This window comes from Ptychodera flava, chromosome 16, assembly GCF_041260155.1.
Source record: "Ptychodera flava strain L36383 chromosome 16, AS_Pfla_20210202, whole genome shotgun sequence".
Lineage (NCBI taxonomy): Eukaryota > Metazoa > Hemichordata > Enteropneusta > Ptychoderidae > Ptychodera > Ptychodera flava.
The window spans coordinates 7,900,912-7,965,994 of record NC_091943.1 but is presented as its reverse complement, the minus strand read 5'-3'; the positions used below and the strand labels follow the sequence as shown (position 1 = coordinate 7,965,994).

At 38.1% G+C, this 65,083-nt stretch overlaps 3 protein-coding genes across 6 annotated transcripts; 1 reads left to right on the top strand and 2 right to left on the bottom strand.

Annotated features, from left to right (window-relative positions):
• Positions 1-4,855: 4,855 nt before the first annotated feature.
• Positions 4,856-20,683, top strand: LOC139152695 (galactose-3-O-sulfotransferase 3-like). Of its 4 annotated transcripts, XM_070725984.1 has the most exons (6): positions 4,856-5,006; positions 5,231-5,340; positions 13,583-13,686; positions 16,517-17,694; positions 18,356-18,588; positions 18,765-20,683. In XM_070725984.1, the coding sequence occupies exons 2-6, from the start codon at positions 5,305-5,307 to the stop codon at positions 18,840-18,842; spliced, it is 1,629 nt and encodes a 542-aa protein (XP_070582085.1). In that variant the 5' UTR covers positions 4,856-5,006; positions 5,231-5,304; the 3' UTR covers positions 18,843-20,683. The 4 variants fall into 4 exon arrangements, with proteins under 4 accessions (XP_070582085.1, XP_070582087.1, XP_070582086.1 ...); XM_070725985.1 differs by having other exon boundaries at positions 4,881-5,340; positions 16,520-17,694; XM_070725983.1 differs by having other exon boundaries at positions 4,882-5,340.
• An 11,340-nt stretch (positions 20,684-32,023) lies between these two features.
• Positions 32,024-35,516, bottom strand: LOC139152691 (uncharacterized). Its single transcript, XM_070725977.1, has 3 exons — positions 34,464-35,516; positions 33,583-33,939; positions 32,024-33,197 (listed from the first exon to the last, which is right to left on the bottom strand). Exons 1-2 carry the CDS (start codon positions 35,514-35,516, stop codon positions 33,586-33,588), a joined length of 1,407 nt encoding a protein of 468 aa, XP_070582078.1. The 3' UTR covers positions 32,024-33,197; positions 33,583-33,585.
• A 3,850-nt stretch (positions 35,517-39,366) lies between these two features.
• LOC139114924 (probable polyketide synthase 16) lies at positions 39,367-41,076 on the bottom strand. Its single transcript, XM_070676846.1, has one exon. The coding sequence runs from the start codon at positions 41,074-41,076 to the stop codon at positions 39,367-39,369; it is 1,710 nt and encodes a 569-aa protein (XP_070532947.1).
• Positions 41,077-65,083: the final 24,007 nt, after the last annotated feature.

Sequence of the window (65,083 nt, the reverse complement as noted above, 5' to 3'; positions counted from 1 at the left end):
ATGACCACCACCTTCTCAGCAGGGCTAAAAAGACCATGGGCTTTCTGTAGTAGAGAGGAGTTTGCGATCGATACATTTTGATCAAAATGCAATAAGAATACGTTTTCATTGGTCATCATTTTCTGTTCCTGTCATCCAAGTACATAAGTTGAGATATTGATACACACATACACATACACAAAATCGTACACAAAACGCAAACAATTCAGGTATGAACGATGTGTGGAGTTGCTTTCCCTTTATTACTTTCGCCATGGCTAATCAACACTTTACATAAAACAAAACTAAACATGATACACACTCACAATATACACGATATATATCATACAGAAAACGCAAACAACTCAGATATGACCAATGTGTAGAGTTGCTTTCCCTGTATTACATCAAAACAAACTGAAGAGCGACGATCAAACAGAACAATGCAGTTCAAACAGAGCGACGCAATTACAAACTGAAGAGCGCATTAAAAACAGAACGACGCAATTACAAACTGAAGAGTGCAGATCAAAATAGAATGATGCAGCTCAAACAGAACGACGCAATTCCAAACTGAAGAGGGTTGGTGTCGTTTTCGGCCACGGTAGAAATGCGGATATGTCGTTACAGTCGAATGAGTATATAATCCTGGTCACCAATCTCATCACTGAAGACAGCGGTGTTGAATATTGCACCGTGTTCAGACATAATTGAATTTAATTCACTGGCATGAAAAGGCAATTACTCAGTCATGAAAAAGCGATTACGGTGAATTGAAACATGAAGATCTATTTTTAGAATATCGCTCTGGTACAATTATGGTTGTGCTTTCAGAAAGTGGCCGATTTCCAGATTGCACACTGTTTCTTCGTGCTGCTATGACGTCACCATTCGGTCCATTTCATCAAAATCACGTGGTAACAGAATAGAATAATGTGGTAAGAAACCAATCAGATTGGCTGCAAACTATGACCTACCACCATTCACAGATTTCAGTCAGGTTGTCATATTTTTCAGGTTTACAGGCTTCAGGCTTGGTAAATCTACCAGGGTAAACAACAAGAAAAAATAAACAAACAGATAATTAAAAATATAATACATGTACAAATTCAAGACATTGGCAAAATATGTCTGTTTAGTGAATCATCTATGTTTCTGTGTAGTGAAGTAATGTTTGTGACCTTCAAATACAGATTTTTTGTTTAAGGCCGAACGAAAAAAATTGTGCTGTTCCGATAACCTGACCTACCCTATTTTTACCTGCTGACCCCAAACTTTTTAGGGCCACGTAAACAAGAAAGTAAAAAAACGAAAGAAAAAACATGTAAATCACGCGTACGTTACTTGGCATTTGATTTTTGCTTGAACGAGGATGTCTTTTATGTTTATTTTTCCTTTAATATGTATGATACATTTTTCTGGAAATGTGGCCAGTGTTTGATCACCCCAAACCCCTGAAAAATGCATATTTGAAAATAAAAATATTTTGGAAAAAAAATCCTGCCGACCTACCTATCCTATTTTTGAAAACCACGTTATCGGAACAGCAGAATTTATTTGTTTGGCCTAATGTGTAACTACCAACCGATATTTTCATGAATATGTCTTTTTCCATGTTGGATTCTCTCCTTTTGCATCATTTATGGAAATTGAGGCAGTCTGCATTACGAGCTATTCCTAGCTTGTCGTCTGACAGTGAACATATGTCGTCTTGAAAAAGTTAACTGTAGTTTTGCAGGAGACTCAATGAAGTACGAGTCTCTTTTCACATGAAGGGATCAGTTTCAGGATGACCTTTGACCCACAGGTGCCTGGAGTTGCTTGCCAGTGTGTAAATGCATGGTAGAGAAGCGCCCCTTCCAGTACCCTTCTCTCTATGCATGTACATAGCAAACTCCAGGCACCTGTGCTTTGACCCATGGTCGTATCATTTCAATGACTATCTGGATGGAAATGAAGAGAAGGCATACATCGCATACAATTACATGATCTTCAAAGCTGGCAATGTTTTGAAAATTGCTCTCTATGGTACTTTGGTACTTTAATATTTACACACTTGTAATGCATTTGTTCCATTTGGCCCGAAAAATGTACGTCACTGATCACAGGTTCTCTTTGAAATTTTAGAGTAAATCCTGGTGAACGTAGGTACTGATGAAAATCAGAACAAGTTTAGATAGTAGAATGCGCCTCCGGGACAAATCATCTTCGGACTCTCGCTGTGACGAGACCGAGCTAATGCTATGATTGTAGATGCATTTATACTTCATGACGAAACAAGTAATGTGTGCTTTAAAACAACTTGTGTCCAAGACTGCCTTCCCCCCGTTCGCTTGACTTTTCAAACAAAGCAGTCACTGGCCGGCTATCGCGTTCACGCCACAATCTACACAGAAGTATATCACTAACGCGACAGTGTGCTGAAGTTTATTCCTTTACTGTTTTGATATTTACATGCTCACAGACTTGGAGCAAGTCTACTTCTGTCCTTAACGACATTATTAGTAGTTTATGCGTCCCACACTTATTTAATTATACCTTTATGCGAGATAAAGGTTTTGAACGTGAAATTGACCCAGTGTGGTAATAAAAGATGGTATACAAAAGATGAAAGATCGGTACAAACGTTAGTTGTCGATAATTGGAGCCCTCCTGAAATAGTGATCTTGCCTATAAAATTTAAGTTTTTGTCTTTGTCGCAGAGATAATTGAGAGATTTTCTGCTTACATTGATAATGTATTATTTCGCATAAATCCGGGTTATATCATGTCTTGGTTTAAAATCAAACTGGCCACTGATTCATATAGACAAAAATAGTGGAATCTTCTGTCGGGGGGTGGGGGGAGATGGTGAAACAAATAAAAATACGAGGTCATGAGTAATCGCTATGCCTCCATGATTGGACATCGTTAAACGTCAACAGCTTGAATGGTCAGGTACAGACAGTAAACAAAACAAAGCATACCGCATGCCATTCACCATGAAGTGTCTCCCCGTCAGCGTATACTGCGGCTCCAAAACGATCCATAAAAACCCGAACTGTCTCACGGGAACTCTGTTTGTTCAAAAACACGACTGTATGGTTTGACCGTCTCTGCGCTGTCACGCTATTGGCGATTGAAATCAGAGACTCTCGCAATTGTACCACAAGCAAAATATGTCAAATCCGTCACAAATGGCGGCCAACCTGTTTTTTTAGATTTCAATCGAGAACTTTCAAAACGGTTTTCATTGTTTTTCGTTATGTGCTAATCTATAACCCTATGTTTCTATCTCCTTTTTCCTATATCAATTTATTATTATTTAAAAATAAGCATAACATTGCTGAGTGGGTGGGTGGTAGATAATTCGTGACATGATTCATGCAACGATTTTTAATCTCGAAATCAAAAAATGCCCGTGAAGGCTTAGGAAAATTTCTTTATTCAAGTAATCCTTTACATGATCGTTAACATTAGTCGGACAAAAAGTTCACTGAATCTTTATTTTGCGTTTTTTCGCTGTATATCATGATTTAGAATAATAATACACTTCCTGGGCAGTTCTTTGTCGGCCAACCTTATTTTTAATCGATAAACGAAAATAGGAATTACAAAACTGGTAAAAGGCCATAAAAAGTACGGTGTTCAATTAATAATCATTTAATGAATTCACGTCAACTCCCATTGTGAAAAGTTACAACAATTTGAAATTTGAAATTTGCCCTACGACATTTCAACGTAACGTTGAGAGCCTTCATTTTAAGGTGAAAATGAGGGTAAGAGGTTAAATGTTACTACACGGTTCTGAGGGGGGCTCGAAATTTGCACAAGATGGGGTTTGAGGGAGAGCCATATTTTACGGGAGATTTATTTATTTATTTATTTATTTATTTATTTATTTATTTATTCATACTTATTCCGTACAGTAGCTAATGCTATTTTGATAGAATTCTAGCGTTAGTAACATAGGATATTACACATACACACACTGCATTGTTAAACGCTAGTTTGAGTGTAGAACTTACAAGAAAATGCATTTACAGAAAAAAACCCACAATTGTGAATCCATCAAAAGTTACAAGTGATTGAGCTTTTATTATAACTAATATATATCAGGCTTACAAAATGCAGAGCCACCCTGTTTCAAGGTGACTCGACAGGGGACACTACAGTCAGACATCATAATGAGGCCACAGTTTACCTTGTCGATCAATTCGCTTAAAATCGATTAATGGACTGTCCGAGGTTGCCATGTCACAAACACTGGATAAAAACGACCTAATTATGACTGCTGTCCATAGTTGCTCCGGATCACTGTGTTTCCAGTGAGTTCGGTATGACTCGATGCCTGAAAAAAATAAACTGAAAAATAGGAGAGAGAATTTGTGTCTGTGTACATTTACGAGAAACTGAATAGTGAGGGTGATTACGTAACGCCAACCACGTTCTCTTTTCAACCCTTAACAATTGGCAATCACTCTCTCTCTCGCGTCGTTGTTTTATTAAGCAGCCTCCACCAACATAAACTCACCACGTTAACGGGGAGAACACACCGTCACAATATGCTACAGATATTGGATTATTCCCACTGACTAGTACAATTCAAGTTTAGAGAAATTCCTACCCTGTTAATGTAGGTCAAATCTAAAACCGAATGTACAATTTAAGCAAAGCTTTTTCTCTCAACTCTCACTTCCCATTTAGAATTATTTGGGAAATCACGAGGGAAGGGATAAACTGACGTAAAATCAGCCTTACAGAAGTTTAATGTACAATAAAGAAACTAAAGTCGTCTGGTTTAGCAAAAAGGAAGATCAAAATACACCAGACAAACAAACAGCGTTGAATTTTTACTGAATGGATATGACAAAAGAAATTTACATATCAAACCGTCATTAGAGTTGCCCATTACTTGCTTATCAAAAGTACGCCATTTGTTGTACCCAACACGGCCAATGTATTCATCCTTTGATGTTGAGGTTTCTATTCCACTGCTACCTTAATTTCATTCGATATATTTTTATAAGTCCCAACTTAAACCCAAGGTAAGAACAGACAGTGTTATTACGAAGGTGGTACTGCGATGGTGCAAATCAGATGGACTTGTGGGTAATTTCCAGCACATTGTCATGACTCGTTGACGAAACAGAAAACGCCCAACGCAAAAGTAACCCGGCGAGAGGCCTTTGGATTACCATCTTAATTCTTCATGTTAACATTTACCCCTATTCTCTATGTGAGTAAATAGCATCGCTTCATATTCATTTAGTTGCCTATCGTAGCGTAGATGTCCAGACCAACTTACCTGTCTTCTTGATAACGGACTATCGCTCACATAACACGATGGCTTCACCACCTGTATCAAGTTCAATGACAAAGGTAAGCGTTTAATTTTCTATGACGAGGGTTTTACTAATATAATACTCGCGACGACGCATCACCGTGTATTTCACAGATGACACATTACCACCGAAGGCTGCCGAAATTATCATAAGTCATCACGCATCGCACATTGTAAGCGTACAGTGGGCTTCTTGAATACATGATGGCGAGCTGACGTTGTTTGGACATTCTAGTATTGACCGGTGACAATAGCACTTGCCGGGGCTCTTGGAGTTGGGGATTATCAATGATGTTGACCATCACAACACAGTCAACACTGCATATCCTACAGGCTGTATAGTCAAAGGAACATTTTCATCGACGAAGCTAAATACAGTCCATTTTAAGGAAAGTACATTTCTGAGTTTTCTTTTTGCAATATTCTGCTACGTACTCCAGCGCTTTTGGTTGTCAAGTACGGCTTTATGTAACAACTCCGTGTGATGACAATGGAGTGAATATGCCGCTAGCTGACAGTGATAGACCAATGAGGTAGCACGCTGGTGCATGTAGCAAAATTGAATAGCGTTGAATAGTGTGCGATCTTCATGGTCGAACAGTGTCCCCATGTCAACGGTGAGACGCAGGCTTCGCAAATTTTCTTATTTTTGTGACTTCAATCGGTATAGTTTCCCTTTGGCTGATGCAAGAGCTACTCAAAGCAGTCAAGAAAGGGGCAAAAATGTTCCCATTGAGGCACGACCATGGCACGTGTGCTGAGGAGAAACTATACCCTCTCTATGAACATCAATGTATTTGTATTTTTCTGAGAATTGCTGCAGTGCGTATCGCTTTCAATTTCATCTGAACGACCCTGAAATTTTACCGCTAGGGTCAGTGTCTTGTTTTTTTGCCGCTTTGCTAGGCGGAAGAAGCAAGGCTAAATGGAAAACCTGTTTCCTTAGTATAACAATGACGTAACTTTCACTTTAAGGCAGTACATGTATTAGCCTCGAAAATGAAATACTTAAACTTTGGATAAAATTTTCCTGAACAAAACTTTTAACCATTTTCTTACCAAATCAACTATAAAAATCATGGGTCACCGTGCAAAATTTTGTACTAGAGCACAAATTACCCAATATTTCAAGATATTTGAAATTCAAAATGGCCGCTATCCCCGTGTTAACTCTATGAGGAAAATAACATTTTCGATTTCGAAAAACTAATGAGCCCCCATAAGTGATAGAGCAGAAAAATATTGATAAAATTTGAGAGCCCACATTCTGAGGACTGAGCAATACGCACAATGGGCAACTCAGACTGCTCGTCAAAGTACCACGTTGGTCACCAAAGAATGTATACTCGATAGCTGCTTACATTACGTCTGGTAACATGCCTTCATGAGTGACCACACAAAATATTTATAAACATACGGTCAAAATATTTGGTCGATTCTAACTGATATGAGAGCCCTTGAACATTAGCAATGTTCTCAGATGATCACAGACTTCAAACTTGAATCGAAGGCTTGTTTGCTACTTAGGTTGAAATACTCATTCAACTGTGAATCTTTCAGACTGAACTTGACCACCGTACATACTGTGTGAATCTACCCGTGCAGATTACAAATATAGGGTATGTGCATAAGAGGTCACCACTGGAAGATGACCATTGGTCTCAACACAACGAATCTTCAAATATACAGAGACTATTCCCAAAAGTTATATGATGTCAGAGGAAGAGGGTACCTGGTCCTCATTGAATTCTTATTCGTCTATCTATTCGATCGTTGAACATACATACATACATACATACATACATACATACATACATACATACATACATACATACATACATACATACATACATACATACATACATACATACATACATACATACATACAAAACACACATACACATGTCAGAAAACCACAAATTATAAATGCTAACAAATCTATGCTCTGAGCTGGTTCAAAATGTCGCCCACAAAACAGATATTATTTATCAAATTTTAACTCCGCCTAGCAACACGCATGATGGTAAGTGCCAACCATGTAAACAAGAGTGCAGAGCTAAGGGTAATTTTAACTCTTGCTGTCTGTCTGAAGATTGTAGGATGTACGAAACTTAGTTAACATGAAATTACAGGGCTTGATGCTAAAAGCAAAGCGTTATAAATAATTACAAACTAATAAAATATGTTACTTAAGTTTCATATCCTACAATCTTCAGACAGACAGTCAGAACTAAAATAATAACCCTTAGCTTTGCATGGTTGATAATATGTTTTGTGGGCGACATTTTCAAACCAGCTCAGAGCTTAGATTTGTCGGCATTCATAATTTGTAGCTTTTCTGACACACAAAGATTACGTCGTTTGCTTATGTTAGAGTAACTCGATGCTTTGTCAATGATTGACCTTGACACGTCAAAGAAGTTATCCTTGTCCGATAAACTTTGATAGCGCATTACTCAACTTCTATCCATCTATCTCGGAAGATCTCCCACGCAAATCGCTTTATTTTGCGAGGGAATACATTTCGATTTCTGCTAAAATGGTTAATATCATAATGCAATCAAGAAGACCCTTCTCTTTGACGACATTGATTAAAAGAGAGAATAAAAATTTATCCGGAGCACACTAGAAAAGAAGAATGATAAAGATCAAATCGGCTTATACCTGGCTGACAGGCTTATTAAGGGCCGTTCTGACACAGCATTTAACAACGTTGTGAACACGTTGTTATGGTAAACAACGACGAAAACCACGTGTGAGAACAGTTAACGACGGTGCTGCGACGGCGTCGATCTACGGCGTCGAATTTCGTCAGACCTGCAACGGCGCGCCGACGCAAATTGTGTGTCAGAACGGTTAACGACGGTGTAAACGCCCTCTCGCGACGACTTTTGTCCAAAACATTACCTCTGACCTATCAGCTCGAGTGCACAGTACGCATAGCTGGACTCGACACGAACCATGGAAGACAACAGATCTCTCGCTCCCATGTATAAAGTGTGAAAGAGGCTGCCCACCTAACTATCCAAAATGTTTTTTTGTCGAGTTTGTGTTTGGTTCGTTTCAAAAATGTGTTCCTACATTCTTATCCGATTGTTTGTGTTAATAAAAAATGTTTGTTTCGCCTCGGATATTTGTAGGGAAGTTTGGATTAGTGTGTACGGTAATCTTTTGTTTGTGTGGGGAAAGCTTATGGCGAGACGCAGCCGGACCTATGGTGTTACAAAGTTGATAGAGTGGCCCTTTGACGCTAGCGTTTCGAAACCGAGTGTGGTTTCTCATCAGTCGCAGTGTAGATTCTTTCCTTTGTTTGGTTTGTGAAAAATTATTTTAATGGGTTTTAGTGATCTTGCTCATCGAATAGCGAGGCAAGAATATCAATGTTTGGGTCTCGTTGTGAGTCCATTTATGCATTCCTGAGGCGACGATTGAACTGTTGAATCCGTCTGGATCGCATATGAAGGTGAAAATACAGGAGACACGCCGCTACAGTTGCGTCCTGGACATCCGCCATTGTTGTTTATATCCAACCTGTACTATAGACATATATTGAACGTAGAGGGCGCAAAACACCGGTGTTTTCCTCAAAACACCGGAGGAAATTCCGTGTATGGACATAAGTAGAGATTAAGGGTTAATCCACAGGTGTTTACCAATGAAAACCGTTAGTTACCGGCGGCGTTGGTTTGGCTAGTGGGAACACAGTATTAGTGTACTCAAGACTGTCACAGGCAGCGAGGCAGAAATGATAAACAAAGAAGTCACAAAGGTATTTTGTGACCTTGGTCTTAAGATCATGACCGAGACAAACCAGAAAATAACATAGACCCTCTTGGATCAATGAAAATAACAAATTTCTTGGATGAGACATTTAATTTGGATGACGGCAAGTTCTGTCCGTATAGTAAACCAAACAACCAAACAATGTAAGTCCTTAATCAGTCTAATCAACTGCCAACAGACTAAAATTAAACACATCCCTGACGCAATAAGCAAACGCAATACAACAATATCAAGGGTATTTTTGCTAAATACACAGGTCACTACAAGTCAACGTGTCAAGACCAACCATTCAAATAGGAGAAGTAATAGCAGAAAATGTAACATAATGTGATTCACACTACCTCACTTTCATTAAAAACTCGGACACTAACATCGACAAGAAATTTCAACTTGTTGATAAACATTTTCAAAAGGATATGTTTAGTTCTGACTGTCTCTTTGAAAATTGCAAGATTTTACACACACACACACAAACACACACACACACAGACACACACACACACACACACACACACATATATATATATATATATATATATATATATATATATATATATATATATGTATATATATACACAGATTACCTCAAGTACAAAGTAATGAAATATATTACTTAAGTTTCATGCATCCTGCTGTCCTCAGATGGATAGACTTCTATCAGAGGATTGCAGTATGCATGAAACTTAAGTAATAGATTTCATCACTTTGTACTTGAAGTATCTGTTTATTTTATAACGTTCTGCTTTTATATATATATATATATATATATATATATATATATAATATATTGTTATGTAGGTCATTTCCCCCACACTCATCATGACCTGAGTTCAATTAGTCTAGAACATTCCAAGGTCACTGCCCTTGATGACCTCACAACCTTGAATTCAATTAGTCATGTTTGGAATGTTCTGGAAAGTTGATTAGTTGTGTAAGGGAGATAATTTAGAACAGTAATTAGCATGTCAATAAAAGTTCTAGATTGTTCTTACATGCCTTTATAAAAGGGACGTGCACAGCTTCCAGTCAGACTTTTGGGATCGGTCTCTTGTGTGTTACTAAACTCCAGCAGTAGTCATTCTCAAGACTTTTCAAGACCTTCACTGTCAACGCTGGATTATACTGTGGACTTTGTGCAGCTTCAAGCCTGCAAGCCAAAGGACTGTTCATTCATTCGACTGACTGTTACAACTCTGAGACTGGAGCTTTGCCGTCCCAGCTGAGATAAGTAGTCTGTACACTTTTAAAGCTTGTACTCTATCCCTGACTTAGCAATTAGTTTTATTTTTGTAATAAAATTTGTTTAAACGTTAACTGCTGAGTTCACCCTTTTGTTCGTTTTCTCTGCACGTAACAAAATTGGGGGCTCGTCCGGGAGACGAACATTTGAGCCGTTTGACAACATTTTGCCAGCCTTTTCAAAACTACTGTATACTGTGAACTCAGCAAAATTTAATCATGCGGAATTTAAACCAGAGGAAATGGATGACCTTGATCAGGACACATTTGATTCCCTCAGAAAAAAACATTTAGTTGATTTAGGCCATTTGAGGAATCCACCTTGAAAGATTATGAGCCCGAGTCTACTTTTGAACTAAGAAAACTAGAAATCTCATGCGGAAGTTCTTTGAGAGACTGAGCAAAGCAATGTTGACTGTCAACCTTGCCAAATCTGAGTTTGGTTGGGCAAGGGTAACTTACCTCGGACATACTGTAGGACAGGGTGAGGTAAAACCTGTTGATGCCAAAATCAGTGCCATTTCAAGTTTTCCCATACCAAACTGCAAACGACAACTGATGCGCTTTCTCGGTATGGCTGGTTACTACAGAAAATTCTGTCCAAATTTCTCCACAATTACTGAGCCTTTGACTAACTTACTTAAAAAGAAAGTAAAGTTTGTTTGGTCAGAGCAATGCCAACAGGCATTTGATACACTTAAAGCCATACTGCAAAGTGCCCCAGTGTTGTCTGCACCAGATTTCATTTTGCCATTCAAATTAGCTGTAGATGCTAGTGATACGGCTGCTGGTGCTGTTTTATTGCAAGAGGATAGTCATGGTATAGATCATCCTGTTTGCTATTTTTCACGCAAATTTAACAAATCCCAGAGAAACTACTCTACAATTGAAAAAGAGTGTTATCTTTGATATTAGCTTTACAGCATTTGAAGTTTATGTTACTTCTTCAAATCAGCCAATAGTGGTTTATATTGATCACAACCCTCTTGTTTTTCTGCAGAAATTTAAAGGCAAAAATCAGAGATTGCTAAGATGGAGTTTAATGTTACAGGAGTTTAATCTTGACATTAGACATATCAAAGGCAGAGACAATTTAATTGCAGACTGTCTCTCTCGTATTTAGAAATTATTGTTGTTCACTTTCAAGAAATTTTATTGTTGTTCACTTTCAAGAAATTTTACTTTAGAGTAAAACAAAATTTGAGTACTTAAATCCTTTTCAAGATTACATTTGTAAAAGAAAGATTTTTCTTTGAAAAATTTCTTTTTTTGAAGAGGGGGTGTGTTATGTAGGTCATTTCCCCCACACTCATCATGACCTGAGTTCAATTAGTCTAGAACATTCCCAAGGTCACTGCCCTTGATGACCTCACAACCTTGAATTCAATTAGTCATGTTTGGAATGTTCTGGAAAGTTGATTAGTTGTGTAAGGGAGATAATTTTAGAACAGTAATTAGCATGTCAATAAAAGTTCTAGATTGTTCTTACATGCCTTTATAAAAGGGACGTGCACAGCTTCCAGTCAGACTTTTGGGATCGTGTCTCTGTGTGTTACTAAACTCCAGCAGTAGTCATTCTCAAGACTTTTCAAGACCTTCACTGTCAACGCTGGATTTATACTGTGGACTTTGTGCAGCTTCAAGCCTGCAAGCCAAAGGACTGTTCATTCATTCGACTGACTGTTACAACTCTGAGACTGGAGCTTTGCCGTCCCAGCTGAGATAAGTAGTCTGTACACTTTTAAAGCTTGTACTCTATCCCTGACTTAGCAATTAGTTTTATTTTTGTAATAAAATTTGTTTAAACGTTAACTGCTGAGTTCACCCTTTTGTTCGTTTTTCTGCACGTAACAATATATATATATATATATATATATATATATATATATATATATATATATATATATATATATATATATATATATATATATATATATCCTGCTGATGTCAAATCTTCATCATTCATCTTCATCATTCATATGACACAATCATAGAGACATGCATGACGTTACTTCACATGTTTGCTGTATTTATTTCCATCCGAGTGAATTTAAACTGTTTAACTACTTTTGACTATATATATATATATATATATATATATATATATATATATATATATATATATATATATATATATATATATATATATATATATATATACACACAAGAAGTATGCAGTTCGTCTGGTCCGATACAAAAATAGAGCGGAATATATAAGGGTTGCTGGAGAAATGATCGTACAATATCATCTCTACAACGTTGTTTCGCGAGTCGCGTGACTCACTCGTCAGGACACTTGACTGTATCAAACCTATTTATTAATTACCTATTTAGTCTATGCAACCAAGACGACAGAGGTAGCCTCTTTAGCTATAATTGAATATTAGTCTCTCACCTCTGAATATAATCTGTGTAGATCTGTTTTAGATAATATATCTAAAGAAATCATTACACAGTCTGTCTTGACACCTGAGTGTCAATAGCCCGATACCTGGCGAGCTGAAAAACCTTGACATCGTAAAACATACACAGATCTTTCCATATCTCGTCAAGAAATTGTCATGACAAGAAAAACGACAGACTGAAGTAGCCTCTTGAGATTATAATAGAATCTTGGTCTTTGATCCTTGAAAACAATCTGTTTACTTGCAATGTTGGCAACACGTTGCTCAATGAAAGTGAGCATACTAAAATTATTATGGTGGTGGTGATAGTCGTTTTGATGATAATGATGAGAAACGGTAGCTGTCATCATAACTATCACAAATTTGAGGATAGCATCCACCACCACCACCACAATCATCATCATCATTATCATCACCATCATCATCATCATCATCAACAACAACATCATCACCATCACCACCATCACCATCATCAATATTATCATCATCATCATCATCACCACCACCATCATCAATTTCACCATCATCATCATCATCATCATCATCATCATCATCAACATCGTTTTGATGATGAGTGCTGTTGACATCAGTATGTGGATGAATATGATGATGTGATTGAGAAAATGGGTTAGTGGACAAGTATGGATGTAGGTTGATAAGGAGACTGAAAGGTGGGCTTGTAAATAGATGATTGGTTGGTTGGTGATTAATAACCGAGGTATCGAAAAGGAAAAACATAAATGCTGCATATCGCAATGTTGAGTGATTGCATTCATATGCGGGAGTATATAATATGACACTAGCATTTATAGTTCAGTGTCAACATCTTACAATTTCTCATCTTTTATTCCAGATTGGGTCGTTTTTTGGAGTAATGTTCGTGACTACTGTGATCATTATGTCATATATTTCCTGGCAAAGCAGCAACTTTTATTCCATCGTGAGGCCAAAGTACAGGTAGGTTGGTGCCTGTATCTGTGTGTTTCCCTGATTAACTGTCGATGGACCTTTATAACTTGACAATTTAACCACAAACAGCAGTGTCTACTGTCAATGATTTGACACACAAACAGACTCTGTTATACGGCTGTGGAGGCGTGACACCATGGTGTTTGCGTTTGATGTGCGTTGTTCGTCGATCTCACACGAAGATAACGGTCGCCATTTTGGTAGGAGCACTTTTCAGAGAGGTGTTATGGTAATATACAGACAGCGACTTAATCTGTAGCATCTTTCTACCTCCATGGTAACACCATGGAGGTAACTCTGAGTAGGTGCAAAACTCGACTCCATGGTTTCAATGACGTCACGACGCTAAACTGAAGAGTCTACTCTGACTAAAGTTTCATCGCTGCAACACTTACGCCAGTCTCACAGTAAAGCCAAGCCTTGGCCTTGGAACTACTGTTTATAGTCAAACACAATAAATGAGTTCTTTCTCGTAATACTGCTAAATTTGCTTATTTTGGGTTTTTTGAATCTCAGATAAATAGGCGCAAACTTTATTGCTGCTTTTATTGTGATGAAAGACAGACAGGGTGACTATTGCGTCCATGTCGAAACTCGTTCGGGAGTGTTTGTTTGAAGCAAAATGTGCCCGAAGTAGGTAACTTTTGAAACAACAGGGCACGGTCCATCGACAAAGGACCGTGAACAGGGACAGCAGTCAGCAGATATAATCTACAAAGTTCGAATTCACCGTGAAGATCACGGTTGTTAGCTGACGCAGTAAATGCCTATACACGCGTGCTTGCTCCAACAAAGTTGAAAACGTCACAAATGTACATTTAAGTAAACTTTTTGAAAATTTGCGTATGCTGATGATAAATTAAAATTTAATCAGTCAAATGGGAAATTTTATTAGAGAGAAATTCAATTAACATGATTGGAACTAATTTGGGATAATTGGATCTTTTAAGTGTTCAAAGTTATCAAAAGTGATAGGTGCCATGGTTGAAAGTAGATATATCACAAATTACTCATGGAAACAAGTGAATTGCGAAAAGGGTAAAGTAGATGAGCTTACATTTGCTGATTAAACCAACATTAATACGATATCCAATTATCTAAATTAGTTCAAATCGTGTTAATTTTGGCTGAAAAATTATTCCACATTTTTATGTCATCTCTCCTTGTAAATACTACAACGCTCTAATTTGGTACCAGATAACTCTTAGAGGGCCAGCATCTGCAATTTGTTTGATGACTTTTTCCCAATGTGTTTGTTGTTTAATTGTCAGCTACGGTTACTTGTTCCACTCTTCAAAGCATATTGGGATAAACAATATTCAGCTTGTCAACAAGTGTGTACACGTTGAATGTAGACTGAATCATTGTTGGCAAGTGAATTAATTCTACAGTGTATTTTAAAAGTCTGAAAAGTACAGTTGTTAAGTTGAATAGTTGCAATTGGCGTTTCAACATGCTTTGGCAAGTCGATCAAGAAACTGTAGTAAACATTAAAACAACAAGTGGGAAAAATCGTCACATGTTACAGGCATTGTACACAAAAGAAGAAATCTATCCATATGACGATAGCGTATACAACTAAGCGAACCGTTTCCGACAAAACACTGACTGGCACTCAGGCACTGGGACAACTACGTTTGTACGATTCCTTACGGTACAAAGAGTAACGCTGATAACGTTTGGCATGTCTCATACCACGGTCCCTCCACCGGGACCATGCCCATACGCATAGTTTTGTAAACTGTTTGAAATACAGTGCATTGTGCGGGCGTGCCATGGTTCCTACGCCGGTCCACTGATAAACAAAGAGTCCGGCGAATTATCGTATTGTATTATATAACAGCTAATTGGAGATGGCGAGTTTAGTAATTACTTTTGTTATGCACAGATGGGAAACTGTTCATTTTATGAATTTATAGTATGACCTTTACACTAGCCACGTCATCCCGTCTTGAATAATGTTTTAAAATCTTTGCTTGGAAGGAGGAGTGAAATTTTCAATAGAATCTGCGGGTTTCTTGACAGTTTTACTCAGCTGTTATTTTCCCGAAAATTATTGATTCTAATCGATGGCCCGAGGTCACGGGGACGAGTATGTCATTGCATTTCAAAGTTGTCCATCTGGACTGTTATGCACGGCCCTGGAGGAACCATGTGCATGGTTTACGTCAAGTTCTCTGAATGATTGAGGATCATTGTTTATGAGTAAATGTGCCAACGTAAGTTTAGTTTTGACTCGCAAACTGTAATATGAGTAATAGCATTGCTAAACTCTGGTACAGATAAGGAGAAAAAGGAGAAAAACAGAATTTTCCCCTTGTCCGTGTCTGTGACTGTAGTTAAACCACGGAGATGGCAAGGATTAACAGACAAAATTGTTGCTTGACATGCCGTATGTTGTGGGTTCGAACCCGATTGAAAACTAGCCGTATTATCTCGTATATCACCACGGTTTGGTGGAAGGGCCGTGATATCACGAGGTACAGAGCGCTCTCGAAGTCATTGTTGAATTTCACGTTGATGATAGTGTACTAATTTCAAAATCCACTAACATTTACAGTTACCGTATACTCAAAAAACCTTTAGCCGGCACTTGTGCACTCCCTTGTACGTACCATATGCGTTACAGAAATAGCCGAGTCTGACAATATTGGACATCGCTCACATGGAGATTTAAAAATACTGGGCATTTCGATTATGTGTTTACATTAGAATATAAAACTGTATTCTACTAACATAATTTGGCTTCAAGGGGACAAAGCTGACTTTTATCGATGGGCGAGATTCTAACAATGATCTCATTTTGTAATTTACTCAGAAGTATATCCAGCGAAGAGGCGGAGAAACATTTCGATGACGTCGGCCATAAGACTACAGCTGCTACCACAGTAACGACAGAAGAACAGCGGGTACGATGTGAAGTGACGTTGAAAGATGTTGTCTACATATTCAATCGTAAAACGGGAAGTACAACCCTGGTCACTCTCCTTGATCGATTCGGCAGGAAGAACCGCTTTCCTCTCGCTCGGCAGGTGCTCATCCATAAAACGCAGCAATATTACGGAAACTTTTACACATACCACTTCGCCGGGAAGAATCCAGAGGGCGCTGTTTTGCCGAGTCCGCCCATAAGCAGAAACAAACGGAGACTGCTATTAGAGGGTGACAGGACACATTTGGTAAAGTTAAGCAATGATGGGTTAAAATTAGAACCAAACGTTGTCCAAACAATATACGTCTCAATAGTTCGGGAGCCATCCGCTAATTTTGAGTCGGCTTTCAGTTTTTTCCATCTCAACAGATATGTCAAACCTGTGGTGCGTTCGAATCATGTGACGGCGAATGATAGATTTGGAACTCTGGACGAATACTTTACTAAGCCCGATTACTACCGTTCGAAAATGCGTCGAGGATCGCTTAGTTGGAGCGTCGCAAGGAACGGCCAGACATGGCATCTAGGCTTGCAGCATCGTTACCATGACAATGATACCTTAGTGGAGGAATACTTTGCCCAGCTGGAGAAAGAAATTGATTTTGTGATCGTAACCGAATATTACGACCATTCTTTGATAATCTTAAGAGACCTCCTGTGTTGGAAAATAGTTGACATCCTATATATAGCCAGGAGGGTGCGAAGTGAACGAGCGCCAATGACTAAAACATTGGCGGATAAAATTCACAAGTGGAACAATGTTGACGTCAAGTTATACGACCGCTTCAACAAAACGCTGTGGAGGAGAATTGCGGATTACGGACCAGATTTTGAAAAAGACTTAGAGCAGTTTCGAAAACTCAGAGACGCAGTAACCGATGATTGTAACAGGGGCGCCACAGCTCAACTAAGTCACTCGACGCTACAGTTGCTCGCCGAGGCTGGAGAAAATGAACAGGGCACGGGAAGTTTTTGCAGAACTCTACTTGAAGGATTTTCTCATTCTTTCGTGAACATTGACTTCCACGACCATGGCCCAGGCAGTGTATCTGTGACACCGAGAGGTAAGCGAACAACAAGAGAAATCGAATACTACCTGACAGCCTTGTTGATGCAATGCTACAATTTCTGACCTTCACCACTAGTATGTCCTGAATGTTACTTTCAAATGTAAAGAAATACATCGTCAGATGATCGCTCATAAACTTGCAATGCTCTTCAGGGCACAAACTTCATGTCGTTCGTGGTTTTGTTATTGTTGTTATCGTTGTTGTTGTTGGTTGATGATGATGATGATGATGATGATATGATTTTGATAAAGATGATGAATGATGATAATGATGATGATATATTCAGTGTAACTGAATATAATATCGTTAGAAAATGTTGACAATAATGATCACCCAACACCGCCACGTGATCATCACCATCACGAGTCCTCAATCGTCATAATTATCATGATCATGGTCATCATAATCATCATCATCATCATCATCATTATCATCATCATCATCATCTTCTTCATCATCATCATCATCATCATCATCATTTTTTTTCATTTTAATCGCAATATAACGACTAAACAATATTGATATCTCTTCTCATCATAACCTTGCCTGTACCAGTGAATTTCCCAACGAATTTGTGCTCTTTAAAATTGCTCTTTTAAATATGTAGATTTATACGTTATGTAATATATGTACCCCGCGATTCTATCCCGTACAGGAGTCCAGGAACCGATGTCTATCAGACACGTGTCTAACAAACATGGAGGTCAGACTCAGTGTTTGAGGCTGAACTACGCAAAGCCCAGGCCTGCAACAAAGAGTTCTAGCGCACTGGATGTATACTTTTCTGTGAATTCTCCAAACCTGGTATTACCGGCTGCTACAATTGTCAAACCCGGAAATGACGCATATACGGCCAACTACGAGCTTTATAATGTGTCTAACCTCCAGGTATGGGGATAATTGCATATGGGTGAGAGAGAGAGAGAGAGAGAGAGAGAGAGAGAGAGAGAGAGAGAGAGAGAGAGAGAGAGAGAGAGAGAGAGAGAGAGAGAGAGAGAGAGAGATTTCGTAAAATATCGTCACTCAAGAATATTGAATTGTTTTTTTTCTACTTTTCTCCACAGGTTCTCACAGAAGCTAAGAAAGTGTACAAGAACAATTTTCAAATCCGGAGTGTCCATCTGAAGGGAGGCGAATGCTGACCCCTATTCAAAGTGCTCATGTTGTGGCTCGTATAGACCCTTGAGGATTTTGCAAAGAGCGAAAGGACTCTCAATGAAATTTAAGACAATTTTCAATGCAGAAAATGACAGGAAGCTTTTGAAAGACTACTGGAACATGAAATCTTCAAATGATCTGCCTCATACAAGGAGATCTTCTTCAAGGAGTAATCCTGTATTTGTGCGTTCAAGAATGAAGTTTCCACAGAGAGCCAACAATAAGTCTCCCACTTTTTAATGCAATACAATAGTAGAAAATGCCAAATGATGGATTTATTTCTATACACTTTGATACTTTGTCAATTTCTGGCAGCTGAATTTTTATTATTATTATGTAGTTAGTTACATGGGAGAAAAGCCATCGGATTTCTATCTTTTATCTTACTGGTGGAGGTAGCGTGTTTCGGAGATATGCGTCTCAGGATCAGACTTTCAGACTCTCATAATTTTGTACAGTTTTTTTCTGATCTCATCTATCATCACTTTTGTTGGCTCATTTTAAAACTCTTCGAGTAAGTAAAATTTTCACTGTCTTTTGTAAAAACAAAATTTCAAAAATGTATTTTTTTCCGTGGAGAGCACACAGGTATGGGAACACTTTGAATTTCAAATAACGGTAATCTAGCTAATTTGTTTCCCTTGTACCAAATTTTGCACTAAGATCCTGACTTTTAGTCTTGATTTGGAAAAAGAATTATTGAAAGTTTTCTCGTGGAAAGTTTGACTATAGTCTTCCACCAAGGTGCATTTTAACTTAAGCGTAGAGAAGAGCCATATTACGCTATCGTACAAAGTCAAGATTTCCAAGACGTAACGAGAAAAATAACGTTTGCAAGTTATTTGGGCCGTTAAGTCAAAGTTTGTAACAATATCTTCTTCGAGAGTTCTCTTTCTTTCTTTAAGTAGCAGGGTTTTCGCGGAGACAGTGAAGTATATGTCAAAAAAATCTGAGGTCTTCATTGAGACCTAGCGATTGCTAACTATTAGAATATTTTTCTAAAGTACGATCATGCCGAGATTCCCTTTCAAGTCTCTATATATTTTGTCCATTTCCATCGTCACATTCACAGCACGATTTGCTTGGAGAGTGAGTCATCTATATGTGAATGAAATTAATGGAATTCATGAGGTACTCATTTTGCATACATAAATTCTTACGTATATCAAAACATTATAACCAAAACAAGGGGTAATGTGCCCGAGGGTAGGTGACCATTTACCCGACTATTATGACTGTAATTTTTTATGACATGTCTTTCTTAAATGATTTTCTCTGATAATTGTTGAGTTTATATCAAAATGATCATCATTTCGATGCCTGTACACGAAATCCGTTAAAAATAAGAACTGACGATTTTCATCATCGAACAGCGCATTAATATATTGAAACTGTTATGCGGTTTATCGAATTGTTAATGCATAATTCTATGGAAGCAATAATTCCTATGTAAAACATGTAATTCAATCTTTCATGAATCTCGAAGGTGTCAAGCTTAAGGTGTCAAGCTTAAAGTAGACCCGGTTCACTTTCAGTCAAGTGGTGACAAGGTGGCCCTCGACGTCATCAACCAGTTACCATTGAATCCCGCCGAACGCACGATGTTCGATATACGAGGCATGTAATAAAATGTAAAGCTGACCTACAACATTTACATAATAAGCAGATACCAGCAGATACTGGATCAGACAACCCGCAATTTCTTATTGCAGTAGAACTTTAACGCTTATTAAGCATCACAGTAAGCTTACTATATGTGTCATAATTTAAATAATTTAAATTTGAAATTTCTGTAGGTCAATAAACTTTGTGATGTTTAGACATTGACCTCTCTCGCTGTCAAATGTATTTTTAACAGTTTATTCTCAGTAAGTGACATATCTAGGGAATCCGATCTTTACTGTTGTTTATGGGCTAGATTACATGTAATTCTTGCATAAAAATGTGTTGCGTTATCTATTATTATCTTGTCAAGAGGCGGCGCACGTACATGGGAAATGCACGTTATTTTTGACAAGTGAATTCAAATCAATACGGATTGCTAATTTTATCGTTGACAGTGTACAGGTGACAATTATGTAGACTGTGTTGACAAGCTAAATACTTTGTATTGTGACATGCTTTTAGACAGTCCAGTCTATATTTTGAGACTTGAAGGTGTACAGGAAACACTAATAACCTTATGATTATAAGGTATCGCGTGACCTGTAGAAATTTGCTAGTATTCCGATGTTTTACTCATCTGTGATAGGAAAAGGAAACTGCACGAAAATGGAAGGGCCAAGTAAATAAACAAATACAAATGAACACAAATAAAAAGATAAAAAAGAAACAGACAAATAAGTAACAAATAAAATAAATAGATTGTAAATAATTGTGGGAAATTGTCTTTATTAACTCGCATGGTCACCAATCTTTATAACTTTTACAACTTTTCTTCAAAGTTTCTCCTCGATTCAAGAATAGTACTTACAAAAACTAACTGCCTGTCTATTTCTTTCAATTTATTCATTTCGTTATGATGATTTTTCCCAATATGCTTGCCATTCAGTCAGCAATTTGATGAGTTTGCCTTGCATTTCGTGAACTATGTTTACAGCACAATTTGCTAAAACAGGTAAAGGAAATAGTTATATCGTTCAGTGAAGGAAAAGTCTTCCAAAAATGTATCCAAGGCATCCTGGAACATGACATGGCTAGCAAATTTACTATCTGTCCCTGAAATTTGCAATTTCCTGTTCGTTTTCCTTCTGTCAGACCCTACACAGCCGATTGTATTGGCAAAGTCATACAATACTTACAATGTTGATGTGCGCCCTCTGATGAAAATTCTAGCCACAGTCCCTCATCCACTGGCGCACTCAGACGCTCTGCAATGTGTCCGGTTTGCGCCCTCACACACTATATTGAGCAATGTAGGGTGAGTCTACTCTTGAAAACATAGAATACCATGCACCTGTGCCAGCAGGCAACTTTGTTGTTATCAGGGTTGATGAGGGCGCCCTTGGACATGCAGCACCGGAGATGGATGGCAGGGATGACCTTTGGGAAAGGTGCCATTTTCTCCCTTTCCCACCTGTGAATTTTCTATTAAAGATACAAATATCTCACATTTAAACGCGGTGAGTTGTTACTTTTTTATACTTCTTCGAAGCGTTCAACTCTACTACTATCTTTAATATCACTCATACTATCACTAATTTTGATATGTAAATTATATCTCGTGTGATCACTTCGAGAACTCCATTGATATTTTCGATCCGGTCGGAACTCGTTTTATGTATTGTCTTATTGAAGCAATGCCTTTTTAGGTAGTGTTTAAAGCCCCATGCTCATGACTGTAGCATTCTCTGCTTTTATGCACCAGGACATATCAAGACACGGGAGAAGATGTATCTTGGGTGAAGGCTAGTGTAACTTGCCTGCCTAGAAATAAATAAAACGTAGAGAAAATGACTCTCCATACAGTTCTCTAAATGAAGAAGATCCCGAGTACTTGGCAAGTCGAACGAGTAAATCCTAATGACGCTGTATAGAATTCCTCTCTTTTCCATCATCCAGGGACACGCATACTTTATTCGTTCGAGCCGAAATTAAATCACAAAATGCATTTAACTAAGGGACCGTTGGGAGTGGTTCGCCAAAGGCAGCCTCCGGTTTAGAGGGTCATGGGCCATTACGGAAAGTCAACTTTATTCTAGTGGGCCACCAAAGGTGTCCGCCCATTAAGAGGGTCATGGGCTATTACATACATAAAGTCAATTTATTGTAGTGGGCCGCCGAAGGTGGCCCGCCGGTTAAAGAGGTCGATCATGGCCGTTGCACGAAGTAAACCTAATTGGAGTGGTCTGCCAAAGGCGTCTGCCCGTTAAGAGGGTCATTGGTAATACATAAAGTCAATTTATTGTAGTGGGCCGCCGAAGGCGGCCCGCCGGCAAAGAGGGTCGATCATGACCATGGCATAAAGTGTACATTATTGTAGGTATTATGTTTTTGAAAATGTGGTGACCCCCCTTTCCTACCAGTGAAAAAGCGATGACCCCCCCCCTTCGCGGATTCCAAATTAGGATGACCCCCCCCGGATTTTGCCGGCCCCCGGCCGTAAAAAACTGAACGGTTCCTAATAACCCTTCATGTCTCTGAGAATGCTGAGGGTCATCCCAACGTTAAAATTTTCATAAAAAGCAAATATGTACACTTTGTGTTTCCATTCGAATTTGAATATATTTTAAATGTTAACAATCACTCGAGTTTTTCTAAAGTGCATTTAATTTATTTATTGGGTTGATATCTAAATTCCACGTCAATAGAACTGAACTGATCGAGTTTCTGAGTATTTGACCACCGTTAGCTGAAACTTTCATGTACACATTCCTCTGTTTTTCCTTTTATAAAATACAGCGTCTCGCTCTACGCCCTCAATGTTCACATTCTCACCTCAATTTTTGTATGTGTGCAATATCAAATGTCAGTGCTTACAAATTACAATATGAAGTAATGTAACTGTCATCCGACCAGGACATAAATAATGAAAATGTGATAAAAACGACAGCTTTTGTTCCTAATAGTTATACTACTACAAGGTATTATGGGACTCAAAACTTCAAAGAAAAGGAACAATTATTGCGGTAGACGCTGGCAATATCATTTAAGAGACAGTCTTCCTGGACACGCACTCGTATGCACAAGATTCATACCCGCCCTATGAACAGAAGTGTACTTGATGCTACGTAAGTTACGGCAATAGTTAAAATTGAATGAATTTCCCTCAGTGACCTTCTCAATATATGTATACCCTGTTATCCTTTCCGTTTTACGTCACCATGCCCTTAATTGGAAACTGCAAGTGACCTTATTTGGAGTTGCTGATTGTAATCAAGACAGTGTCGTTGAATTGCCACGAAATATTATGCAAGGGAAGTTTGTTGACAACGAACATTGAGTTAACAAGTACTCCCTTTGAAATTAATCCTATAGTACACAATGACATGTATGTTGATCATTTAGAAATATGTACTGAATTTCCTCTCGAACTTTGTCTAATGTGGACTAAAATCTTTCAAAACATAGTGAGTTAAAGTGTGTGAAAGTTTGCGTTTACATTCACGTTAGATTTTATAGACAATTGTCCAAGGAAAGTTATGTTGAGAACTTTTCATCCGTTCTGATACTAACTTGACGACTAAAATTTCATTTGACCAGATATATTCTTGCGATATTTACAATTTGTAATATTTGTGATAAATTTGTAATAAATTTATTTGTAATAAAATTCATCGTTTTGTTGTAGTCTATTGTGAATAACCCTTTGACTTGCACCTCGACGATTAACAATTGCAACTGAAATGTACTCTGACACGAATAGCCGCGCATCAGGAACCTATCTATAACCGACAGCTCGGATGAAAGGAACGGAGGACGCAGGCTGTGTTATTAAAATACCGTTGTAACAACCAGTGGATTGATTGAATCTGAGTCTGAATTCTTGGCATTTTTACTTATGAACAACCTAGACTACTTTTAGCCACTTTTGAAACTGTTTGAACAAGATTAATCGAGGAATTCAAAGAAAAAGGTACAAGTTTGCTCGACACAAGGCAACAACACTCCAGATGGTCAAGTTGACTGTCACAGTTAACGTAGGATCAAAGCAATGACGACCCTCACTGTCCATTGATATCAATGGAATTCAGATGTTACAATCTATGTTGTCACATGTTTCAAAAGTTGAACACCTAATTGACGTTATTGCAGGTTATCACCATTACACACTGTTCAACATGCAAAGTGACTATATGCCAATTTCACATATAATAACACTCATCAAGACTATAATGGACCTAATTTCATAATACATTGTATGTTCAATGTCCCCTATTCAGTCCTACCCAAAGTCCAGGTCAATTTCCTCCTACAAAGTTTTTCTGCCTTAGGCTGTCATGAAAATAAGCCGAGTCCTTGCACCACATGCTGCGCAACGAACAGAAAGGAACTTGTGGTGACTATCAAACACCCGGCGGTGGCACTGTCGGGGGAAATGGGTATTCATGCGTGTTCCCAAAATCACGGGAAAGGGGTGTTTTTATTGTCTATCACGGGTCCGTGAAATCGAGAAAAGGGAGTACCTTTCCAAAGACCTGGTCTAAGAAAGGTTTGAAATATCCCAGGAAATCATATCAGACACCCAAACTTCACCAAAAGTTTCATTATGCGTTTTCTATACTTTGATCATATTTAAAGCTGTGATTTGAATCTCGTTCGATACGATCCCAGCTCCCCCTAAAATATGTTCCTTTATTCTGGTTGTTAATTTGTTGTGTATGTTTCACCGGTAAAATTTTATGAGTTTAACACTCCTGTTCAACTCAAGTTAATGATGTGTTAATATATGTGAAAACAATATCATAATTCAGCATTGACCTGACTCTAATATTATATTTCCCTCTCCTGGATTTTGTAAATAAGGAGTTATTTTGGTCTTATTTTCTCCCATATTTCTCAAAATAAGGGGACCTTTTTGTTGAAAAATCCAAGATAGGGGTATTTCAAAATTTTGTGAAACGAGCATGAATGCCCATGCTCTCTGAGAGTGTCACCGCCGGGATCAAACACCGACCGGTGTATCTAAAGGAATTCTGTGTGTGAATGCGTCATGGCGTCGAAAGCACATCATCTCGACCCTGTCAAAAGCAATAATTATAAAACGCCACATGCTCATTCCGTGTCGCGATTCGCCAGAATACGTCACGTGACGAGAAAATAGATATGTCTAGTCCCTACTGAATCCACAAAAGTGACGTCAGAGGGTTTTTGGAAAGCTATTTCCTAGGGAAATAGTTTTGACCAAATTTTGGAAAAGTGCCCGGTCACGTGACCGTAGTGTCGTCTGCAGCTTTGCAACAATGGCGGATGACTAGAATGTGATGTGCGTCCGGGACTGAGCGACGAACCTCTCTCTAAAAACAGATTTTTCAACCTTCCAGAGCGTAGGAACTTGATCAGCTCACCAACGAAAAAGATTCAAGTCAAACCAAGGATGTCGCTAGGTATGCTTAGAATATTTTTGAAAGAAAGTGGTACCACGTACTACTTTAACAGCTGTGAAAACTTCGCAAAGTAAACTTGTCGTGGCAATGAATTGATGCCGTGCAAAATATCAAAACACATTAAAAACTATAACACAAAATTACATAAGGTGTGTTATAAAACAATTATTCGCGGCTATAGCGCCCGTTCATTACCCCTCACGGCCGTATGTTACCAGAAACCACATCGCTATGCCCCTCGGTCTACGGCCTTTGGAAATAGCGATGTCTTTTTGGAAACGCTCGACCCCTCGGGGTGATAAACGGAAATAGCCCTCATGACCAGGTAATAGGTATTACAATAGCAGCGTACATCAAACTCATTACTTGTACAGATCTGGTTCTATAGATATGCGCAATATGTTTCTCGGTTCTGGTCTCTCTAATTGTGGTTTCTTTTTTTGCTGTTTATCATGTATATTTAATTCCTCATCTAGTTCGGAAAGTATTTCGGAGAAGTCATCAAACAATGAGGCATCTAGCCATCGAAAGAACGGATCTCCACTTTATGCTTTTATAGTGCATGATAATTTCCAACGGGCTGTTCTGACTTGTAGCAGTTTGAAATAATTCTGTTACTGTGTCTTGGCAAAGCCCATAGTCCAGCGATAATAGTCGTGACTGACATTGAACTCATGGTGGAATTTCAGAGAGCGACATTATACAGAGGGTAGACACAATGTATTATTTTATTTTATCATTATTTTATGGAGCCTTGAAAAGAAGAGAAGTACACACACTCAGTGCCGATATAATAAAACAAACTTAACAAAAAAATATAAGAAGCAACAGCTTAAAATGAATAAGACAGCCTTAAATTAACTTAAAGGTGAAATGAAAAAAATAATTTTAAAATTTGGAAAAACTATAGCATTTTGTTTATCCTACCTCACATATGCTCATTATTTTTCGGCGATGCAAAAAAGTAATCGCATTTCTCGAAAATGTAATGCTGATCAGGAACAGTTGAAGGCTCCTCCTCGGGCAAGTCCCCAGCTAGATCGGATAGCTGTTACGATATCGAACGATCGCGCACAAAGGTCCATACAGAAACGTCGGCGAGAGGAAATTTTAAGCAGGCCGGCCCATCCCATGTTTTCCCTTTCCTTATCTATTACTTTTAACTGTGATACTGGTATTACATTTTGTATCATTGTCGATCGCATGTACAATTTAGTCATAATTTTAAAATAAAATTGAAATGTAGGCGAAAAAAAAAATCAGACTCAGTCGTGTTTAGCTTTTACAACTGCAAGTTTGTTTATTTTACAGTCAAGTGAATTGTACGGAAACACATCCCTTCTGTGACAGGAATAATAATTGTATTTTTCATATTTAGGTAGTTAAGACCATTATGTTTTCAAACACAAAGTAATGAAAATTTTAATAAATTTAGAGTCCCATAATCCTGCAAAATTAGGCTCGTTTTGCATCGCTGCATGCTGCGGTTTAGAACACGGACCGCAAAAAAGTAGTAAAATGTGTGACATGAATGCGCCAATTTGTGAGAACGCGTGCATGTACTGTGTGCAGGACACATGAACAAGTACAGTTTTCTTTGAGTGTCAGAGGTAAGGTGTAGAATCTTAATATTATGATCTTTTTTGGATGGTGTGATGGCCCTGAAAAGGGCCGTTTGGTTTTTGATCATCTGATGATAAGATCTATAACGCTTAAGTATCAGCTCACTGAGCGACATTTTGCATGGCTCATATGACGTCACTAGACGCCCTCTGATGACGAATTTGAGAAATCGATTAACAAAACTGATTCTGGGTCAGTCTTGCAGATCAAGAATTTGGCGAAACGAAAAGGTGGTTTTTAGACGTTTTCTTTCCACTTTTTCGTCTCTAATCTTCTTGTACATACTTAATACGTGGAAGAGGGTAACTTTTTGGCTATTTTTTTTCTTTTCATTTCGCCTTTAACGGGATAGACGTTTCACATGTTTGACAGATTTGCCATGTGTTCCCATATCTTTCTCGTATAGACAACCATACTTCTCAGCAAGGTCCAGAATTACAATCAGAACTCTGCTTGTTCCTGTTCTTTCAATTTGTTCCGCCAGCCTGGAAGCAGAAGTACAACTGTCCAAAACTCGTTCCGTTTGCTTGAAAGAGCTCGCCACAGGGGTGCCATTCCATCTGTTTGTTACAATTCTTGGAAGCCGGAATAAAGAAAAAAAGGCCAAACTTTCGTTCTGTCTGCTTAAAACAGATGTTGCCATTCGATATATCTGTTTTTTTTTCCTAGTTGTTTGTGAAGCGAAAGTAAAGGTAAAATTATGCCAAAATTCGTTCTGTTTGCCTGAAGGTGCTCAATACGGGGAAAACTCAGTGTCTGTTTGCTTGTGGTATCGTAGTCACCCTTTAGGTCACTTAACCGTACTCGTCTTCGCAAAGGTACTACTTTGACCCTCAAGGTCATCACTTTAAATTCACTGATTTTGCTCTATGTTTGCAATTATTAGCATATCAGCAACGTGCTTCTACTTGGCAACAGAGAACTGTACATGAGTGCAGACACGATGAGTTTCCTCACCAACATGTCGTGTCCCTTCAGCAAATTGATTAATGCTCTCAATTTGTATTCATTGTCCCACAAAATGCCATACTGCCGGAGCTTTAAAACAAACCGTTTATAAATAATTTAAATAAAAAACTGGATTTCAGCTTTGCAAGTTTCTGTTTGCAGAGGAGCGCTTAGTTTGAGGTACGCAATCAAACGGTTCAAGTAGTAGCCTAAACGTTGTCCGATTTAGACTGTGATGGACACTTTTAATTTTGATCGTGTAATATTCAGAGGCGTCGTGAATTTATGTGGTCTTACAAATAAATATTGTCCTAGTCTAAGAAGGAATTTCAAAATTGTTATCTAACTGAAGCGTCTATTACAGTCCATGGTAAAGAGAGGACCTCCGCAAACCTCCTTAATAAGAATGTTTTTGTACAACCTGTTGAACAAGAAAGTTAATACAGCCAAGTTTATTTGTTTATAGGTTGTGGCATTGGTTTATTTAATTGTCAGGTGATGTAGTCAACTGCATGTGCGTTTCCAGGTTAGAAAGTTGATCAGGACTCAGAAATTGTAATTTTTTTCACTACTTTGCATGGTACGTAGAATAAGCCCACCGAAAATAGATGACGGTAATATCAATATCAGTGCACCACTTTTCAATCGACTGGTTGTCAAGAGGGCGATTTCAGCTTCACTAGAGAAGAAGGGATGTAGCCGAGTGGGTTCAATTGCAGACTTCGTTGAATTGGTAGGTGAGACAGTGCCGAGGGTAGTGAGTTCGCGTCAAAATCACTGGATTTCCTCGTGTGCATATCAGAAAGATAAAGAATCGCTATCATTACAAAGTATACTCGAGGGTCTGATTTTGGATCGTTTAATTATGAAACTGGCATTTCTGTAATACATACCAGGACACAGTACTGGAGATATCCCATGATTCATTATGATTTGTAGATTGGGACATTTCGCAGGAAGTCTACCGTGACCATATGTGTGGACGAGTGCAGCCTAGTTTTAAAAATTCTGAAAATGTGCTTTTAAACACTCCATCCTTCTCAGATTTAAACATTTTCAACAATTTTGCTTGATTTAGAGAGGATATAGCATTTTCGTAAAATTTTCCACAGATTGTGTCCTCATCCATACAGAATAATGTAACGGGAAGTGGGGAGACTAGTAACTTTTTTGGGAGAAACAATGGAAAAACAAAGGAATTGTTTTGTCTCAGAGATTGACCTCTCCACCTTGTCGAAACTTGCTTTACAAAAGTATGGCCTTTGTAGTAGGTTGTTTAATCGTTCTTTTGAAATTTTTAGTGAAAAATCTAAACGTACTTTTACAAATACATATAAACATCCAATAATTACCTGGAAAAATTCAGATTCTTTGAGCAAATAGATATTGTAAGTATATTCTTATTTTGAAGTAAATGAGCCTGAAGAAGTGAAAGAACAGAAAGTTTTGAGGCCAATATTCATTTTTGAAATACTGATAAAATTATTAAATGTTCGTTTATCACGCAACATCTTCAACAATCTCAAATGCCGAAATCGTCTAGCATTTGATAATTTTGATTCACTGATTCCTAAATTATTATAGAGTTAGCCCTTAAAATACATGTGCATTCATACATATGTAAACATCATCGACAGACATTCAAGGCATTGTATCGCACCTACTTCAACGTTACGAGAATACCACTTTCTGCAATGTACATACTAAATATTTAACAAATGTTTCAGAGCATATTTTCTTTTCTGTTCACATTTTAAATTTTATTGAATATAGCAATGTACTGTAACAATATTATAGTTAAGTTATAAAGTCAACTGATAGGATCTTACGAATTAGTTTTGTGTGGGCCGATACTTCAAAATGTTGAGATTGATTGGGTAAACCTCTTGTACAAGACTCGAATCCATATAGCTATACTAATTAACCCATATTCAACCAGTAAGTATGGAAATAATATTCGACCATGGTTTATATAGATTATATGTTCATCAAGTATGCAAAAGCAAATGAGATGTGAGAATTTTAACACGTACTTTTCCAGCTAATCAAGGATGCTCCAATAATGGCACTTTAGAAAAGGAAATGTGCCAAATTATCATGATATTGCGTGTTTGCTTCTATTGAAGGAGTATTCTAATGGTGAAATATCGGAAAGTGAATCATTCATATTAAGAGCGCCAACCAATCACTTATTAGCAACGAAATCATACATTGGAAATCGGTTTCTTGCGAGCTGCACTAATATACTGAGTAATATAAATTTCTACTCGTCCTTAAAAACCAACAATAGAGGTTTGTCTTCAAAATGGATGAAACGAATCCACAACTCTTGGAAGTTTCCCATTGTTTTTACCTTTAGAAATTACTAAGCATGTTCCTCTTTGTCCCCTAAATGTTCACATTTACATATCAGAGTTCCGAAGGGTAAGAAGAGCTGCATTTTCGACTGACTTCTCAAGAAACAAGTACTATCCCACCAAATATATTAAGTCGTGGAATGACGACATTGAGTTCATTTGGAGCCTATGTGATCATCTCTACCAGCATGAGGGAGTCTACACCATAGCCTATCATTGGTTCGGTGATATCAATGTCTTTAGGTGACTGAAAGATCGTGTGGCCGAGTTTCTGTTTGATCATCTTCTTTAAGTCTTCTGTACTTGTTCAGCGGTGTAACACAGAAGGCAGAAACATATCACTTTTACCATTAAAATACTTCAAAGTAAATATTACTCTCAACTGACATATAGTGTATTTTATATATTGGTACACAAAACCGCAACAGACTAGCTTGAAGCTGTCTTATACCTAAATAACCCCTAAAAAGACAACAAAACTATAAAACAACTTTGCATGACATAACTTTTACATAACTTTTGTTTATACTGAGTATCCTTGCATAAACGATAATCTACTTACGATAAACTGTTCACTGTCAGATTTTTTGTCACTGTTTATGACCGTGTTACTGTGAGTGGACGATGTGGGGGGCCATACCCGCCCGGAGATGGTCCCTCCCATATGCACATTATGCAAGCTCCAAGCTTGGCGCTTTTTTCCATGATTCAAATTACATGGGCAACTTCCTGTACTATTTTTATCAGTTTTTGTAAAAAATCTTGCGAGTTAATAAATGGAGAAAATAGCTTTTCCGGGGTAAGTGACCACAAAGCTAGCACATAGTTAAAAATCATCCTTGGTGAACTTCCCCTTTAATGGATCAAACCGTAATTAGAATACCTTATGGTAAAAATAACCCATGCGCAAACGTGCACAGAAGCACGTGCACGTGTGTTTCTATACGTGTAATACTGAGTCTAAACACAGAGTACACTACACAGAGTGGCAACACCTATTGTTTAAGGCGTGAAGCGGTTACGTAAGCAATCCATGTTTGCCTCGCCTCACGAAGCTCTTGGCTCTCTTTTCCGAAGAGTGCCGACCATGCATCCTTCGGTAATTTTCGGATTTTCACCAATTGTTAAGCGAAAGTACGTTCGACAAAGTTTGTGTGTTGTTGTCGTTGGTGGGCTGATCGGAATTGAGGTGCTGGCAAAAACGGGAATGTTTTGAGCTTCAGGAAAGTGGGTTTTACCATTTTAAAAATTCCTCTCATATTTTTATGAATATATAATGAGTGTGTTTGAATCAAATTTGAAAGTCTTTTATCGATACTGTCTGGTTTTACTCAATGGTTTACGGTCAGTCATACCGTCTTTTACACGTGCGTCAAGAAAGGACATGTTTATGAAACTGCTGGCGTGTTATGTTTTGATTGGCGTGAAGCAGTGTTTCTGGCCTGAGAGCTCACAAAGTAACTATGGTTGCTACGCGACTGGCAGTACGATGCCATCTCGTCGTATGTTTCGCATAATCTCGTGTAATTATCAACCACAAACAAAGCCTCCAAAAAGTTTAACACCTTTGAAGCTCATTTTAATATGAAAAGCCAATAGTCTACCGAGACGACCATGGAACAAAAGGCATGCAAGTGTTGCCACTCTGTCTATGTTACTCTGTGGTTTAAAGGACACCTTGTATACTTTTTATTCCGAAATGGAACCATAAGCATTACAAAATACGATCAAATTGAAACTGTATTTAGTTTTCTTTCCAAACTTTGGAGAAATGAGAGAAATGGAAACAAGCTGTCAAGTAGATAAACAAGTACATATCTAAATTAATCTTGTTGGATGTAATGGCGTGAAAAGGGAAAAAACTTATTACATTTAACAAAATAGAAATAATGTTCTCAAGATTACATTACATATATAATATACTTTCAATATACAAACTGATATAAAACACTTCAAAGCATGTAAAGAAGGACACACTTGCATTTGAAATTCGCATTAGTTTCTCCGTTAAAATGTAATGACTTTTTGAGGTTATTTTAAAATACCACGTTGAACTCGAAAGATTAGTGACAAGTTTATACTCCATTTTCGATTGTTTTCGATTCTAATAAATTTGTCATGAAGGAGACCTTATCAGACCGTTGCATTTCGGAACGATTATTTCCGAAATTTGAAAAGCGGTACTCAAAGGCAAAACTTCAGTTCTCCAACATTCTGAATGTCCGAAGATGACATCGTTGAGAAAAGCCAAATTAGGTAACTGAAATACAGATGCACAAACCACGGACAGTTGGATCCTTTTGCTGATCAGATATTGTGCGTCGCTGATTGGACTGATTCCTCTGCCGCTGAAGTAACTTTTAATCTGTTGAAAAGATGAAAAGCACATGGCATCATTTTTTTTGCAGACATGCGCAATGAACTGTTTTCATGTCTTCTATCTGAGATCTACCGAAATTCGAAAACAAAAATCTGAATAAATCATGCTATATCTGTTTTAGGAATGATAATCTCAGTTGACTCAGAATTGACATTCATAAAATCGTGTGTGACCGCTAATTATACTTTAAATTAATACATTAGGTCGAAAGTGCATTTGCTTTCTCGAACCGTCAAATCGAAACTACTCATCACACAAAAGTAAGGCAATCAAAGTAATTTTTGATTTTGAAAAAATATATGATTGTGATCCTACGAGTTTCATTGATAATACGTGATTGTGCAGAAAAAATTCTGTTGTCTATACTCACAATTTAGCTTTCCATCAATGGAAGGACTACGTTCTTTTCGACTGCTTTTTCTAACAATACGGATGTACTGATGCCACCCAAAATATCAAGTTGTGAGATTGTGACACCAAGTTCCTTTGATGCCCATGTAACCATCTCTGCCGCCATGAGGGAGTCTACTCCATAGTCTATCATTGGTTTGGTGATATCAATGTCTTCGGGTGACTGAAAGATCATCTGGCTGAGTTTCTGTTTGACCATGTTCTCCAAGTCTTCAAGAGAAACTTGGGAGTCAGCTTTGTTCAGACTAGCATCATCCATTAAATGGCAAAATTTCAGGTTGGTTCGATGGGTGAAGTTAGCTGCTGCTGTCCAGTCCTTGTGAAAAAAAATCAAACATTATGATAGATGGATTAATACTCTCCCTCTTCTATAAAAATTCTGTAAATTCCAAATGGGATTCGAACTCAACGTATGGCAGCAAGTCAACCCTCGAAGACACTACAGTCAAAATCACTAGGCTAAATCCAAATCCTAAAAATGAGTGGTTCAATAACCGAGCTAAAGGAAATATTGTCAAATTTTTGTCTACTATTCATCTTCATGAAATTTTGTACAAAATGCATCGAGGATATTGAGATATTAGGCACCACACATTCTATTGTTTCCCATGAATATGCTCTTCAAAAGCGGCTGTGTAAAGCCTGTATATAGGCTGCCTACACACAATGATTTGTTTGGAGTATATGATACTTGAAATACTAATACAGTATCTTCTTAACTTCAATGTGACAATGTTTTCTAATCTAAATGTGCCATTAGTATGATTAATAAGCGAGCCATCAATATATCTATAGCTATGTGCAGTGAAATATAATAATTGTAAGATAAAAGCCTCTCACCTGGTTTGCAAAACACACCACTGGCTTTGTATACCCATTCAGAAGCCTTCCCAGAAATTCAGTAACTTCATTGATGTGAAGTGTGCAAAATCCTTGGCTTTCCAGAACTTTGATTGTGTCTGCTCGGCCTTCAAGGTATCCTGCACCTCTTACAGCGCCCATCTGGAGTGACAGTGCTGGTAGGCCAATTTTATGTCTGTATTCTGCCAGGGCATCAAGTGCTGCATTTGCTGCACAGTATGCTGGTTGTGATGATTGTCCTCTGAGAGTTGTAACTGATGACATCAAGAGGAAGATGTCCAACTGTTCTTCCTTTGTCAGTTCATGTAAATGATAGGCACTTTCAGCTTTACATCGCATCACAATATCAAATTGCTCTGGTGTCAAGTCCGGCAGAAGAGTTTCATCGACCACTCCAGCCAGGTGAAAGACACCTCTTAGTGGTGGAATATCACTAGAATTCAGCTGGTCAAGGATTCTTTGTATACTATCATAATCAGATACATCAGCCGCAAAAGTATAAATTTCAACTCCTTTACGCTTCAGGAACTCTAGTGTGCGATGAGCAGCAGCTGACTTTGCTTCACTCCTGGATACCATCACCAAATGTTTTGCTCCCATCTTTTGCATCCAGCGAACAAGAGCTTGACCAATACCACCAAAAGCACCAGTTACAAGGTAAGTTGCCTTTTCATGTAATATGTCACCATGAAGTTCGAACTTGTCCGGAACGTATTCACCTATTTCAAAAACCACTTTACCAATGTGCTGTCCTTTCGCCATCGTTCTAAATGCTTCAAGGTAATCAGCAATGTGGAAAACGGTTTTAGGGATTGGATTCAGTTTTCTTTCTTCGAAGAGGCGTACAACTTGTTCCAGTGTATACTGTACGCCATCATGGTCCTGTTGAAGCCTGATGTCAATCTGACAGGAGAGAAAAGACTTGTTTTCAAGGAAGGTCTTCATATCTAGCTGTGAATTTTCCAAAATGTCGCGTTTCCCAATTTCACAGTATCTTCCACCTGGAGCAAGTGAAGCCAGCCCTCTTTCCATCAGTCTACCATAAAGAGAATTGAGAACGACTTTACACCTTTACCATTTGTCCATTTCATGACGTCATGATAAAACCTGTCAGATCTGGAATCTGTGACAAATTTAATGTCCAATTCATTCCTTAGGTAGGCGCGTTTTTCCTCTGATCCGGCTGTGCAATGATTATTGCCCTTTGCATCTTTGCAATCTGAATGGCAGACAAACCAACTCCTCCACATGCTGAGTGAATAAGGACAGTCTCTCCCTTCCGTAAATTTGCCCGTTCAATCAAACTGTGATAAGCAGTTGTAAAAGCTACACTAATACCCGCACTATCTACCATGCTGAGATGTTTTGGTTTAGGAATCACGAAACGGGCATCACTGATGACATGAGAGGCAAAACTGGTCTTGGCGAAGGCAATCACTTCATCCCCAACCTGAAGATGATCCACTCCCTCGCCAACTTCTTCAACCACACCAGAACACTCAAGGCCAAAGCGATACCTTGTCTCATCAACTTCTAGTCCTTCCAGCATACCATGAGCCATCATTACATCCTTAAAATTGAGCGCTGCAGCATGGATCTTGACCACAACTTCACCTTTCTTTAGTGTCATATTTGGCAATGCACAGAATCCCATGTCATCTAATGACATTCCTCTTCCATCAGCATGAATGGTTTGCTCAAGGCGCCAGTACTTGAAAATTTTGGAATCGATCTCTGGCTTTGGAGCATTGATGATTCTTTGGCACAGAATACTGTTTCCTCTTATTACAAGTGTTCTTTCTGGCTGTTCTTTATCACTAAGGATAGTGCACAGCATTTGGGCATTCTGCTGAAGGGACTGTTGAGAATCAAGATCCACATAGTACACACAACCAGATTTAATATGATTGCATGCTGACCCAGCAAGCCCAAATGCAGCATGCGACCACATATTTCCTTTGTCTTTGTAAGCTCCATGTGTGATTATGTAAATGCTGCTAATGGCATCTTCATTGTAGTCCATGGCTTTCAGCAGCTCAAGAAGAAAATGAAGCTTTGCATCCCATTCTCCACACCAGTATACAACATCTGTTAGTTTGTTGGTGCAGAGAACTTTGATGTCATCAATGCTTGGATTCTCTATCCGAGTGCAAGGCTTCTGCATTGAATTCTTCAGAATCATCTGAACTGAGTCATCATTACATCCAAGTAAGAACCATCGACTATCAACATCATCTACCATATTCCCAGGGTCTGGAGGTGTTGTTGGTTTACGGCCAATAACAATGCTGTGCAGCTGCTCTTCTGGGGTAGACACACTTACGACATCAGTGTAACCATTCTTTCTGAAGACGTTCTCCCAATCTGTACGTGATAACTGACAGGATTCCTCCCAAACGTCATCATGCACCGAGCAGAGCCATAGGGAACAAAAGGCTAACTCATTCATAAAATTAGAATTAGTAGTTTCATACATATACAGCCAGCCATCTTCACAAAGGAGATTTTGCATATGGCGCATACCATTATTCGTTTTGACAGCAGAATGAAAGGCATCCAAACACACCACAATGTCAAAACTCCCCGCGATGAATCCTTGGGATTTAATGTCTTTTCCTATGTCCAACTGCTTGTACTTAATTAGTGGAAAATCTTTGAGGCATTGTTTAGCAAGATGGAAGAATGAATTACTTGTGCCGGTACATGTATATTCTACCTCTCTGCAGTTCACTTTGTCTTTCAAGAGGCTGACTATGCATTTTGACAGTCCTGCCATTCCCCCTCCCACTTCTAGGATTCTTAACACTTTCTTTTTTCTCAGTGATTTCTCTACAGCCCTTGCTATTGCCTCTGCTCCACCTCTATATAAAAGGCGCACTTTAGGGGCAGCTGCAAAGTAGACGTCAAGACTTTCTGTTGCAAGCAGATGTGAGACTCCAACATCAGGATCATTAAGTGTTTTAGGTAAAGCATCTGAAAAGGTCTTAATCATTTTTAATTCATGCGATATTTCAGGAATCATGCCAGCAACTTCATTTATGGTTTTGTGAATATTTTCTATAGATAGTGTTTCTACTGTTGTATCATCTGCGATTGCCCTAAGCCTTCTTATGTATCCTTCATTTCTTTCTCCAATGTTACTCTGATCAACCATATGAAGACCATGCGTAATGTAGGATTTACAGATCTTCTTTATAGTTGGCATTATAGTTCCAGTTTTTTGTATGATGTGCATATCTAATGGGAAGAGTTCACGGATTCTTCCTTCCTCAAAAAAAGTGGATACATCACTGGTAGGAGGTAAACTTGATTTCACTGACTGCCATTCAGTTGTGTAGAGACAAGATTCTAGGTCCACTCCAGAATTGCTATCCTGCAGACTCTTAGCCATCAGTCCAGCAACTTTCACCAGCACTCGCCCATTGCTGGTACAGAGGTACGCATCACAGTTATTGATGTACTGTCACAGTCAGTAACCTTTGCATAGGCTATGATTCGCTCATCTAATGGCAATTTTGGGACAGTCATCTCCAACATATCCAACTTGACTGGCAGATATGCTGTATTAAACTGACCAAGTGATGCTATCACTAACTGAAAGCATCCATCTAGTAATGTTGTCTGTACTCTCTGGCTAGCATCAGAGGCACTTCTAATCTCAGCAACAGCTTCCTCATCTCCTAGCATCATTTGCTCAATAACTCGGAAATGTGGTCCGTACAACAAACCAATGGATGCAAACTTTCGATATAATTCAACACCAGACATCATAGTTTCACACCTCTGTTTTATCTTTGATATGTCTTTGATGACATCATGTGGAACAACGGACGTGATCTCTGCTGTACAGTGTATTTTTCCTTCTGATGATATTTTGATGGATGATCCATTTTTTGTAGCTTGGATACCAACGTTTTCTTTAGATGGTCCACCCATTCTGTCATCTTCTGGCCAAATCAATGTACGTAAAAACCGTATATTTTTTAAAGCTGGATTTTCCCTTTCTCCAAAGAACATCTCTACACCATACTCGACATAGCCTGCACCAGGAAAAACCACTTTATCCTCAACTATATGGTCGGCCAAGTAAGGAAACGTATCGATTGAAACTTGTCCATTTTGTCCCTTGAAACTCTTGTCTTTGAGTCCAAGCCGAATTTTCATCCTCTCTTCAGATTCAGTCCAATGAGAGTGGTGTTGCCATGGATATGTTGGAATTGGGGCCCACTTTGGAGAAGAGTTGATCAATTTACCCCATTCAACATTAACACCTGCTACATATAATGAGCCAATTGCCTTGAGCAGTGAATGACGATCATCGATTCCCCTTTGCCCAACTCCAATAGTCATGATTTTCCTACTGTATTTACTGGCCTTGTTGATTTGATTGACATACGACAACAGAGTAGCTGATGCACTACATTCAATTATGATATCAGGCTCAATATCCTTTATTAAATTTGTCATAGCATCTTGAAAGATACAGGATTTCTTATGTTCTCCCACCAGTACAGACCACCAAATACGCCATCGTACTGCTTGCCATCAACAGTAGAATAAAACGGGATGGAATAAGCTCTATTAGTTTTAACAACACCTTCCATTGCTTGAAGAAATGCGCCCTTAATTGGATCCATATACGGTGTATGGAAAGCACACTGAACTCGCAGTTGTTTTGCTATCTTAGGGTTTTGTTTTGTAATTTCTTCAACAATGCGAACATCACCAGCAATTGTAACTGATCCCGGAGCATTGACTGCAGCAATGAACAGGTTTTCATGCTTTAAACATAAATTTTCAGTTTCTTCTTTTGACTGACGGAAAGCTGCCATTGCCCCAGCTCCCTTTAGTTTGGCCTGTTGTTTGCTTCTATGATATATTGTCATAATTGCTTCCTCATTTTCATCCCACCACAAGCATATGCAGCTGCAACTTCACCTAGACTGTGACCAATAACAGCGTGGGGTTTGACACCCCAGTGTTTCAACAAGTGAAACAATCCTATTTGTAAGAATAGAATAGCAGGTTGACAAACTTCTATTTCATCTATCATAGTTCCTGAATTGACTGGAATCTTTGTAGCTGTTTTTGATGGGGCTTTTGTGAGGAATATACCAGCATCATTAACAATGGACCATCCACTTAGGTTGCGGAAAATGGCATCACATTTGGATATGACTTCACGGAATATTCCCTCAGTTGCATATAGCTGTGTTCCCATCGATATCCACTGTTGTCCCTGTCCCGGAAAGAGCATGCATATCTTTGATTGCTTAGTAGAGCTTGATCCAACGATGATGGAATCAATAGATTCCCTGCTAAAGTAAGTGTTCAAGCTTTGTTCAAACTCTGTTCCTGATTTTGCGGTGATAACCATGCGGTAGTCATGATGCTTTCGTCTCATTGCTTGCCAAGCTACAACTCCGAGAGCATCACCTTCATGTTGAAATGACAGCCATTTTCGGGCAAGATCATCTACTGCCTCTTTGCTTTTGGCAGATAATGGTATGAGGATTTGTTCTCCTTCACTCTCTCCACCAAAACTCCAACCGCACTGGCGATTTGTTTTATAATCCCTATGAGGAGACTCCTCAAGTACAAGATGAGCAACTGATCCAGAAAAGCCAAAGCTGTTGACTCCGATCCGATAGAGTTTGTTTGGCAAAAAAGGCGCCCTTGTTGTTTGTACTTCCAGGTTTAAACCTTTGAAATCAATGTTTTGGTTGGGGTAGTTGTAGTTGATTGTAGGGCATAGGAAACGCTTTGAAAGCATAAGACAAGTCTTAATAACTGCTGTTATGCCAGCTGCATATTCATTGTGCCCAAAATTACTCTTTCCTGATCCAATCTTTAGGGTCTCTTTTCTAATGGAACCGAAAACGCTACCAATAGCAGCAGCTTCTACGGGATCACCAACGGGTGTGCCAGTACCATGGGCTTCGACATAGTCAACCAAAGACTTAGACAGATTGAATCTGTTATAGGCTTCATGCATGACGTACTCTTGAGCTTCCCGCAGGGGCATTGTAAGACTTCCAGAGAAACCATTTGCTGCAATCGCACTCCCTTTAATAACAGAGTAGATGTGGTCATCATCAGCAAGCGCCGTGGTTAGTGGCTTCAAAATTACAGAACCCCAACCTTCACTACGAACATAACCTTTAGCATTGTCTGAAAATGGACAGCAACGACCCTCTGGAGATAAAACTCCAAGAACACTAAACCCAATGGTAATTTCAGGAATAAGAATAGTGTTGCAGCCACCAACTACTGCAACCTTGCATTCCCTATTCCAGATATGTGTGCAAGCTAGGTGTATTGCTGTCAGCGATGAAGCACAGGCTGTATCAACTGTATAGCTTGGGCCTTGTAGATCGAAGGCATATGATATGCGGTTTGCTGTGACACAGTGAGAAATGCCTGTTATTGTGTAGGGATTCGTATGATGAGCTTCGATGACATTAATTGCGTAATCCATTGCACCTATTCCTACAAATACCCCACAATCACTTTTCAAGGTATGTGGATCGATACCAGCATCTTCAAAGGATTCTTCTACCACCTCCAACATTAGTCTTTGATGTGAATCCATGGACGCTGCCTCCCTTGAGATATCTTGAAGAAACTGTGATCAAATTGGTCAACACCATCAACAAACCCAGCTCTCCTGGTCACCATCCTACCAGATTTTGATCGGTCAGAATCATAGAACTCATCAATATGCCATCTCTTCTCTGGATTTCCGTAACAGTTTCTCTACCTTCACTGATTACTTCCCAGAAACTCTCAGGCGTATTGACTCCACCAGGCATTCGACAACCTGTGTGAGCAATAGTGTAAAAAGTATTGTAAAAGTATTTTCTGCAGAGGATGTATTTGTGAATATTATGAAAATAATATTAAATAATTATTCCCTCTTCTACAAGAGGCAGACTGATTTCTGTCAGTAATATCTTTGGACTGTCAATTTTTATAAAGAGGACCGCTTAATTTTCACTGTTATGACTTCCATTGGAATCTATGGTTCTGTGGAAATATTGCTATTGATGTATGATGAGTTCTTTGGGCGATGTATAGCAAAGTTCAAAAGATTATGAACGTTTATCTGCTTTGCAAGAGTCTGGTATCTTCTGAAATTCTGCTTTATGTATAGACAAAATCATCCTGCCAAGCGTTGAGAATAAGAATTTAAGATTGAGACGAAAATACCATTTACACGCTTAAAAGCCGCTACTCAATAATTAGCTCATTGAAGAATCACATTTTATGGGATCAGTGCAGTTTGTGTCACACAGACTTGTATGTCTAATGCAGACATTGTGTTTTGGGGAATTACAATCAGCTGCACTGATCATAAACCTAAAGAGACACTGTGATAGTAGAAAACATTTATAAGAAAATTGATTTTTGGTTTATCGACAATAGTCTCTAAGTAACAATGAAACTAGTTTTTCTTTGATCATAGATAGGAAAAATCAACTGTCTGAAAAGACAGCTGTATAAGGACCAGTGTCATGCAAGATATTATGTCATTCTCGACCACAGGACGCCAATCATGATCTCATTTACAACCCTTTGTAGGGCTGGTTTTGTCTCTGTACAAGCAAAATCCTAACTGCATCATGTTAACTTAATAAACAACTACGTGGCCACTGGTGCAACATGACTGATATTCAAAAAATTGTACAAAAGCACGCCTTCCAAGAATTGCTTTGAGCTTGTTCCTTGTTCCTTGTAAAGTTGTGCTTCTTCTTCTTATTCTTCTTCTTGTTCTTCCTTTTTGTTCTTCTTGTTCTAGTACTCCTTTTTTCTTGTTGTTGTTGTCGTTGTCCTTCTTCTCCTTCTCCTTCTCCTCAAAATTGTACGTGGCAGAGAGGAGAGCAAAAATGTCGCATTGACACTTTCTCCATTTACAAGAGGTTGACTTCGAAAATCAATTCTGTGTCTATTGACTCTCCTACTGATTTATCTTACCAATCTCTTGTTTCTCTTATTATAACTATGAATCCGTGTGTCAACAAAAATCCAGTTTGGTGTCTCAATACTAGTCTTCTTAATGATGAAGATTACTGTACTTTAACTAAGGAATTCTGGGAAAGTTGGCTTAATGAGAAGGAGAGGTTTTCTTCTATTCAGTCTTGATGGGATATAGGAAAACAAAATATTAAAGAATTAAGTCAGCAGTACAAGGTTTAACGAGTTCATCACTTTAATTGTTCAATACAAAAAACTTATTGAGGAAATTCGTACTTTGGAATCCTTGATTCATACACAGCCTTCTGAAATAAGATATCACCAGCAAAAAGACCTGTTTTAGACAGTTTTCAGAAACTTGAAACCAGAGATGTAGTTATTCGTTCTCGTTTTCAACAGCTCAATGAATCTGATAATAATTCACAGTTTCTTCTTTTCCCTCGAAAAATACAAAGGAAGTCGTAAATCCATCAATCAGACTACTACAGAAAATCAGAGAGAAATTCGTCAATTTACTCGCCAGTTTTATCAAAATCTTTTTACTGCTGAGACAGTTTCACCTGAAGCACAAAATACACTGCTTAATGATCTCCCTCAATTACCTCCTGACAAAGTTACTCAGCTTGATGAACTCATTAGTCTTGATGAGTATACCTTTTCACTCAAGAAAAGTGAAAATGGTAAAACGCCTGGTGTTGATGGCATACCTTGTGGATTTTTATTAAAATTTCTTGTCTTTGGGGAGAAAAGATTTCCACCAGGTTTTTCAACAGTCAATTTCCGATGGCCTTCTTCCAACGTCCTGTCGTATAGTTGTTATCACACTCCTTCCGAAACCAGGTCTCAATTTAACTTGAGTAGTCCACTTGGTCTACCATTTTCTGAAGTTTGTAGCCAGTGACAACCCCTGTAGCCCATGCATATTTAATTTAGGGTTTTTATTAACAAGAGAAGAAAAAGCTATTCTTCAAGATTCTGCCCATGAAGTGTATTTGTTAGTCATTTGATGTGACGACTTGCACGCCTTTATTACCCAAAGGAAACTTGTTTAACTGACGAAAATGACACTAAAAAGTTTGGTGACCAACCATTGTATTGACAACCCGTTTCATTCTCAGAGTTGCATGCCAATTTGATAGTCGTCATGGGAATGACTACCACCTTCTCAGCAGGGCTTAAAACAGACCATGGGCTTTCTGTAGTAGGGAGGAGTTTGTGATTGATACATTTTGATGAAATACAATAAGAATACATTTTCATTGGCCATCATTTTCTGTGCCTGTTATCCAAGTACATCAGTTGAGATATTGAAACTTTTTGCAAAGTTCCATCACAAGGTCATCTTTGCAATTTGCAAAACAAAGTCATAGTCTAGCCTTACTATGTCAAGCTTGGATTGACTGCATTTAGCTCATCAAAAGTGAAAGACCGGACATGGCACGCCAAGTACTGACTGAATTTCATGTCCCAGGCTTTGGTAGTCCACGTGGGCTACCTTTTCATGGACTTTGGTAGTCCCACGGAAAAGTTGGTAGTCTGTGGACTCGGGACTACCGCTAATTTTGAGCCCTGGAAACAAGGCGATAACTCTCTTCTCAAGAACTGGAGATCTATCAGTTTGCTTTGCTCTGATTATGAAATTTCACTAAAGTTTATCTCTTCGCTTGAAACTAGCTTTGCAAGATATCATTCATAAACATCAAAGTTATGCTATTCCAGGCAGACAGATTTTTGACAACATTCATTTAATCAGAAATTGCATTCATTTTCATAATCAAATAAATCTTCATCTTTGTATTCTTTCTTTGGATCAGGAAAAGGCTTTTGATCGTGTCAATCATCATTGTCCTTTTCAAACTCTGCATGCGCTGGGTTTTGAAGATAATTTCATCAATTTCATTAAACTTCTGTATACACAAACTGATAGTCGTGTCCGTGTGAACAATTCCCTTACTGCTCCAGTTCAGTTTTCACGTGGTTTAAGGCAAGGTTGCTCCTTATCTGGTCATGCAGCTTTATGCAATTGTCATAGAACCCCTTTTTCACAAAATTAGACAAGATGACAGTATTCAGCTTAGGCCAAACAAAACAAAATTGTGCTGTTCCAATAACCCGACCTACCCTTTTTACCCGCTGACCCTAGACTATTTAGAGCTATGTAGACGCGGGAAGTGAAAAAAAGAAAGGAAAAATCCCGCAAAATCACGCACGCAAGAAATAAGAGAAAATCATGCGAGAACTAGCGCGAAACCTATGACGCCATTCATCGTTGCCAATAGGTATAGGGTGCGTATTGCTGGCCAATACTGCGGCCAGCAGTACGCACCCGGGGTTACGCACAACGTACGTTCGTTTGGCAAATGCGATCACGGCAAGGAAAGGAAACGGACTTTCGGACAAATTCTTGAGGAAAACGACCAAGGTTTTTACTCGATGTAAAAAACACTCCACTCGAGTTTAGTTTGCCAGTATTGCAGCTGGGCCATGGTTTGAAATCGAGCAGATAAATATCCAAGTTGGCGACACTACAATCAACTTCAACGAGAAATACATTCACTCAGTGACCGTGATTCACTTTTATTTTGAGCGACTGCGAAAGTTGAGGATTTACGATAGCCAACTTGGCGGGCAACCGGCAGTTTGCACCACCCATGGGCATACCGATGCATCACCGAAGACTAGCAGGTCTGATAATGGAACCGGACTGTGCTTTAACAGTGCAATTTACTGTCAAAGAATGATGATTCAGGCAGTTCAGTTTCTATGACATTTAAACAAACATACACGTAAACCAAAAGGGTTTGAACCCCTGAAAATGCGAATTTAAAAACAAAAATATTTTGTAAAAGAAATTCCTACCGACCTACCTACCCTAATTTAGAAAACCATGTTATTGGAACTTCACAATATACTTTTTCTTTTAGCCTTATGCTGATGACGTTCATACTCTTGTAACTTGTAACACCGATTTTTTCAGGTTAAAATATTAGTTTTCTAATTAACTATTGTAAGTCTAAAGGTCTTTGGGTTGGCTCATTGCGTGGGCGAACTGATCACCCACTTGAAATTCTGTGGAATAGTATCGGTCTCCATCCCACCACACCAAATGGTTTGACCCAACCTAATACTTATATGTAAGCACCTGAAGCAAATTTCATACAATAAAATCTACCTATCTGACGATCGTGTGTATGTGTGAAACTCGAGTAATAGGTACGAAACATACTTGATGTGTTCTCATATTTTATTGTAATATTGCTCTGCATCCCTGCATCGAGCACTTTACCCCTCTGAGAAGATACAAACAAGTTTTGGTATATATATATATATATATATATATATATATATATATATATATATATATATATATATATATATATATATATATATATATATATATATATATATATATATATATAATATAATAAACAGAAAATATACAAGCAGATCAGTAGACGTGTGCAATTTTATATATATATATATATATATATATATATATATATATATATATATATATATATATATATATATATATATATATATATATATATATTTATATATATATATATATATATACTTATGATTCTGCATCAAAGGATATCTTACCAAAACGATTTCATGATCATTTGAAATGAATGCGAGTAAAATACTAGGGGCCGAAGGTGACGTTAATAAGTACACCTAATACGATAAATTATATCGGCCAAGAACGCAACAGCCAGTTCAATTTCAAACATTAATGAAATTCAGTGTTCAACTGACATTGTCGAGTACATCATAACAGGTAGGAAAGTTACATGTACTTACCAATGCCTATGATGGCGATGGGAAATCCATGAGTGTGACTTTCTTCAAATGAAAGTGATGATCTCAAACCGTGTCTGTACCATTCATTGTCTTAAATGGAGAAGACAAAATTGAGTGTGAGTTGTTTCCCTTCACTTTTTGATTGTTAACGTTAAATATTTGTCTTGTAGTGATTTCTACTTAAAGATAATAACTTTTTCTTCCTTGTCGGCTTGAAATTTCAAGATGTGACTGAACTGAAGATACTGGACAAGGTGTTCATTAGATATTCACAAAGTCATTTCAATACATTACTTTGATTCACAGTATAATTTTATTCGTTCTGCCAAAGATGACGGAAGTAGTTGACTGATTTACCGATTGCATTCCATCCATGAGTGGATTATTCTTGGTATTATTTCAACGACCGCAGCGGGGCTTATACGAAACTGCATAAAGAGTGATAGATAGATAGATAGATAGATAGATAGATAGATAGATAGATAGATAGATAGATAGATAGATATGGACGCATATCATTAAATTATTAAAAGTTGCAAGTATCTTGGATTCTCAAGCTATAATACTTAAACAAAGAAATAATACGAATGAACATTATCGTAGATTGTAAAGTCGTGCCTGATTTTTACTGAAATATGTGTGTTCAATTGGATGTTACATAAAAACTAGAACATCATTGAAATGTGCCTGATATTGCAGACGTCAGAATTCACGTTCACAAACATGGCGATCTTGGCGTCCTCTTATTACTGGAAAATCATGGAAATGTTGTGATTGCCATGTTCAGTTCAGTGACGTCTCCTAGCTGTGGAATGGATCGATTTTGGTGCAACAATTTGATAAAATATTACACTAATTTTAGCGTATCGGTATCGGTATACTATTTTGAAAAGACTTGCATGAAAAATAAAATCATTAAAGTTATGCTTGGCATCATATCTATGAATTGTCGTCATTAACCCCACGTAAAGGTTCATCATGACTAGCGACATTAACCCCAAGCACGGGTTACCGTCATTAACACCCATCAAAGGGTTTTCCTCACGGTTAGAGTATAGCTTCATCTATTCCTAGAGTAAATATGCTAAGAAAATATTGGTGGGAGAACACTGTTTGTCCTGTAACATACATCAAATTACAATACATATTTCTCCTTTCTCTTTATACAATAATTTGAATAAAAATAATGTGGTTAATGTTCTCCAAATAAATTTTGTTCATGCTGCATGCACTCTCCTCACTGTTTTCAGGGGAGCTATTCAGTCACTCTCCTACCTCTCGCGCAGCTGATTCCAGGACAGCGATTTCAGCTCTCCAGTCATATTAAAAGTACATGCCTAGTACTTTGGGGAGTCTTGTGAATATCTCTTTGGAAAGTTTCTTTGAAGGCTATTTGGCTTCCTATCAGATATCGCTCCGCTGCGATCCGCGGCCGTGTATTTAAACAACGGCGTGCGTGAAAAAACATGGTCGTTGACACTCGATCTAAAAATGTAATCACTTTGCTTAACGTTTGAGTGATTAGGGTCAAAGTCGAAATTTGTAGAAATTTTTAAACTCTTCTTCCAACAATAATTGGAAATGAATATTTCAGTGTAGAACCACTGAAGGAAACTACATCCTAAACTGGCAACATACACGAGTGAGATTACCATAGGCGCTGAAGTTCTTGACCTGGATTGAGAATCAAATGAGAGGATGATCATGATGACATGGAACTTGATGAGATATGAAATTTTGCTAGGTTTGTATCTCCCTGAAAGCATTGAGTGAAAATAAACGTGTAACTTATCTTGAACGATTGATGAACTGGGTGGTCGACTTGCTATACCTAATGTGGAACAGTTTATTGGGCTGGAAAGGGGCGTTCGTCACAGCAAAACAACCTCGCGCTTGGCAGTCAGTATGACCTGGCCCCTATACATTTAATATGGTCCCCTGTTTTAAAATTTAGTGAAATCCCAGTACTAGCTAGTATGTTGTAGTATAATATAATTCCGTTGCTGCGTTAAGGTAAACTCGATCAACTAAGGGACCAGGCTCAATCTATTGTCCATTGATTATCCGAATCACTTTGGGCCGGTTGATCATGTGTCATGGTTGTGACAAATGGCTGAGCTGATGAACATTGTTATGAGAATGGATTGGTGAGAAGCGAAGATAAATTACCATACTCTGACCAAATCTGACAGAACCAAATAATACATATAGCTGCAGGCAGCAATAACGGGGCCAGAGCAAGCTAAGAGTGTTAAGAAAGTCGGATGAGTCCAAGTGGTCAAAGGCAATCCTAGCATGTGACAGAATTAGATATGTATACAATTAATGGGGTACAGGATGTGTCACCATAAAGTCTCCTATCCAACCAAATATGAAGGGTACAGCAATTGTGGATACTGATTTATGGGCTAATTTGTGAAATCGAGGTCAAAGGTCTCCCTGACCACGTGACATTTTGTAAAAAAACTTTGCTCCTGTACTTATCCCTGTCCACCAAAAATTAGACCTCTAGCTCTATTGGCCCGTCTAAAATTAGAGTTTGTGCATAATTAGTGACGTACGGGATGATAGGGTCGAAGGTGAAGGAGCATCACCCAAATATGCGTGATGTCAATTTTAAGGTTTAAATCCAAGATGGCTGACAGGTCATGTGATCCATTGTTATTCCCATGTCATCAAACAATTACTGGTCATGCATTTTACCTATATGCCAAATTGTAAGCCATTTAATGAACATTTTCCAAAAGCTGAAAACGTAAAAGTAGGTCAAAGATCGTTCAAGGTCATCCAAAAGTTTTGGAAACGATATTGGTTCCATACTTACCACTGTCTAACAGGAATGAGACCTGGGACCCTATAGTTGCCTAGACATATTGATTTTGCATAGTTAAAGCCCCACTAGCTGTAACTCTTGAAATTGGACGATCTCAAAATATCTTCCTATTCTCTCCTGGTTTTCTCTGAATTCTACCCTCTACAGGGATATGGGCTTTCGTTGCATTAGCAAACCATTCCTTTGGAAAACATTTGACAAGTAAATTCAAATTTTAACGGTCATTTTGATATCCCTCCATTTTAAAAATTGGTAATATTAGAACATAGAATGTCACAGTTGAAAACAGTCGTCCTTGTGCATTACATTGGACTACTCTGTGCTGTTTTGGCGAAGATTTCAGTGCAGATATGCAGAGTATCAACAGTTTTTTCTCCACATGAGGCTGCGATTTAATGAGAGGGCACACATTTAATCACAGTGTAATCTTAATCTTGTTCAAAATTGAACATACAGTCCCAGCGGATAGTAAATAATAACTGTATACACTCACCTAAATTAGAGCATTCTCACAAACTTATTTTAGTTTGAAAGTAAAATCATAAAACTTGCGAAAAGATACAGCTAGTGGGGCTTTAATGAGATATGAAAAATCATCAGTTTATTTGCTTGAAAATCTTCTTCTCAGAAACGACAGGATCAATGACCTTTAAATTTGGAATTTAACATCTAGGGAGTATGGTCTAAAAGTGTCAACAGATTTTTTATTGGTTAACTTTAATTCAAATTAGGTGAAATATAAAATTTTAAGACAAGGTGGTGGCCAGGTCACATTACCAATCGAAATGTAAAGGGTGCACCAGTATTCAGTATGTTTAATAAGCCCTGCAAGTTTGAAAAGGCTGAGCATAACGGTTTAGGAGACATGGCTTTGCAAGAAATTTACGGAAGAAGAAAATGAGGTTGAAGAAGAAGAAGATGATCCAGAGTAAATGCAATAGGGACCAGCCCACATAGGGTTTGGGCCGCTAATTATTTAGGCTCAGGATATGGTACCATAAATCCCCGATCCTACAAAATATGAAGGGTGCAGACTGGGTTATCAATGTACAAGCCAAATGTGAAATCGAGGGCAAATTTCATCTTGGTCATGTAACCTTTTGTCAAAACTTTTTGCTCTCATACTTGTCCCTGTCTACTAAAAATCAGATTTCTAGCTCAGTTGGCTGGCTGGCTTACTGTTGAATTTGTGCATAATTTATGCAGTGTGAGGTGTGAGAGTCGAAGGTCAGAGGCAACTCCAAAATTTGGGTGTGGAATTTGGTCCCATACCGATCATTCTTCACTAGATACTTGCCCTCTCAGACTCTAATATAGGCTAGGATAAGGTGTGGTCTTAGCTTAGCAGAGCTATAGAGCAGATCAAAGGTCACACAAATTCTAGAAAAATGCTTCGAAACTCTTCTTAAAATCGACTTGGCCCATGACCTTGAAATTTGTAGCAACTTGGCCACATTGAATCTGCACAGAACTTTGATTGATTAAGTTTTATCCAATGAGCTCAATTTCCAAAAGTTGCTGAAAAGGGCTATTAGATCAAAGGTTATTCAACGTCATCGAAAAGTTTTGGGAAAAAAGTTTGGTCCCATACTAACCACTTTCCGACAGGAAAGAGACCTGTAGCCCCTTATAGTTGCTGAGCTATATTGATTGCATAATTAATGAGATATGCAATGAGATATCAATTTAATCACTTAAAAATCTTCTCCTCAGAAATTATTGGGTCAGTGATCTTGAAATTTGGTATATAACGTCTAGGTCGGGTTCACGTGCAGAACAAGGAGAACAACAGGGCTGATTTTTTCGCTGCTAAATTTAATTCGAAACTACGACTTTTTTCGTCGGTGGCTCGAAATATGGACAATCGAAAACCTGGCATAAGAGTATGAAATTAAATCCCAATATTTTCGTGTAAATGAATAGTGCTGATCAAGCAAGCAGACCAAACTCAAAAAGGCGTAAGAGCACATGAAAGCAAAAGTTGTGTAGGAATGTTTACGGTGGGCACGCACGCTTATTCCAAGAACGACTTTCTCACGAATGACGTGATGTTGTAATTCCCGACGGAAACGTGATTTTGCAAATATGACAATATCACTAAGGACAGAGATCCGAGTGCCCAATCTTGAACAAGATCACACCATCGAATATCCCATTTTCGATTGTCCTCATTCAAGTTTTTACCGATAATTAGTTAAAAGTATTACGCCATTCACAGACTCCCGGCACATTCCTTGGATCGTATTTCGATGACTTTCTTATTCAATAAAGAATCACCGCACATTTTATTATTGTACATGTCGGCTAGCATAACCAAGTGGCTATTGCTGCCGATCTTAAGCCCGGCGAACAAGCTGCAGCTGTCAGCGTAGTCCACTGGTGCATGCTGCACAGAAGAAAACTTAAGGTATGGACACAGGACCCTCGATCTCAGGTGATGATGATGATGATGATGATGATGATGGTTAATATTTAAAAAATAAAAAAGAATAAAAATATATATGGGCTCAGTAAATTTGTTGTTGTACTTGGGCCTCAGCCCAAGTACATTTGTTTTCATTCCGTGGGAAAAAACTGTAAGGTATAACCATTTCTGGCTGAGACCAGGGAGGGCAAAATGTATTGGCTTCATCTTTCTTGTTATTGTTGTTATTATTATTATTGTTGTTGTTGTTGATAGTATTTGCAGAAAAGAACGTAACAAAGTATGCGCTGCAAAATTCAATACAGCCTAACTATACACAAGGGATGTCTCTTCATTTTCACACACTTTTTTCCATTGGCAAAAATGCACCTAGCAAGCATCGAAATTGGTAAATTTCGACGTAGGGTCAAAGAGCATTAGTCCTTCTCAATCATACTCAAACATTTTTACCTCTTACCGACTAAAAGTCGACAAATCAGCAGGTTTTACAGCGCATTTTGTCATCTCTTACATTCCAGATTTAAAAGACCCCGCGTTGGATTAAGTCACGCGGGCGCATTTCAAATCGAACCAATAGCAGAGCCTGTACTGAACGAATGGGCCCTGTGTGAAAACCCGGAAGTAACGTAAGTTAGTTTCTCACATCTTTTGAAAGACCTTTCTCTCGCTATGGGTGAACTTGAATTGTTAAACTTACCAGAGTTTCGTATGCAGACGCACGCAGACAGTGTTTTCTTCATTTTTTTAAATATTTAATCATCATCATCATCATCATCATCATCATCATCATCGGAGATCGGGGGCCCTATGGTGTGAAAGCTTTTCACCACTCGATTTCATAAGTCAGCGAAATTCATAAATTCTGCATAAACAATCAGTCGACTGGCCTCCTTTGCCTAAAACCATACATTTCCTTATGCTACTGGCGAGAAATAGACCTGAAATAGACTGGGTACACCATCCCAGCGCTGGCCATTTTGAATAAGCTTTATAAAATGTACGCGCGTGCGCATACAACCCTTTACAAACTAAATCGTACTTTCTTTCAGTTGCCCTTCTCTCACTGGGCGCGTACATTTCATGAAACTTATCGATTTCTGAGTTCTGCTCATACTCATTCCGTAAATTGCACTTACTTCGAATTCTCCAGTGTAATGCTATTAGAAATATTCGCTGGTCGTAGTACAGTGTGAATTTACTAAAGTGCACGCACTGCAATTAACTGACATGAAAATACGTAAATTTCATACATTAGTGTTGGTTCTTTGTATCATAGGCATCTGTGACAAGGTTTATCAACTTTGGTCGAGTTCTTCCACATGATATCCCTACTTAATGTCGAATCTCGATTTCTATGCAAATGGACAATATGATTGAAAGGAAACTGCTGAGTGATCTCGAAAATGACCATTGTTTGAGAGTCAATCCCTGTAGCAAAATGCAATTACTTCAAGAAATAACGCGGGCCAACATTAAACAAGCAAGCAACATCCATAATCTAAGTAGCAGTTGCCATTATCATATACGATGCATGTACAACATTTGATTCTGAAAAGTGGTTCTTGAAGGTCTCGGCACGCTCTGACAGACACACGCACACAATACTATAGCTACCGTGTGTGAACAAAGAAACCGAAGAGGCGGTACAATAACCTAGTTCCGTTGTTGCAATTTTGACATTGATCCTTTCACACAGTTGAAGTTCGATGACACGTCTTACAGTGAATACACCTGATCATTTATATACCTTGTTTCTGAACTTCACGTCTCATAAATGTATTACCGTATTTTGTGCCTGGCAGCCAACAATGATGAAAAGAAAATCAACCGACCCACCTACACCGATTTTCTGATATGTTACCGCAAACACCTACTTCTTATTTTACCTTATCATCTATTCTATATCCATACAAGGCTGGCTAGAAGCACCAAATCAAAAATAATGAGAAGGCTACATTTTAATATCTCGGACCTGCCTCATCGTGCTGTATCTGTCAATATCATCATTGACGGTACAAGATCTAGATTTTCTACTTACCAGCGAAAGATCAGAAGCGTAAGACGAGCAAGGTCTGCGTCGGTCGGCCGTCAGCTGCACAATGAGGGATTAGCCTTCTTCAGCCGTTTTACCGCTAGTCTTCCACTCGTGTTATGCGGCCGACAACTCTATGAGTGACAAGACGTGACGATCCAACCTATTGGCAATGTGATGTCACAGTGATCTTTTTATATACAACAGCAGATTTGAAGAGAAACTTCAACAAAAGCAAAAGAAAACTTAACTCTGCCAATATTTGGTGGGACTATGTTTTGATATTCCTTCAATGATCTTGGTATATTCACACTAATACCGTTTCAACAACTAAGGCTGTGTTCACAAAACACCTCGGAGGGGGGATTTGAGAAAATTTTCTTCGACTTCAGAAGGGCCCCCCAACGACCTTCAAATAGCATTATGCCTCTTACTCATAACGATTTTGAAGTCCCTTAAAAACATAAACTGTATCTTCAATCCTAGAGGTGGTGGCGGGATGCATGTTTTCAGGTTTTTCCTAAAACGCAGATAAGTTGTCACCTTTTATTGTCAACTCCAAACCGATGACTAGTAACTAGTAAAAAATGGAAAACTTTACACATTAAGCGCACGCAAAAACTCTATCCAAGCACAGTGACTGAGAGTTCAGAGTTCTCTAAAAATGGTGTCTGTGCAGCAAAGAGAGACAAATAGGGGAGGGTGACAGGGAGACAGATACACGTTTCCTGAGTGGTGCAATTTTTTAAAAATATGACATGCTTCTGAGCAATTTCATGCATTCGTTTACCTTTAAAACTAGGAAAGACAGCCTTTAAATTGTGATAATAATCATGGCCATACACAGAATAAAAAAGCCCCTGTGACAGGCCCTGTACAGATTCTGACACAACCCTGTGGTACAGGTCTGTGTCAGCAAAGACGTCCCATTGCTGTGACAGGGGACTGATGTGCAAATCTGTATCCAGGGCTGTGGGGACAGGACCGTGTAAAGTATTGTGGACACTGACCTGTGACAGGGTCTGAAATTTCTGCCTGTCTCAGCACTGTATTTAAAGGTGTACACAGTAATGTGAATAAGACCTGTAACAGGGTCAATAATTTGTGCACACAATTATGCTTGTATTCATTTCTGTCAACAAAATTAGCCCATTTCCCTGAAAATATACACCCCGAAATCTGACAAATATTCATGCCCGGTAACAGACCCTGTATATTCAACACTGACACACCACTGTTTGTACACCAGCATTTCAGTCATGTGGTCACAGCACTGGATACACTTAGAAATTACAACACTGTATACATTCCTATGATACCAGGCCTAATACAGACCTGTTCATATACACCTGATATCTGACTAATTTTAGTGTAATTTTTTAAGGTACTGTAACAGAGGTTATTTCGTAGGGACTGTTACAGGTACTGATCAGACCCTGTTGGAGGCATGTACTGAAATCTGCCTGTAGTTTTCTTGCTGTGTACACGATGGAAATGCAGATCATGATCATTAGGATATACTCAGTGAAAACAAGATTTTCAAAAAAACGATTGACGGGATACATTTTTTTACCAGACCCCCCCCCCCCCTCAAATCTATATCTCCCATCTCTGCAGGATTATTTGTGAATGCTGCCTAATGCTTGATGCGGGAACAAACAATTATAGCGGATGTGTATCTCCACGATAGGTTGGGAACCTTTTTCTAGGTCGCGTTCTGAGGACACACAACACGACAGCTCAGGGCCACCTCGAAGGCTTAAAACACGGTCATTCTTTTGTGGAGTGACCGTATTCAAATTCAACACTGTTCATTTCACATCTCTTTTATCGGGTGTGTACCTTTCGAGGTCGCCCCTAAGCTTGCTTGCATAAAAGGCTACTTTCGCGGTGTAAACGATGACTTTACTAGCTGTCAGTTTCTTCGGGAAGTTCCGCTTGGGTTGAATGTGGCTGTGTGTGTATCTGTGTGTGTGCGTGGGGGGGTGTTAACCCTGTTTTAGAGTTTAGTAAGTGTGGTCACCGTATTTTTCAATGCTAAACAGTAATCAGCATGTTTTTAAATTGATTTGGCTTTGTGTGTGTGCATGTGTGTGTGTGCGTGTGTGTTGGGGGGTTATTTGGTTTTAAATTTTGGCGAGTGTAATCACCGTATTTTTAATGCTAAACAGGGTTCAGAGCATTTTTGAATTAGAACACAGGTTCATAATTGCATAAAGCATTCATTTTCATTTTTCGGGCGCGTATCTTTAATATCTGAGATATAGATTTATCAAAGATATCTGGATGTTTGTAAATTCAAAAATCTTTGCAAATAGTACTTACCGTTATTTAGTCTGCAGTTTAAATCCAAAGCATGACAAAAAAACTTGATCTTTGACTATTTTCTTTATGAGAAATCAGTGTAAAAAGACCATAAAAGCAATAATATTTCAAAATAAATTGATACAGTGACATACGTAATGATTAGTAAAATTACAAGATATTTTTGTTGTTATTGATGCACCTGAAAGGCAAACGCCCCCCCCCCCCCCCCTACCACATTCTGTCATGGTTTTATAATAAAGGGCGTGTTTTCATGAGTATAAAAATGATAGTTAACCAGCGGTGTTTGTCATAGTTGTATTTTTGTACTTAGTGTCCCTCCCGAATTTGTTTGTGGCTCGATCTTAATCTCATTTTAATGAACCTTAAACGCCTACGAAGCGAGGAGAGCTAAACAAGCTTACTTTACTTTGCAAAAAAGGTAAAAGCCGATTAGTGGCATTTTCAATCATGGCTTTGAGTTAAGTAAAAGGAAATGTTCGTGGTTCCAGGCTTAAATGTTCATTTGCACCACGGTCCCTACACTATCAGACACAAAATCTTACCACTTTATTCTTTGATATTACCGGCACATTAGTACATTTGACAAACTTTGTCCGTCCTGGGCTAAGAAATTCTCATAGTTGTATTTTCTTCCTTATCGCTACAATTTATTAGCTTTATGGTGGATTCGCCCTAAGTAGTGTAAGATAACTGTTGATGTATAGTTTTTCTTAGTAACTTTTACGAGAAGCGCACAAAAGACTGAACTGACTGTACGATGAAGACGGAAGAGTTCAAATGAACTTCAAATGACCAAGGGAACCAATCCTAGGACTGCTTAATGAGTCACTGATCAGCCGTTGACCACAGACTTGAAGCATTAGCTGGAAAACTCAGCAGAGATTCAGTTGACTGAATATCATCAGCTCATGCTACACTGAAGATGGCACAACACGGGTCACACTCATAGCATTCAAAGACAATGATGGTATGTAGTGATAGCTCCAGGTACAACCACTTCATTGTTCGCCTATACCTATTTATTGCCTCTGTGGTGCGGTAAACAAGTTCATATATCTTCCGTGCAATGATTCCATACCTCAACTCGATACTGGTTCGTACCCATGCTCAAATACACCTGCTTCTGGAAATATATGTATCTCAGAGTTCATAACCTTAACACTTACCCGTAACGCAAGATGCATTGCACATTCAACAGGCAAAATTACAGCCAGTACTTAAATAACGTGTATGAGCCGTAAATCACCCTTAAAAGTAAGTGTACTAAAGTGAAACTGTATTTGCATTGTCACGATATATATGGTATATTTTGCTTCACATCGTCCGCTTTTAAGAGCTTTGTGTTCAGATATTTTTATTCTTATTGTCCACTATTTGTATACATACCGTAATTTTAAATCCTTTCTGTCGATTTTTATTGTTTTGTATGTTGCTATTATACTGTTTCTTTGCTTGTTAGTAATCTGTTTATTTTCTCCGAACTTGTTTGGGCCTTTGAGCCTATTGACCCGTCAAACAAATAATAAATAAATAAATAAATAAATAAAAAAACAAATAAATGAATTTACAAAAATCCTGATAAAACGAAAGTGTTCATCTAAACTCGCTTGCAAAACAAAGTGACTGACTCACTTCTTTGAGAGAGTTTATCTGTAACGTTTTTGTCAAGCGCCGTTGAACACCCTCTGATGATACAAGGCGCTATGTATGTTTATCATATCCTTTATCCTGTGTTTTGTTATGGCAAATGCACAGAACCTGGATCTTCATCTTCAGAATTTGATTATGAATGTAACTCTGCATGTACTACAAGTGCCGTACCTGTGGTCAGCAAAGTTATATGACTAACTCAATTGATCGTTCTATAAGAAAAGTTAACACGGAAATTTCTTTGTTGAATTCATTGAAACAATAATTTATCTTATTTTTGACTTCACAGGTGAAATTAGTCTGGCTACTTTGCTCTAACGTCCAGTATGACTGAGGACACAGTTGTTGCAAAAAGTTTAGCGAGAATGCTGTCTGCTCTCACAATCACAGACATATTGCCAACATTAAGAATTTGAATTAAGAATGCTGATATAAATGGTTTAAGTGTGTTTTCAGGTTACACGCAAAACCATGCACGACTTTACGAAGGAATCGCCAATGGTAATCGGAATCGCTGTTACTTGTTTTTCAAGCTATCGTATCAGAATCAGTGAATCCTGGACATTTTTCTGTGCACTGAAGAATCTAGGGTAAATGCATGACAGCAGTGAATAGCTACGGGACATTTTCAGCAAGCAAGCTGGTATTTGTTTCTGTACTTTATTGTATCTGCAGTCAGTGTTTTTTTATCTTTCAAATCTTGCTTCTTATCGGTTATAGTGACTGAATTATCTACTTCAGTTGTGTTCTATATGACATAGGGATTTCATCACTTTGAATGTACTTTTTGTCTCTGTATTTTTCACTTGAACCATCACTCCAGTTAGGCTCTTTGTCTAGCTTGAAACTTGATATTTCGGCCAGAAAGTAGGTCGATTTGTTATGCCAGAATAACTTCCAAATTGTTGTTTTCTCTGTAAAAAAAGTGAATGGAGTCTTGTTTCCTCTTATTTCTTTTGAAAGAGCCAGTGATGGTCACACGCACAAATTTCAATCAGCGCAATTCACATCAATAAATAGCGCCCTCTGCGCCATTACTCCTGTTGCTCATTCCTTTTGGCTGACCATGCTGCGTCGTTGCAAATTAAGACAAACTCAAAATATAACGTGCTTCCTATTACACGATTTTCAAAATATAAGGTGTGATCGTTTTTAAATTTTGCCATATTTTCATTGTTTGTCACAGCATTAAATTTATTTTTCATTCTTTTCAAATATCAGTGTTATGAATGGTATTAAAGGGGAAGTTCACCAAGGATGATTTTTACATATGTGGTAGCTCTGTGGTCATTTACCCAGGAAAAACTATTTTCACCATTTATAACTCGCAAGATTTTGTACAAAACCGTTAAAATAGTACAGGAAGTTGCCCATGTAATTTGAATCATGGGAAAAAAGCTCCAAGCTTGGAGCTTGCATAATGTCATATGGAAGGGACCATCTCTGGACGGGTATGGCCTCCACATTGTCCACTCACAGTAACACAGTGGTAAACAGCAACACAAAATATGACAGTGGACAGTTTATTATGAGTGAATCATCGTGTATGCAAGGATACTCAGTATAAACAAAAGTTATGTAAATACGCACAGACTGGTTTAAGCATGGATGAGTGGACAATGCCATACCCATGGGAAAATGGTCCCTTCCATATCACATTATGCAAGCTCCAAGCTTGGTGCTTTTTCCCATGATTCAAATTACATGGGCAACTTCCTGTACTATTTCTATCGGTTTTTGTAAAAAATCTTGCGAGTTATAAATGGCGAAAATAGCTTTTCCGGGGAAAGTGACCACAAAGCTAGCACATATGTAAAATCATCCTTGGTGAACTTCAAATGACCAAGGGAACCAATCTGTGGCTTGTCAGTCAAACTGATAGCAAATATTGCAAAATACATTAGGTCGTCTCCGGACTTTAAATACGCTTCAGGACTTGAAATGCGTCTCAGTGGGTTCCTTCACTTTTTGAAACTTAATAAGCAATTCTTGAACTTTTCGTAATCGTTCACAACCATTAAGAACATATTTTATTTTTAAATTCTTCAATCTTCACCAACAAACGTACCAAGCAACAATGACATTACTTTTCTGGACTTCAAACCATAGCCGAGCAATATTGCTAGCACATTCAACACGATATGAAATGAAACAGTGGGTTTAACAGCAAGAAAAATCTGGCTGGTGTTCCACTAAAATTTGTTTGAAAGTCGTCTTATTATTAAGACAGCCAGCAGAGTCTTTCGTCTCAATTATGCAGACTGAACTCGAGTATTCATCGTGCACATTGCTTTCTGCCATGGTATGGTCATGGATGTTGCTTGAATGCAGCGTTAAACAATTAATAACGATTAAGATCTCGTTGGTGTTTTCGCAGATCTGTTTTTACTTCCGTTATTATATAAGGCCTCAAACAGTTTTGGATCAGTGGGTAAAATTAGGGTAGGTGGGGTGCAGAACCATGCAATTTTTCCTTGGAGCCACGCATTTCAATAGCCTAATTTTTGTCCACTGGATGGTCTTCAAAACTTGAACCTGTGCTTTGTACAGCATTCACAAAACCTCCGGGGTCCAGCAAGTTGAGCGCCTACGGCAGGTCGTTTTGATTGCCAATCAATAAAAGCGTTAATGACTTACAGAAAGTAAAATGGTAACCTTTAATGAGGGACTGGTCAGTTTCTTCAGCCTGGGGGGGGGGGCGGTGGATTCATGGGGGGGGGGGGGTCACCCTGTTTTTGACTTTGGTGATGGGGGGTCACCATGTTTTTGAAACGCCCAATAGGGGGTTCAGTGTGTTTTTGAATTTTGACACAGGCTCATCATTGCCTAAAATGCTAGTGTCAGCCACAAATTTCATCATTCAGTTGTTTTTTCGGCGCGCCCTTTGGGCGCGTAACTTTAATAATCAGTCATATTTTTCAGCACGCCCAACTTTAACATATCAAGCATACATACATCAGATATATCTATATGTTCAATATTTTTCAGCGTGCTCTTCAAGCTCATTACTTTAATATATCAGACATTTTTCAGCATGCCCTTCAGGTGCATGACTTTAATATACAAGGCATATATATCAGAGATATCAGGATGTTTCATATTTTTCGGCGCGCCCTTCGGGCACCATACTTTAATAAATCAGGGATATCTTGATGTTTGCTAAGTGAAAGTGTACCATTATGAAATCTGCATTTCATATGAAAAGGATGACAAATTCCTGATACTTTTCTGTTCTCTCTATGAGAATTCAGTATGAGAAAGCAACATGCACAAATATTTCACTATATTTGATACAGTGACTTATTTTAGAGATAGAAAAATGACAAGATATCTTTCCTTCTCATTGATGCAATTATTTTCCTTTGTTTCACAGGTTTTCTGTAGAAAGATGCTTTTTTATGAACAAAATAACAGTTAAAAAAGGCAGTTTTTGTCATTATTAGCTGTGCTTTTATGGTTTCAATGTTACAAGAAAAGGTCCTCTCAGACACTGTACACATCAGATTTGGCTAAAAAAGCTCTCTATGGCTCCTCAGGAGATTTAATTGGATGGTTTGCAAGTCTTAACACCCATCAAAGTTTTTGATTCACTGCTTTTTCCTCTTTGATATTAATGATTGACATCCATTTCTGTACAACAGTTCAGGACATCTGGTTAAGCATAGAAAGTGTGAAATACATTCAGAGCTCATTCAAAATACAGCTCATTCAAAATGTACTGTATTCATACTTTAAGATTGACACTTTGAAATTCTTATCTTACAACTGACATGTCAACAATTTCATTAAAACATAGAATGACTATTTGAAATATAAATATACGTAAAATATAAAATATATATATATATATATAAGTAAGTATGTATATATATAATATATATATATATATTTTTATATATATATATTATATATATATATATTTATATATATATATATATATATATATATTATATATATACATATATATATTTATTTATATATATAAAATTTATGTCCATTTTTTGTTTTACCTATGTCGCGCCCGGGGGGGGGGTCACCCTGTTTTCAAAATTTGGAATAGGGGGGTTACCCTGTTTTCAAAATTTGGAATAGGGGGGTCAGCTACTTTTTGACGTCGGCAAAAAATAATCCACCCCCAGGCCGAAGAAACTGACCAGTTCCTAAGGTTACTACTGTGACTGTCATTTTTATGACCTTGACAGTGATTTCAAGGTCACAATTAGCGTTGACTATAGTATCAGTATAAAGAGACAAAAACAGAGCTGTATTTCTGCATATGTATTTTTTTCAAGGGTAACTTTATTCATCATGATTATTCAATTGATTGTTTTCACAATGCAAGTTTATTAAACCACGTCATATGCACGACTCTGATGTCTCTGCAAACTCGTGAAATACTGTACATGTATAGGTTTTTGTCAACATTCCTCATTCAATCAGACAAAGAAATAACAAAAGTAAAAAAAACATATTCGTCTGCAAGAGCCATTGATACACTGTTCATAATATTCCGTTTATCGTACAATGAAAGATCTAAACTATACATTCTGTCCCCTATACTACATCTATTTATGTTTGTTCAGGTTGTCTGCCTGTGATATTCAATCACGCATGTCAACTGAAGCTTTGATAAATAGCACGTCGTCTTTCATGTACTTGTCTCGGCTGAACTCAAATACATCACGCAACTTGGCGAAGAGTGGTGACCCAAATGGAACATTCATGGCGTCTACGGGCTTACGGAATGCTGACGAGAGTTGGTGATCACTTGGACGAATGACGTCTTCAATGTGATGGCCATGGCCACTCTGGTCGAACAAGGTCAGCTTAACCTTTGGAGTAGCGAGAACATTAAAGATAAGGTTTAGTGTTGTATATCATGTGATTATACATAGTTTACCCTAGACAATTACTACAGTTGGGTAAATTTTGCATTCATAATTTTTCTCATTTTTGACATTTTTTGTAAGCCGATTGGAGTTGAACTTATATACTTATTAATGCTTGAAAATCTTTCACATGATAAGCTTGAAATCTACATGAGGCGTTATGTCGTGCGAATCCCCTAGGTTAACTTTCTTCGTCAATTAATAATTTCAAAGTCTGAACAATATACAGAACCTGCAGGCTTACCGTGTGATGAAATGGCCATCGCTGGAGGTTGTCGTATTCTCCCTTCATTACAACAAGGAAGAGAGATAGATGCGTTCCATGTCCAATGTCGAATCCATTCAAACATAGCTTCAGGCACATCTTTGGACCATGTCTACCAGCGTAGAGGAGGAGAATACTTCTCAGCATCTCCACCACTGATGGCGTCCATCCTCAAGATTTCAAAGTTGTCAATTCGCCAAAAGCCAACTTGAGTTCATCCAACTCTGGCCAGGTCAATTGCTCCTGTTGAAGAGCACACAAAATGCAATCATGAGAGAGTAGGAAAATTGTGAATTCTGGCTAATTGCCGTATTGCACAGTGACCTACCAAAAAATTGTTTCAAAACTACAAGACCTACATGAATTAGATGCTACTCAAAATTGACAATGTTTTAATCTCTGAAATTTTGGGTGTGATAATTGCAAATTTGGCTAAAAAATAAATAATTCCATTTGGTCACATATTTTTTCTTTTAGTCTTTACTATTCAAAGTTTTACTTCTGTATCATTTTATTATAAGAGTGTGAAAATTTAGAAAATCAAGCATGGTGACCCCATCTTTTTTCTTTAATATTTGATTATTCTCATATGCCAGAATTCAAACATTTCTATGTTTTCTTCCACGTGTTGCTCTCTGGCCTGATCTTGTGTACAAGTGAGTTTCACTGTCATGAGTGTCATTTGACTAAAACTCTTCTTCAACTACCATGTACATCAGAGTCAGAGCTGTCTCTGTCACTGTTCAGGTATGCAGTGACAGTGACACTGCAGTAGCAGGGTAGTATCTGATAGTGACACTATCCGTAGGCAGTAGCTGTATTAACTTTGATAATTTTGGCAATATTTTTGTTCAGTTTTACAACTGCGTTCTTGTTCTACTCCCTACAGCATGTTGAATTGTCCAGTATTCAGCTTGCTATCACAGCCTATGTATGTGTACCATGCATTTGTATCACTGACAACTAACTGTCAGTCTGGACTCCAATTAAATTATCACCAAATACATATTTATATTTATATATACAGGCTTTGTCGACAAACTAAATATTGTGTGTTTGAGCATGCTGTAGGGAGATAGCAAGAAACTGTAGTTGTTATATTGCATAGAAATATTGCAGAAATCATTAACAGTTGCAGCTTCTGCCCTGTTACGAGGCTCAAGTTTGTTTTTTACGACAAATCACACGTTTAGATTTTTTCGACATAAAAGTCATGAAATGTGACAAAATGGTTCTAGATTTTGTTAAATTATTACTAACATTACAACATTTTGATGACATAAAAAACGGTATTCATTTTTCATTGAATTACCTACAAAAACTTGGAATTGGAAAATGTAAAACTCAAAAGGGACCCAAAAATTTTCAAGTCCCCCCCCTACAGGTAGAGCAAAATTTTCAAGTCCCCCCTCCACTACCCCCAAAATTTTCGAATCCCCCCTGAATTCCTCCAGTCCCCCCCCAACCGTTTTTTTGTGAACGCAGCCTCAGTCAAACACAATAAATGAGTTCTTTCTCGGAATACTGCTAAATTTGCTTATTTTGGGTTTTTTGAATCTCAGATAAATAGGCGCAAACTTTATTGCTGCTTTTATTGTGATGAAAGACAGACAGGGTGACTATTGTGTCCATGTCGAAACTCGTTCGGGAGTGTTTTTTTGAAGCAAAATGTGCCCGAAGTAGGTAACCTTTGAAACAACACGGCACGGTCCATCGACAAAGGACCGTGAACACGGACAGCAGTCAGCAGAGAAATCTACAAAGTTCGAATTCACCGTGAAGATCACGGTTGTTAGCTGACGCAGTAAATGCCTATACGTGCGTGCTTGCTCCAACAAAGTTGAAAACGTCACAAATGTACATTTAAGTAAACTTTTTGAAAATTTGCGTATGCTGATGATAAATTAAAATTTAATCAGTCAAATGGGAAATTTTATTAGAGAGAAATTCAATTAACATGATTGGAACTAATTTGGGTTAATTGGATCTTTTAAGTGTTCAAAGTTATCAAAAGTGATAGGTGCCATATGTTGAAAGTATATATATCACAAATTACTCATGGAAACAAGTGAATTGCGAAAAAGGTAAAGTAGATGAGCTTACATTTGCTGATTAAACCAACATTAATACGATATCCAATTATCTAAATTAATTCAAATCGTGTTAATTTTGGCTGAAAAATTATTCCACATTTTTATGTCATCTTTCCTTGTAAATACTACAACGCTCTAATTTGGTACCAGATAACTAGGGCCAGCATCTGCAATTTGTTTGATGACTTTTTCCCACTGTGTTTGTTGTTTAATTGTCAGCTACGTTACTTGTTCCACTCTTCAAAGCATATTGGGATAAACAATATTCAGCTTGTCAACAAGTGTGTACATGTTGAATGTAGA

What these genes read in the sequence shown, in the direction of transcription:
- LOC139152695 (XM_070725984.1), top strand. Translation starts at nt 5,305, where the DNA reads ATGGCTTCACCACCTGTATCAAGTTCAATGACAAAG. An exon ending in TATCAAGTTCAATGACAAAG is followed by an intron (nt 5,341 to 13,582) that starts GTAAGCGTTTAA and finishes CTTTTATTCCAG; the next exon opens with ATTGGGTCGTTTTTTGGAGT. An exon ending in ATCGTGAGGCCAAAGTACAG is followed by an intron (nt 13,687 to 16,516) that starts GTAGGTTGGTGC and finishes TAATTTACTCAG; the next exon opens with AAGTATATCCAGCGAAGAGG.
- LOC139152691 (XM_070725977.1), bottom strand. Translation starts at nt 35,516, where the DNA reads ATGGAAAGAGGGCTGGCTTCACTTGCTCCAGGTGGAAGATACTGTGAA. An exon ending in TGGTGTGTTTTGCAAACCAG is followed by an intron (nt 33,940 to 34,463) that starts GTGAGAGGCTTT and finishes TTTTTTCACAAG; the next exon opens with GACTGGACAGCAGCAGCTAA.
- LOC139114924 (XM_070676846.1), bottom strand. Translation starts at nt 41,076, where the DNA reads ATGGATTCACATCAAAGACTAATGTTGGAGGTGGTAGAAGAATCCTTT.